The 72,089-nt window shown below is 39.0% G+C and overlaps 3 protein-coding genes across 6 annotated transcripts in view; 1 reads left to right on the top strand and 2 right to left on the bottom strand.

The window, feature by feature from the left end:
* The window catches only part of ABI3 (AP2/B3-like transcriptional factor family protein), a 3,830-nt gene extending 1,207 nt beyond the window's left edge, over nt 1–2,623 (bottom strand). Inside the window, exons 1-2 of one of the 2 annotated variants that reach the window (XM_088956483.1) lie at nt 2,292–2,623; nt 89–2,105 (exon numbers count right to left, since the gene is read on the bottom strand). In XM_088956483.1, coding sequence (XP_088812609.1) covers nt 89–1,813 — 1,725 coding nt within the window. In that variant the 5' untranslated portion in view covers nt 1,814–2,105; nt 2,292–2,623. Of the gene's footprint in view, nt 1–88; nt 2,106–2,273 lie in introns of both variants that reach the window. The other variant, XM_088956490.1, reaches the window with a different exon arrangement.
* Nucleotides 2,624–25,905: 23,282 nt separating this feature from the next.
* LOC148878551 (uncharacterized) lies at nt 25,906–53,640 on the top strand. 3 transcript variants are annotated; one of them, XM_088956448.1, is made up of 7 exons: nt 26,578–26,698; nt 27,660–27,745; nt 27,874–28,914; nt 28,995–29,177; nt 52,965–53,034; nt 53,159–53,230; nt 53,329–53,640. In XM_088956448.1, exons 3-7 carry the CDS (start codon nt 28,576–28,578, stop codon nt 53,484–53,486), a joined length of 822 nt encoding a protein of 273 aa, XP_088812574.1. In that variant the 5' UTR covers nt 26,578–26,698; nt 27,660–27,745; nt 27,874–28,575; the 3' UTR covers nt 53,487–53,640. The 3 variants fall into 3 exon arrangements, with proteins under 3 accessions (XP_088812590.1, XP_088812574.1, XP_088812581.1); XM_088956455.1 differs by having other exon boundaries at nt 26,587–26,698; nt 53,369–53,640; XM_088956464.1 differs by lacking the exon at nt 27,660–27,745 and having other exon boundaries at nt 25,906–26,698; nt 53,369–53,640.
* Nucleotides 53,641–54,418: 778 nt separating this feature from the next.
* LOC148878550 (uncharacterized) lies at nt 54,419–58,919 on the bottom strand. Its single transcript, XM_088956437.1, has 2 exons — nt 55,353–58,919; nt 54,419–55,230 (listed from the first exon to the last, which is right to left on the bottom strand). Exons 1-2 carry the CDS (start codon nt 58,312–58,314, stop codon nt 54,722–54,724), a joined length of 3,471 nt encoding a protein of 1,156 aa, XP_088812563.1. The 5' UTR covers nt 58,315–58,919; the 3' UTR covers nt 54,419–54,721.
* Between the last annotated feature and the right edge of the window lie 13,170 nt (nt 58,920–72,089).

Below are 72,089 nucleotides of genomic sequence, written 5' to 3'. Positions count from 1 at the left end.
TTCAGCAAGTGCCACCTTTAAATTCAATTAAATAACACAATTAAACAATTAACTGATCAAGAACCAACACGCCAGAGGAGATTGCCACCTGACGCCTGTCCGAAGTGATCTGCCGCTGATAGTTCTGTGGTTGCATGGGCGGCCGGTCTGCAGATTGTGGTGGTGCTTCTGGCAACAGATGTGCTGGAGAAACAGTGGGCACAGAAGCAGAAGATGACCAAAACATCCAATTCTCTGGATTGGTTTGTGCAGTATTGGCGCAATTTCCCTCAATGGGTAGCTTTGCATGCAGGTCAATATTTGGAGAAGGGTGCTGCTGCTGGTGATTAAGACTGCGATGGTGAGATAAAAACCGCCTCTGCCGAGCCATCCTCTTCTTCCTGGCTTCCTTCGTCGCCGAAGAACCCATTCTGAGTAGCCGATCACTAGACCCTTGAAACGGCTGACATGGGTACTGGTTGGCAAATGGGGCGAACGCTTGGTGCGTCGGTGGAGCTGTAGGAAGATGGTGATCGGCAAATGAGTTGTAACGAGGCGATAACGTGAAGTTCGATGAAGGCCAAGTGACAGAAGGGTCCAGCATCCGATAGTCTGTTGGGGGCGAGTAACCATTGATACCTTGGCTGAAGGGACCTCCATTGGCAAAGCCAACCATTGGAGGAAACCCCGCTCCTGTCGCTGTTGGTTCAGGAACGTAGGGAGGCTGAGGAATCCAGGGTGTGGCCGGAGAGAAGCAGGCGGTAGAGTCCGGAGAGATGGGATTACAGCTTAAAATAGGATTTATGTTAGGGTTAGGGTTAGAATTCTGAAACCCAAGCTGGGTCTGCTGGCATGGGAAAGCCGAGTCTTCTCCTCTCATCCGCCTTCTCTGAAGGTGATGGTTCTGCACCCACTCAAGAATGAGTTTCAGCAAACGCTTCATCCCTTCCTTCCCACCACCAAGATGCTGAGCCGCGCAGTCGATGGTCGACCGCTTAAGCTTGATATTCCTCAAGTCCTCAGCGGAGATGGATTCCTTGTTCGACTTGAGCCATTCAAAGAAGAGCATGGCAAGATCATCCGAAGGCTTCTTGCCTTGGCCTTCCTCATCGTTTGCTTGAGCCATAGCCCGTTCTTCCCCATCATCCCCTTGCATCAGTAACTGTTGTTGTTGCTGTTGCTGCCGCATTTCTTGTTGCTCTTCTTGATCCTCTTCTGGGTTCAGAAAAGGGAAAACTGTGGAGGGATCCCACATTTCGGTGGTATCAAGCAAATCCATATCTCCGAATTCCTCCAATACGTCCATGCAATCAACATCGAAGGTAGGAGGGATCTCCATTGAATCTGCAGACAAAAAGGGTGGCATTAATGCGTCGACCTGCTCATGCTGTTGCTGGTGGTCGTCGTTCCTCTCCGCACCCTCTTCAGCATCAGATCTAACAATGGCCCAAGAAGTAGACGAAGATGATGATGACGAAGAAGAAGAAGAAGAAGCCGATGTTGAACACGAAGAAGAAGACGAACATGGGAGTGCATGCACGGCAGCCGGCGTATATGACGAAGATTGAGAAGACGATGACGAGACGCATGGAAAATCAGGCAGAGGTGGGAAGTGTCCATAAAAGATCGGATCATCCACATTAAGCATATCTTCAGTCCCTCTATCCAACCAGAAATCCCCATCTTCAGTACCCACCGCTCCTCCTCCTCCTCCTCCTTCCCTGACCTCCTCCATGTTTCCAAACTGAGGATTTGGATCACCAATGGAGTTCATCCTCTCCAACTCGTCACCCAGTCCTCCATGCAGATCTTCTTCATGCACTTGCATGTCCATGGTTTCCTTCCAAAACCAGATTAGAGCCTGAAAATCTTTCTGGGTTCTGAAGTCAACAAATAGATTTAAGGATGGAAAGGGACAGATAGAGAAATGGAGATTCCTGTAATGTACGGATTAGCCCTAGAAGAACAAACAATGATCAATACAAATATATTAAAAAGCAAGCTGTATGCGATTCATTAAGGAAGCAAGACAAGAAGGGCCCGCTAATGCCTCTGAAATCCTGAATACAGAAGCAACATAAAGCACCTGTCTCGCTCTATCTCACGCAACAACAACTACTATACACCTACAACAACAACAACAACAAAAGCGACTTCTTTTACTCTATTTTATTACTATTAATCACCAGGTTTATCACAGACAGTTAGAAAGAATAATATATAATACAGTATATACAGAACTAAACAAAATCTTTAGTCCGTTATTAATGGCAGATAATTATATCTTCACCGACCCAAAAATTAAAACCAACCATAACCGGCTGCCGAGGAAACACAGATCAGATCCCGGCGAGCCAAGCCATATTCTTACACTCTTCTGCACTTCTTCCACAAACCAAACCAGAGCTGTGATTCGTCAGTAACTCAAGAGCCCATTTACCATGCCTCCTCGAAACTTCTTTTCCTTTACCGTGGATAGATAATAAGTTCAAATTCAAATCGTCTTTCAGAGAGAGAGAAGAGAGAGAAGAGGCCAAAACAGTAGAAAAAGAAAGCCTCGTGCCGATACTTTCTCAGCCTCTCTCCGGATTGTGCGCCATCCGCCATCCGTTGGCACCTGAATGGTACACACCAGCGGTGCTGCAGAGAATCGATAGGAGAGAGAAAGAGAGATAATATCACCTTCTCTCTCTACCCGTTCGTTGCTTCTAAAATAAAATTAATTAAAAAGTTGGAAGTTGGGACCGACTCACTACCAGGGTTTCACTGGATTTTGCTGGATTCGTCAACCGAACGGCGGGTTCCCTGGGATCTTTATACGTGTCCATGCAACTCTGACGTCGACAAAAGCACTCCCTCCCTAATATGATTTGCCATCTCTCTCTCCTCTCTCTCTCTCTCTCTCTCTCTCTCCATATTCTGTCACCATCTATCAATTCTTCCACAACTACCCCTACTTTTGCTGCATAAATTACCAACATCTTAAGTCTTGTCTTCTACCAATTTATTAGAAGAAAGCTTATCAAGAGTAATTCCCTTATCTCAAGTTCATGGGTATAAACGTGGCAAACATGCAGAAGATGGGTCCGCCACATAATTGCCTCAATTGGATGGTCTGAACCGTTTGATCCCTTGAATTAATGTGAAGATGATCTTGATGGAAGCCAATGAGGAGAGAGACTGATATCTCGTGCATGAATACGTCTTGTCCACATGGTCTGTTAGGGTTCATCCAGCCTATCATTTGTGGGAAATAAGAGTGGATAGAGAGGGCAAGCAGTGTGAAACTGAAACAGTTTGGAGGTGATGGTCTCTGCTGCTGATGGCTGCATGGTGATAGATCCGAGTAATTAAATTCCTTCCCCATATTAGGGGGTTTCAACTTTCAATAGGGTTGGAATTTGGGGCTATGAATTCCTTTCTTGGAACCCACAAACCAGCACAAATAACTCTCTCTCTCTCTGTATTTTTTACATGTGCAAACGACGACATATGACAAAGATATTGGTGGTTTATTCTTCTTCTCCCACAATTGTTGGTTGATGCAACTAACCAACCTATGACACAGGAGATACGACCCAAATTCCTAGAATCTGTTGATTTCCTCTCTTCTAAGTTCCACCGACGAGAAGTCATTATTCAGCTTCTGTGCTCTATTATTTTTCTAGTTTCTTAATTTTGGTGTCAGACTCAAGCTTCTTTGTCACTACTCAATACTGCCATGTCATGGAATTCACAATAGAAGGTGAGCCATAAACGCAGGCTGGTCACCGACAATCTTTGCCAAATAACTCCCTGCCACCAATGAACATAAATATGATGGTTATTTCGGCAAATCCTGTTTTTTCTTTTTCTACCAAAGACTGCTTCCATTAATTGTGTCTTGTGAGAACAAAGAAAACCCACTATTGCCTGTTCTGTGTGTTGTTGTAAGTAGGAGACTCTTTTGAGTTGCAGGAGATGGGCTCGGTTTACAAAGAATGGGGTTTTCCCGGCCACTTTATGTAAAAGGGAAGGTCAGGAATTCTAGTTTTTAGACATTTTGATTCTATTTTTATCTTATAAATTAAAAGTGCCCAGTTCTTAAAATTTGACAAAGTTAACTATATGTAGTCAAAATTAACTCTTATCAATCTGATTATCCAATTCAATTTAGGTCGCATAACACTCATTAGAAAACCTAAAATGTCCCAACTGGTTTGTGGTCATTAACCAACATCTAAGGATTATCCGTCGTTGTGCAGTGCAGGAATCGGTTCACTCTAGGGGGTGTCAGTTGGATTGGATTTGGTCCAATTTGATCCAGTCCAGTGAGTCCAGTGTGAATCTATTATAAATGGATCAGGTCCAATCCAATTTAATGAATATTTTGGATTATTTTGGATCGATCTAATTCAATGTCTGGACCATTCAACCTGTTCAATTTTGTTTTAATTTAGATTAGTTTTAGCTCAAATCTGATCTATTGACATCTATGTTTTTATCTTCTATATATCAATGGACCATATATTAATTGGCTCAATCCAACCCAATAATCCAATATAAGTTCATTATGAATGGACCTGATCCAATTCAATATGTTTTATTGATCCGTTCAATCCATCTAAATTGATTTTGGTTTGGATGGGGTCCAATCCAAAACTGGTCCATTAACACTCCTAATCCAACCCAAGGACTGAAAGTATAATTAAGAATCATAAACAGTATTACAACAAAAGAAAAGAGACCAAGAATTACTAGTCTCTTTCCACCAAAGAAAAAAAACCAATGTGGAGGAAAGATAAATTACTTGACATGACAAGTACTCGATCAACTAGAAGTAAAAAATATTTGTTCAGTTGCAGAGTTTGCAGATAGACTGAGTTTACTTAATGGATTGGTCACCCAAAACTGAAAATATATTTGTCCAGTTGTAGAGTTATGAGGAAAGATTTGTTTTTTTTTTTTTTCTCATGATCACAAGTTCATGGAAGGGTAAAGAGGTGTCAATTGGACTGGATTTGGTCCAATCCGATCCAGTCCGATGTGAGTCCATTATAAATGGACCAGGTCCAATCCAGTCTAATGAATATTTTGGACCATTTTGGACTGGTCCAATTTAATGTGTGGACCATCCAATCTGTTCAAATTCATTTTGATTTATATTGGTCTCAATCCAAACTTGGTCCATTGACACCTATATTCTTATCTTATATCAATGGATCAGATATCGGCTTAATCCAATCCAATCCAATATAAATTTATTATAGACAAATCAGGTCCAATCCAATCTAATAAATATTTTGGATCGAATTGGTCCAATTTAATATGTCTTGTTGGTCTGTCCAATCTATCCAAATAATTTTGGACTGGATGAATCTAATCTAGAACCAGTCCATTAACACCCTTAGTAAAGAGCACAATGCTGTCAGAAATTCAAGATGTCGTATCAGATAGATTAGCTTGCGTAATATGCAACTCCGTGTATATCTATTCATGTTATCTGCCATTCTAGGGACCTTTTCATACAGAACTTATAACTGGAGATGGGGTTTAAATGTATGCTGGATTGGTCGAGCCAAAGGATCGACCAATTTGGGTCCAACTCTAAGACTTGGATTCCCCAGCATACACCTGGCCCGAGCTGAGGGAAGTGCAACCCAGCCTACACCCTAGATCAACCCAACCTACACCCAACACATTGGCAATCTAAAGATGGACCCTTTCTCTTCATGCACTTGCATAAATACGTACCATCATATTCATACAATTATACATATATTGTTGGACAGTCTTGTATGCTCTTAGCTTCAATCGTATTTGATGTACTTTTGTTATTTAGTGGAAATAAATTAAAGTGCATGTTTGATTCATGTTGTTTGGTATAATTCTGTATAAGACCCTAAAACTAGACACTTATAGAAACTTGTGTTAGTTTTAAATGTTCACAGCCATTGGATAAGTCTGGGGAGATTTATCCTGCCAAGGCTGATACTGGTGTGCCACCAAGTGTTGGGATGGCTTGTTTCGGCCATCAGGGTAAGACCCAAGGCACATGCAGTATGGGATTGCTTGAACCCTTGAACCGGACCAGATTTCCAGTATTGCCCTAGACCTTGGAGACAGATGGGCAAAACTGTAAAGTTACACCTGACCCCTAGACTCGATTATGACACATCACTAGGTGTCGGATCGGGTTGTCTTTGATGTGTCAATCAGTGAGATCCTTAGTGAGGGTCAAAACCTGGACATGTTGGGGCAGTCTGAGAATTCATCTGAGTGAGTGGCCATAGTGACAGGATCAGCCCCTTTGTCGGACAATGGTAATGATCGGGAATGCACTCTCCTGATAAGATCAGGAGTTAACTAACTTAATCTGTAGATAGGATTAAGATAAACCTCTATCCAAATACTGATTTGGATTGGGATAACTCCCAAAATATTGGGAGGTTTCTTAATCAAGAAGAAAGAAGAGAAAACCCTAGCAGAAATATCAAATTTCGAACTAGGGGGTTTGAGTAAGCAATAAACACATCCTGCAATCTGAGATTTGATATCTCACAGACTCCAGAGAGAAGAGACAATTTTGCCCTCTTCGTCCCTAGACTTCTCCTCCTTCAGCCGCCGCCACTACCTGTTGGAAGATTGGAACTTTGCAGCAACAAAAAGTCAAGAAAGCAGTTCTTGACAATAGTCTTGCAAGAAAGAGACTAGGATTCGATGTTCAAGGTTTCCATAGGGTTTTTGTGAAGAATCCAGTGTGTAGGACGCACCTTGCTGGTTCCGTTCCATCCACAGCTGTGTCATCTTCAGCAGGAGCGGATCTTGGTTACTTCTTTGGGCATGAACACCAACTTTGGGAGATATTATTTCTCCGGATCAGGTATAATCCTTCCTGTTTCCTTTTGGTTCAGATATGGTTTGTTTATGGTTCAAATAGGATCATTGAATAATGTATTCTAAATTTAGGGAATATGATTCCCAATTGGAAGAAGGTAGGATTTTTTTTTGAAATTCGCCCCCCATTCCACACCCTTCTTGGCCTCCATTAGATGGATCCTACCATTCTTTCAGTGGTATCAGAGCCACATGTTCGAATCTTGAACCAAAAGAAAATCAGATCTGACCCTACGCAGATGAACAGAAAATGTTCTGCCAAGATATGCGCAGATTGCTTTCCTTTTTTTTTTCAAGAAATGGTTTCTTGTTAAGGGCGTTTGATCTGAAATTAATTTTGTTAAATCCAAAAATTTATTTAGAATTGTTCATTATTTATTTTTGATTTAATGGACTGTTCGAACGTGGAGATCGCAGTGCAGATTTAGCGCAGATAGTCTGCGCACCCTTTTTTCTTCCTTTTATTATTATTCGGTCTGTAAATAATTTTTTTTTATTTTTCTAGACTGAATGTATAGGATTTGATAAAAAATGTAATTAATTAATAGAAATAGGATTTCTGTTTTTTATTTATTTTGTTGATTAAAGAAGAAGGAAGAAGATGGCGGCGCTGGAGATTTGCAGATGGAGAAATCGCATACTGCAATTTACAGTTTATGAAACTGTAACTTTTGTGATTAACCTCTGTTTTGCAGGTGGTACGAACAGTCCATATTTTTTATTTGTGATTGTCTAAAATAAAAAATTATTAATTTCATATCTCTCTTGAATTAATTCTTGAATTGAAAATCAGTTTTGGACTTTTTCCGACTAGATTGGACCAAAATTGTTTGGACCGAATCTGAGATTCAAAGGGGGCTATTTTTCAGTCCATTTTTCTCACACTGATTATTCCAAATCTAATGTTCAATTACAGGGATTAATTCGGCCCACCTGTAAAGCCCAATTTTAAAGGGTTAAAACTGCAAAAGCCCATTGTTGTGAGAAAAGTTGTATGGGCCGAACTGCTAACTGCAATTCAGCCCATACACCTAGTAAACATTAATTGTTAATGCTTTAAGTTTCAAATGGGCCATTCGATGGGATTTACAGCAGTTAATTGATTGGATCAATTCGTCCTTTACATGTGATGTTTGGATGTATGATGTGTTGCGACCATGGGCCATAAGCACTTGGCCCATGTTAACTCGTTAGTGGCTCTTGCACACACCATGGCTGAATGCACATCATTGCCATGGTGTCCCTTAAGGTCATTGGATGACCCCTCTCTACTTGGTGGGCCCCACAACCTTGAAAAAGGATGCGTACGGAACCCCTAGCCGATTGAAGCCCACCAGAAATCTGGCTTTATGAAAGCCAGTGGGAGCCACTTTGGTTTGACCTAAATTAGAACTAGGGCGTAATTTTGTTCCCTCCAAGGAAATATGAGTGTGTGTGATAGGGAGATCCATTTGATGGACTCTCTAAAGGCCTTCCGTCATTAGCACAATGATGGGCCCATCAGTAATGAGGAAACACACCATAAAATTGGGTTATCCATTTGCTGTTGGATCTGTTAGAGTGTTTCATTAGATGATTTGGGCGTCATAGACCGATGTGGGAGGGGCTTCACCAGAAAATGGGAACTCTCTCACGGTACCTTGGCGCAACCTGAATATGATGGGTGTGTACTCACTGGGCAGAAAGGTTTACCTGAAAACGGCTCTGAACCTTGTCTGACAGAGGCCAAAGGGAAACTCATCTGATGAGTGGATATGATCTGTCACTGAGATGATAACAGTTGGCTTCACGCACCCTATGTGATTTCCCACATTTCCAGAGACATTTCGTCGTCTCCGTCACTGAGAAGGGAGGGAAAATCTCAAAGATGAATAAATGGGAATGGAACATAGATTAAAAGCCATATCTATGTAGGTAACATGAATCAAACTAAGGTTGTGGACTAACGTTTTTGCTGTTTTATCAGAAAATGGCAAACGGTTAATTTGCAAAGCTTCTAGATGATAACAAGCTTAAGGGCTCAAACTATGCCGACTGGTATAGAAAAAGGTTGTGGACTAACGTTTTTGCTGTTTTATCAAAAAATGGCAAACGGTTATTTTGCAAAGCTTCTAGATGATAACAAGCTTAAGGGCTCAAACTATGCCGACTGGTATAGAAATCTTATGCTGGTCCTAATTTTTGAAAAGTTAGATAAGGTGGTGAAAAATCCTGCCCCGGAACGTCTGGGTGATAGGGCTTCTGAGGCCCGTAGCAGGGACTACCAAGATTGGGAGGATAAGAACTCCCTAGCCCGCTGCTTTGTCATTGCCTCATTAGACAACTCAATACAGAGGCAGTTCGATCATATCGAACTAGCCAAGGATATATTGGACAGTCTAAGAACAATGTATGAAAAGCAGAACCGTTCTACTCGATAGTCCTGAAATTGTTCATGACCGCACAGATGTCCAAGGGGCAGAGAGTTCATGACCATTGTCTTCGGATGATGGGATACATTAATGAACTTGAAGCTCTTGGATTCGGGCTAGATCTTGGCACGCAAGTGGATGCCATCCTGAATTCTTTGCCCTCTTCCTTCAATGCATTCACTATGAACTACAATATGAATAAGCTGAATGTCAGCGTCTAGGAACTCAGCAATATGTTGCAGAGGGCCGAGGATCTTTTAAAAAAGGATGAGCCTGTGGTTATGCTTGCTGAAGCTAACAGATCGGGCAAGAAAAAGAGAAAGGCAAAGAAGCCCAGAAGAAAGCTGCCAAACCCAAGAAGCAGAAGAAGAACAAGGCATCGGATGTCTGTCACTTCTGCAAACAGACCGGCCACTGGAAGAGGAACTGTCCTACCTACCTGGAATCTAAGAATGGTAACATCGAAACTTGTGTCATAGAAACTAATATGTTAGTTACTTCTGTGTCCTGTTGTGTTGACTTCGGGGCTTCAACTCATGCGTGTAACTCACTGCAGGGGTTCAAAGTTAGCAGAAGATTGAGTGATGGCGAGGTGACACTATTCTTGGGAACGACTACAAGTGTTGCAACTGCGGCGATAGGAACTGTAGAATTAATTTTTAGAGAATGAGTCCTTGTACTTAAAGATTGTCTTTATGTACAAAACTTGAGAATAAATTTAATTTCTGTTTCTAAACTATGTGCTGATGGATATACTGTTTATTTTAGTAATATGATTACTGTTAAACAGAATAACAAATTCATCGCATGTGGGGAACTGGAGAATGGTCTCAATGTTCTACATCCTTCTCTAGAAACTAACCTAACCGAAACTACGTCGGTCGAAAATCCCAAGAAAATGAATCGTGATACAATTAATCCCACGTGCCTCTAGCATTACGGACTTGGCCATATTGGTATTGACCAAATCACAAGACTGGTAAAGGATGGTCCTTTGGATTTTCTAACCGTAGAAAATCTTCTCACTTGTGAGCCTTGCTTTCAAGGTAAGATGACTAAGCGGCCATTTGACGGTAAGCCTGAAAGATCTGGAGGCACACTTGACCTAATACATACTGATGTATGTGGTCCCCTGAGTGTTAGGACACGGAATCAACACGTGTACTTCATCACCTTTACAGATGATTTTTCACGATATGGTTACGTGTACCTAATGAGACAAATTTGAATCCTTTGAAAAGTTAAGAGAGTTCAAACAGGAAGTCGAGAAACAGTTAGGGAGAGAAGTTAAGGCCCTTCGATTGGATCGAGGTGGCGAGTATCTCTCCAACAAATTCAGAGACTACTTAAAGGACAATGGGATAGTGTCACAACTAGCTCCTCCTGCTACACCACAACTCAACGGTGTTTCAGAGAGGAGGAATAGGACCTTGTTGGACATGGTCCGGTCACTTCTCGTACGCTCAGAATTACCCACATCCTTTTGGGGATATGCATTAGAGACTATTATTTACGTGTTGAATCGGGTTCCTACCAAATCAGTTCCGAAAACTCCATATGAACTATGGACCGGAAGGAAGCCAAGTGTAAGACACTTGAAGATTTGGAGCTGTCCTGCACACGTTAGAAGAACAAGTGCGGACAAGTTGGAATCCAAAACCAGCCGTTGTCTATTTATAGGCTACCCAAAGGATTCAGTGGGTTATCTATTCTATGACCCAAGTGAGCAGAAAGTGTTCTGCAGTCGAAACGCCCAATTCTTAGAATCTGAATACATCATGGAAACTCATTATCAGGAAATAGTTCTTGATGATGAGAGCTCACGAGTAGTGGGAGATGTCCCACAAGTTCTAGGTAATGACAAACCTAGAAGGTCCACCCGGGTATCCAGACCACCAGTCCGATATGGTTATGACCAGGATACCTACCTGGTGGAAGCCTTGACTAGTGAAGAGGATCCCCTGACTTACGCGGAAGCTATGCTAGACATAGATTCCCAGAAGTGGGTGGAGGCCATGAGAGCTGAGATGGACTCGATGGAGACCAATGGAGTCTGGACTCTAGTAGATCCACCCTCCGAGGTAAAAGCAATTGGTTGCAAATGGATCTACAAGAGGAAGAAGGGCCTCGATGGCAGGATTGAGACCTACAAAGCTCGCTTGGTGGCGAAAGGGTTTACTCAGAAAGAATGCATCGATTATGAGGAAACCTTTTCGCCCGTGGCCATGCTTAAATCCATTAGGATCCTGCTAGCTGTAGCAACATACCATAACTACGAGATTTGGCAAATGGATGTCAAAACCGCGTTCCTGAATGGAGATCTTAGTGAAGATATCTACATGCAGCAGCCGCAAGGCTTTATTGCTGCTGGTCAGGAACACATGGTATGTAAACTCAACAGATCCATATATGGACTTAAGTAGACTTTAGGAGTTGGAACATCCGTTTTGATTCTGCCTTCAAAACGTTTGACTTTGAGCAGAATACGGATGAGCCCTGTGTTTACAGGAAGTCCAGTGGGGATAAGATTACTTTTTTAGTATTGTACGTGGACGATATCCTACTCATTGGGAATGATGTAGGAATGTTGACTTCGGTCAAGGTATGGATGTCACAACAGTTCTCCATGAAAGATCTTGGAGAAGCTTCATACATACTGGGTCTTTGACTCTATAGAGATAGATCGAAGCAGATAATTGGATTATCCCATGTTGCTTACATTGACAAAATTGTCAAAAGGTACAGCATAGAAAACTCCAAGAAAGGAAATGTTCCTTTCAGACATGGAGTAACTCTCTCCAAGAAGATGTCCCCAAAGACTTCTGAGGAGATTGAGGGCATGAGAGACGTTCCTTATGCCTCAGCTGTAGGGAGCATCATGTATGCCATGCTATGCGCTCGCCCGGACATAGCTCAGGCGGTGAGTGTGGTAAGCAGATTCCAGGCTAACCCAGGGCAGGAACATTGGACTGCTGTGAAGAACATACTTAAATACCTTCGAAGGACAAAAGAGTTTTGTCTGGTATTCGATGGTAGTTCACTACAAGTTTTGGGGTATACCGATGCCGATTTCCAATCGGATCTAGATGATAGAAAGTCTACATCTATGTATGTTTTCACGATAGGATCGTGTGTTGTTTGCTGGAAAATCAGCAAACAGGGGTCCACTGCAGACTCCACAACCGAGGCCGAGTACATTGCCGCAAGTGAAGCTGCCAATGAAGCCGTGTGGATGAAGAAATTCATACACAAATTGGGAGTGATTTCATCCAGCACATCACCCATCCCATTGTTGTGTGACAACAATGGAGCGATCGCCCAGGCTAAAGAGCCTTAGGCCCACTCGAAGTCAAAGCACATCGAGAGGAAGTACCATGTACTACGGGAGATCGTTGGTAGAGGGGACGTCCTAATTCAGAAGGTAGAATCAGCGGATAATGTGGCAGACCCATTAACTAAGCCACTGACACAGAAGGTGTTTGAGAAACACGTGGAAAGTATGGGACTCCAGCTTGTACCAGATTGGACCTAAGTGCAAGTGGGAGCTGTTGGACAGTCTTGTATGCCCTTAGCTTCAATCGTATTTGATGTACTTTTGTTATTTAGTGGAAATAAATTAAAGTGCATGTTTGATTCATGTTGTTTGGTATAATTCTGTATAAGACCCTAAAACTGGACACTTATAGAAACTTGTGTTAGTTTTAAATGTTCACAGCCATTGGATAAGTCTGGGGAGATTTATCCTGCCAAGGCTGATACTGGTGTGCCACCAAGTGTTGGGATGGCTTGTTTCGGCCATCAGGGTAAGACCCAAGGCACATGCAGTATGGGATTGCTTGAACCCTTGAACCGGACCAAATTTCCAGTATTGCCCTAGACCTTGGAGACAGATGGGAAAAACTGGAAAGTTACACCTGACCCCTAGACTCGATTATGACACATCACTAGGTGTCGGATCGGGTTGTCTTTGATGTGTCAATCAGTGAGATCCTTAGTGAGGGTCAAAACCTGGACATGTTGGGGCAGTCTGAGAATTCATCTGAGTGAGTGGCCATAGTGACAGGATCAGCCCCTTTGTCGGACAATGGTAATGATCGGGAATGCACTCTCTTTGATGGAAACCAAACTGCCGACAGTTGATTTCAATCGTTGGAATTTTGTTTTGCAAAATTAAGATATATATATATTATTCAATCGTTGGAATTTTGTTTTGCAAAATTAAGATATATATATATATATATATATATATATATATATATATATATATATATATATATATGTGTGTGTGTGTGTGTGTGTGTGTGTGTGTACGGTTTCAAAAGATTTGCAAAAGGTTTTAATTCCCAGGATCCATGTGAGTAGAGAGTGCGGCACTGTTCCTTGCAGCCGAGAGAGAGGTCTTCTCTTGTCGGGCAGTGCTTGATCATTAAGGGCTGAGAGGTTAAGTGTAAGACCATTTAGGATAATACCTGATGGGCTAATCTTGCACCTGCCCACAGTCCCTGGGTTTTTATAAAATGGCTTGGCCCAGGGACCACTTAATGTAAGTGTTGGGCCCATAGGGTCCATGTGATGGGCTCAAGGGGGTCACTGAGTCTTTCAGTGAATTCAGCTGGGCCTTGTAATAAAGGCTGGGTCGAACCCATGTGGCTGGTGTGTAGATCAATGCTTGGGTCCCATGCCATACAAAGAAGCCCAACTGGGCAGCATGTTGGAAATTAGTTAAACACTGAACACTTAATGGGCCAAAAGCCCATTTTGAACTGGGCTGATATGATCACCAGTTCATAGGGCGAATATGAGATTAATGTTAGTAAAAGGATTGGGTCTTTGACCTTATCCAATCTAAGAGATCAAATTCAAATTAGATTTGAATCTGGTAACCTCCTGATAAGATCAGGAGTTAACTAACTTAATCTGCAGATAAGATTAAGATAAACATCTATCCAAATACTGATTTGGATTGGGATAACTCACAAAATATTGGGAGGTTTCTTAATCAAGAAGAAAGAGGAGAAAACCCTAGCATAAATATCAAATTTCGAACTAGGGGGTTTGAGTAAGCAATAAACACATCCTGCAATCTGAGATTTGATCTCTCACAGACTCCAGAGAGAAGAGACAATTATGCCCTCTTCGTCCCTAGACTTCTCCTCCTTCAGCCGCTGCCACTACCTGTTGGAAGATTGGATCTTTGCAGCAACAGGAAGTCAAGAAAGCAGTTCTTGACAATAGTCTTGCAAGAAAGACACTAGGATTCGGTGTTCAAGGTTTCCAGAGGGTTTTTGTGAAGAATCCAGTGTGTAGGATGCACCCTGCTGGTTCCGTTCCATCCACAACTGTGTCATTTTCAGCAGGAGCAGATATTGGCTACTTCTTTGGGCGTGAACACCAACTTTGGGAGATATTATTTCTCCGGATCAGGTATAATCCTACCTGTTTCCTTTTAGTTCAGATCTGGTTTGTTTATGGTTCAAGTAGGATCATTGAATAATGTATTCTAAATTTAGGGAATATGATTCCCAGTTGGAAGAAGGTAGGAATTTTTTTTTAAATTCGCCCCCCATTCCACACCCTTCTTGGCATCTATTAGATGGATCCTACCATTCTTTCATATATACATAGACATCATGGTATACTTTTATAATAATCCACTTATGGTATTCATCCTCTCTCCTCCTTTAACATAAACATATGCATAAATTAATACATGTATTACATAATTAACATGAATTAATTACAACTGTAATACATTGGGTAAGGACTGGATTCCAACCAAACTTTATATCAGGTTGGCATTTATCAACCCAGACTCTGATCAATCTTCATCCAATCCAATCTTATATTTCTTTGGGTTGGGTTGGGAAGGCACAAGTTTGCCCAACCAAGCTGCGCATGCTTATCAAGAATATCCCAGGCATGCATTGAAATTCAGATATGAGGCTTACCAGCAATAGGGGTGAGCTAATTTGATTTCTGACTTGTTGGATTATTGCAATACAGCAAGCTACAATCATCTCGCCTGTCAATCAAAATGTCTTTCTAAGGCTTTATTCGTTTTTCGGTAAGTTATTTATTTAGTTAAATGTATTTACCTGAGTAAGTGTTTCCTAGGAAAGATTATCCAGATAAATGCATTTATCCATGTTTTTTTTATTTCTCAAGTAAATAACGCAATGACCATTATAACCATAAAAATACATTATTCAAAGGGGCATTTTATCATATTCAAGTGTTGGTAATTTTCCCCACAGGTGGGAAAGTTATTTATACCCACCTAGGAGATGGGTATCACTTACCCGAATAAGTGGTACCTAGGAAAAAAACTCTCTAGTCCCCACATAAATCTAAAAAAGAAGAACATTGGTTTCTTGGTATATATATAGAACATATGTGTATGGTTGGGCCGGGTTTGGACTACCTAAGGTCTAGGCCTGGGCCTGGCCCAAAAAAAAAAAAATCCAATTTCTTGGGCCCAATCCCAAGGACCAAAAATCTAAGCCCAGCCCATATAAAATTTCCGACTGAACTGGTTCGGGCTCGGGTTGGGCCTGCCCAAATTGCACCCCTACAACATACACGAAGATCCCATGTGTTTCATTCCTCACAGTCGTACCAAAACTATCCGACCAAAGACACCCTCATTTTACAAAATAAAATATATCAAAAACAAAAAAGACAAGTTTGAAGAAAACTTGAACTACTGAGCAAGACCAAATCCTACACCTAATGACCAAGCATCAAGTATGGAACAATTACACATAACTGTTTTGTTTTGTTCCGTTCTTTGGTAAGCCACATAGTTATTTTGTTGGGACCCATCATCCATGTTACACGTTTTAAGGGTCTGTTTGGTTTGTAGAAATAGTGGTTCAGAATCGAAATTAATATAGGTATTGGTTGCGAACATCTAAATAACCAATTAGGATTCCAAATTCTATAGTTAAACAACATAAACACTAAAGCTTTACTATCTCTATTTTTTTTTCTTTTTTTTTTTTTGAAATTTGAGACAATGATAGGCTTAGCTTATCAAAATTTCTTAGGCTTTGTTAAACAGAGTGACCTAATTAATAGAAAACGGTTATCTCTTTTCCAACAATAAAAGGGGAAAGTTATCATGTATAACATATGTCTTTTTATGATTTCATTGTAATCTAAGATTAAAAAGCTATAAATAAATAAATTGTAGATAGGGGGAGTTTTTCTAGCTAAATGTATTTATTCCCTTCAATAATAAAAAAAATAAAATGATACTCACAAGAGACAACTTAAAAATATAACCAATCAAGCCCCCAATTTTATTACTAAGACAACCCCCAACATTAAATCAACTTAAACAAGAAAAATAAACTTCTAAGAAAAACAAATGACAATAAAATATTAATGGGCAAAGGCAACTAAGGTAAAACTGTCACATTTAGGTTTAAGAGGACAAGACTAAAATAGTGTGGTTACTCATAAGAAAAGACCACCATGGGCAGGGGTTGAAGGGTCTAGAAGGGTCTAGAAGAGCTAGGAGCAGGCCAATATGGGCAGGATTTGAAGTAGTGATAAATGATATAAGAGACTATAATTTAACAATGAATATGATGCTAAACAAATAGAATGATAGAATAGGATTCCTGTTGGAACAAGGATTTATTGGCTTGAGTTGAGAGCAAGAAATACAAAAGAATTGATTTTATCAATAGGATGTAAGAAAACCTTCTCAATATTTTCCAACACAACTCAAGCTTCTTCAGATATTCACCCCAAGCTTAGGATCTGCTTAAAATTCATGATAAATCTTAATCAGCAAGATCAAGCTTGGAATGTCAAGATTTTTTTAGGACATAGAAAAACAAAGTTATCAAATAGAAAAAAAACATTTTATGATTTCACTAAGGATTAAAAAAAAATAGACATAACCATATAAATGGAGTATATATGATCTAAATATAAATTAAAGTCCTTGCAAAAAGGAGAATGGATTTACAAGTTGAAAATAGTGGAAAAGATAACCTTAAAAATAAGATAGAGATGTTGCAAAAAAAAAAAAAAAAACAGAAATAGAGCATATGAGAAACAGGAGACAGAAGTTAATCTCTAACCTGTGCTAATTTGCAGATGAATACCAAATAACAATAGATGAACAATTCTAAGCAGTCTATGCATACATTGCTTTTGATTATATCATGACTCTTGAATGATGTCACTAATATCATCTCCAAGAGAAAAAATAGGGCAATAGAGGAGATTTTCAATTGGGCTTGGATTTCAAATGTTATGGAAGAAGTCCAAAAGAAGAAAAAGACTTCAATCATCTATTTGGAGTGAGGAGTTAGGGTTTTCCTCTATACTTTTCTAAACCTTTTCTAGAAATGTATATCGGTTACCAAAACCTTTATCCTTTCCAAACATGAAAAAAAATCAATTAATGAGAGCATTTCATTTTTAATGACACATGCATGGAAGTATTAAATGATAACATATATGTAATTAATACACAGACTAGCATTGTTTTCTTCTTCTTCTTCTATAAAACAATATCTAAACTAGTTAAGGCTAGCCTTAGCTGGTTAGCCCAACCTAGGTTCATCAAACTAATTGAGCATATTCCAATGTTGGTTAGGTTAATGAGCTATAATATCAAACTTAGGTTGGGCTTTTAATCATCCCTGTAAAAGGTAAAAAAGTATTCTTACAAGATTTTTACAAAAGCTTCTATATCAAATATACATAAGGATAGGTTTCCATGTTATAAAGTCCATCTTGGCCTGTATCATAAGCTGAAATCAAAGTACCATCTTATTGGACAGAATGATTCAAGAGAATATATTAATCATTCATAAATTACTGCACAGTATGGAAAAAATATATATATATATAGTCTATGAAATTAGATATGAATAAAACTTATGATAGGGTGTAATGGGATTTTTTAAAATAATTATAGAAAAAGTGGGTTTTAGTAGCAGATTATGCAATGTATCCCTACAATCTCTTATGATCAATTATTAGTTAATGGTGATTTCTATGTCAAATTCAAACCCATTAAAAGTTCTTGAGAAAGGAGACCCTCTATCTCCTTATTTATTTCTCATTTTGTTCAAATGTATTGTCTACCATATTAAGTGCCCGTTCGGGAGGGCTTTCAGGCAACTTTTGACATTTTGATCTAGGCCCCATATGGGAATGCCAAAAACTGTAATTGTTGCAAATCTAGAAAGTCGATTACCATGTTCCAAACACAAGAAACACAACTAAAATAGGATGCTATTCTAGGTAGATTCTCTAGAACACGGGTGCTCAAACACCATGTTTGAATCAATGCACCTTGCCTCCGATGCAGAAGCCCACCCAAATGGGCTCTAAAGGACCTTAAGGCTGTGTTTGGTTTGAAGGAAAGGGTAGGGAAAGGTAGGGAAACCTTTACAAACTTTGTATAGATTTTCCTATCTTTCCCTTCCTTTCCCTACTTTATCCTTCAAACCAAACATAGCCTAATAGTAGAGGTGAGATCTTGCTATCAAATTAAGAATAATGACCCTACTATCACCCACTTATTATCCCTACCTCTTTATAAAATTGGAACATAAGGTCGGAGATAAAATTATGGAAGCAATCAAGTATTCAAGTGTTATAGCGAAGGCCCTTCATATTTGAAGTGTTCTTCAGCTATAATTTGCACCCTAAATTCAAGAAAATTATTACAAAGGCTCTTCATATTCTTTAATATGTTTTTACTATTGTATATGTAGAACATTATACCAAATATATAAGATATATTTGGCCTGATATAAGGTATTATATTTATACTAGTAACTTTACCCCCCCCCCCTAAAACAAATAATGAATAAATAAAATATATTATATACATAAACGAATATTTTCCTTTAATAAATGATTTTCATCATAGAATATTTCTTGACCAATTAAATACAACCTCAAATATTGATATTCTATTCTCAAATATAATTTTTGGTGTACTATTAAGTGAAAATATTAAAACACTTCAAAAAGATTTTGAAGGTGCCTCCCCATTGTCATGTCCCAACTTACAAAGTCATAAAATGTGCTAATATTCTACTTAGCTTCGTTTTTCCCCATCCCAAACATATACGTTTATGTAATTAAATTTTGATTCATCAGAGATACGTAAGCGAATGTATAAATGGAAAAGTGATTTTCCTACTTGATGGAAGAAAATGAAATTTGCCTACAATTTGTAGGTAAAAATTTGCTACTTGATCCGGTCATCAAATCAATTCAAAAAGGGATGAAATTGAAATTAACCAGAGAGTTAATAAAGCCGAATTCTAGTTTCATAGATAGAGATGTAAATGCAAGTGTTAAAACATTTACTAGAACACTCCCTATAGTTTTACAGATTTATTTAAACCTACCATATTGTTTGCATTTTATTAAAACACCTCTTATAGTCTACAACGTATTTACTTAATCGGTTTTTTATCAAGAACTATTTGTTTTGACATCTGAAAATAATAATATGATCACCTAAACTAAGTAGAAAATGTTCAAGGGCATAGACATGTGGTTGTTTATTCCAAAAGTACCCCTAAACTAAGTGGAAAATAATGTTCAAGGGTATGAATCATAGTTGTTTATTCCAAAAGTACCCCTAACACTTTTTTTGTATGAAAAACAAAATTGACCAAATAGAAAAAAAAAAAGAGTGGTTGTTTATGTTTTATTAAGGTCAAAAATGGCATTGTTGTTTTTAATTTCTTTTGATTAATTTGAATGGATGTTTAGGTTGAAATTGTTATTTTCCACTTTCATACAATAGAAGGTCGATTAAGTAAATTGATTGCAAACTATAGGGAATGTTTTAGTAAAATACAAACTATAGGGTAGGTTTTAATAAATTCACAAAATTATAGGGCTATTTTAGTAAATGACCCTAAAATAATTAAGATAACAAAACATAGAAATACAAGAGAAAGTGGAATGTTCCTATGTCAATTAAACTTGTTCACGAGCTAGGTCAGGCTTTGCCTCTATATTAACAAAATATGCCCAAGCTCAAGCCCGAGCCAGGCCCAACCATTGGACCTAGGTCTTGAACCCAAGCCTAGCCCTCATATAAAGCCCGAAGCCTAGGTCCGAGCTCGAGCCTAGTCATAAATTTGGAAAAAATATTTTTTTTCCTTTTTAAATTCAATTGGAAACTATTTTGTTTATATTAGAAGACCTCAAAACTTAAAAAATAATGAAATATATCATTATTACTTGAAAAGAGAGAAAAAAATAAAAAATTTAAGAAAAATATTATATATATATATATTTTTTTATTATATATATATTTTTATTATATAATATATTATCAAGTCAAGTTCGAACTTGCGCCAGGCTTTTCTGAAAAGCCCAAACCCAGAATTGTAAGTCATCACCTACTAGTTAAACATTAAAACTCCATAACTCGTCCTTCCCCATCTCCCCTCTCTCTTTCTCCTTTCACTTTTACTAAAAACAATAATTAAAGTAGAAATTATGAGATGCTTTTTCAATCAAGTACAATCAACAATAGCTAAAAAGAATCATGTCACCTAATCATGCCCCTTGAGATTTGATCCTTTGTGAGATATCTCTACTTATCTATCAAAGCAGTAGATCTACCACTTAGTCATGTCTTGATTTCTAAAGGACAACTTTGCCTACTCAATCTAATGTAATATTATGGAAAATGTTTGCAAGATGGATTATTTAGAGTCTACACATGAATTTTATGTTTGACAATATAGTTTAGGGCAAATAAGAAGCCATACTTGTTCATCTTCAACCACTATTTATAGTTAAAATTTCAGCTCAACTGTCCTGGTTAAATGTCTAAAACAAGCCCTTCTGTGTTCATAATTTTAAATTAAAATTTATAACCTCGAACGGCTTTGGGGAAAATAAAAAAGAAAAGGAAAGAAAAATAGATTCCCATCAGTATTTTCCCCTTTAAGTAAATAGCACCTTGTTTTACCAAGAAAAAAAGTAAATGATACATTGAAATGTTTCTCTTCATAAATTTATATCTTAAATTATCATCCTCAAGAAAAACCCATTATGAGGCTCTCCAATGGGCTTAACTAGTAGAATAAACATACTTAGATAAGCCATTAAATAAGGAATTCATATATGGTGGTACATTCACTAATATTAGTTGCATATTAAATCCAAATCTCAACCAATTATGTTAAAATCTACCTTTTGTATTGGTTTACTTTTTGCAAAGTGTAATTTCATGTTAAATAAGGTATACTTACCATCACCTTCAATTAACTATTCACTTCTTTTGCTCCACAGTAATTAGGACTGTCAACAAACTCCAAAAGTCTAAGATCTGATTATTCCGAATTCGAATGATGCATTTATATAATTGGATTGGATTTGGATTTTGCAATCTTCATTCGACTAATAATTAAATCAAATACATATTTGGCTTCATCTGATTCAATTAAAATCTAAATTCGTTTATATCATAATATTTATAGATTTAATATATAAAAATTTATATTTTATATTATATATATTTACATTAATTTATTATATGAATTGAAAATAATTAACCTTTTAAATATATATATATATATATATATATATATATAGGAGAATCATGTTAAATAATCCGACCCGATTACATTAAGATTCAAATTTAAATACAATGGGATTTGGGATTTGGATTCGAATGTCATATTTCAATAATAGGGTTCGGGTCGGATTAGTTAAATCCAATCCGCTTACAGCAGTAACAGACTAACAGTAATGACTATTGATCCCATACCTGAATTTCACTCTTGACAATGTTGGGCTCAAGCCCATTAAAATTCCAAGAATGCTCTGTCAAAGAAATCAATTGTAACTCTGTAAGGGAATACAACTTTTTTAAGCTCATGGAGGATCTACCATGTCGGTCACTTAAATGAGCCCATTTTGGTTGCCACCTAGCTGCCAAGTGGGAAAAAAATTGCTAATAATAAGGACTCCTAGGCATGGCTTGTCTATCAAATCAGTCCCCCACAATGTCCCATAGTACATCCCTACGGTGTATTGGGAACATCTCCCGATGATAATATTATCATTTCTCATATTATCATAACGAGATAATCCCAATACACGGTGGGGATGTGTTGTGGGACGTTGTTGGGGGCAATCTTGTAAGGGGCTGATTTGCTCTCAATAGATAGAGCACATCAATTGCCACCTCAGCTGCCAATAGTTGCAAGCAATATCAGACTCGTATAGTCAGTCAGTGCTCTATACTCAGATACCCATAAATAGAGGTGTCAATTGGACGGATTTGGTCCAGCCCGATCCAGTCCAATGTGAGTCCACTTATAAATGGATTGGACCCAATCCAGTCCAAATCCAATCCAATCCATTAAAATGTAAATATACTTTTGTAGACTTTTATAGAAGTACTTTTGTAGAAGTGCTTTTGTAAAAGTACTTTTATAAAAGTACTATTGTAAAAGTGCTTTCATAAAAGTACTTTTATAAAAATATTTTCTTAGAAGTGCTTTTATAAAAGAGCTTTCATAAAAGTACTTTTATAAAATAGCTTTCTTAAAAGTACTTTTGTAAAAGTTCTTTCATAAAAGTGATTTTCTAAAAGTGTTTCCATAAAGTGCTTTCGTAAAAGTATTTCCTATCGACATAATTTTCATGTATTTCAATTAACACAAAATATGGAAACAAATTACAAAATGAATTTGTAATAAAGAAAGATGAGGGTCATTGGCGTATTTCTCGTACTTCTTGAAGTGTTGATGTTGATTTCCTTGATTTTAGTGCTTTGGGAGATTTGATGTAGGTTTCTTCACTCTGGGCTTCGTGCTTGATCTGCTGTAAAGGATGCTTCTCTAAGAAGGCCCCTTTAGCGATGGCTTGATCTTCTTGGGAGAGCTTGAATCCGAGTGTGTTGTTGAAAATGAAGAAGTTTTTCTCTTCTTTCTTCTCTCTTGATCTTACAACTGTTGGAGTTTGCAAGAGCTTGTAATTGCTTGCAATCCTCAAGTGTTGGTGTGTGAGAGTTTCTTGCAATGTGATTGTAGAAAGAAAATTGATCTATTTCTTCATAAGCAAGGCTATTTATAGCCAAGGATTAGGACTGCCACCTCAGCCCACTTAGCTAACCAATCCCATGTGAGTAGGGGTGTTGGGTCAGGATTAACTCCCATGCATACACCATTATATAGGAGTTAGTGGTCTTGCCAATGGGACCACCCTATTACGATAGAACATGGGCCTTATTGGACTTAGTACACTTGGATCCTTGGGCCATTAAGTCATATTGATATAAACTAGGGCCTTGGGCCCATGGAGGCCCATATTAATTTAGAGGCTATTATGTAAATTAAGCCCATTTATTTGGCTTAAAAACACATATTACACATTTTTTATAAAAGTGATTTCATAAAAGTTATTGTGTAAAAGTACTTTTGTAAAAGTGCTTTTATTAAAGTGATTTTATAAAAGTACTTTTATAAAACTACTTTTGTAAAAGTGCTTTCATAAAAATATTTTTATAAAAGTGCTTTTGTAAACATATTTTTCATAAAATTAATTTTATATATCAATGCTTTTATAAAAATGTTTTCGTAAAAGTGCTTTCGTAAAAGTACATTCATAAAAGTGATTTTATGTTGTTTTCAGTTTTGATTGATTTCAAATTGGACAAGTGTTTGGCCTCATGATCGGATTATTAGAAATTTGGTTTAGGTCTAATTCAAACCAATAAGAATATGGACCAATTTATTTTGGATTGGCCCAATCCAATAATTATAATGGACTATCTAAATCCGATTTGATAAAGTTTGGATCAGATTGGATCCAAACCAAAATTGGTCAATTGACACCTCTACCCATAATTCTTACAATGATTCCGAATATGCTCCTCACAAGAGCTGGTTGCACCATGCATCTCCGAGTTCATGTGGGAGCAAAACACGAGCAGAGGGGGAGCATGTGTCATTAATGTAGCAATCACATTCAATATCGATATGATATGTCCAATATGGGGCATATATCGTATCGGTATCGGCTAGAGGGGATACGGGATACGCTATGACTAAACCTGTATCCCTTGAATCGTGTGTATCGTAGTGGTACACCTTCATATCAGCTCGCGTCATGATGTATCGGAGCGATACAAACTGATACGGATCGACATGTTTCTTGCTCATACATGATTATTTGTGAAAAATTACGCTTGGCATGATTTGAACACAAATCACTCATCGTTCAAACCTTAACTACACACTTGATCCACTAAGCTAATTTCTATTTTATGAAATTTAATGAAATAAAATAACTTTTTTCTATTCTAGTATCCACATGTAATGTAAAAAAATTACATTTGTGTTTAACAATTCCAGCAAAATAAAAAAAAACAATATTCAAAACTAATATTTTATAAACTAATAGAATAAATAATTTCTTAAATCCACATTTATGTAAAAATTTTGTTTAATCTCAAGAAATTTATACAAAAAAGATATTAATAATACAATAATTATTTTAGTACTTAATATTTATAAATTTGAACATGACATGTATCTTAAAATTTTATAGATTATAATTAATATTTTAATTTGAACTAAATAAAAGTATATATATTATTTATAAAAAATAATATTTACAAAAACCTCGAGAATATAATATAAATTGAATTTTTTGAATCCATTAATCTATATTTATATCAAAAACTGATTTTTTATCTCAAAATTTATGGAAATAAAAATATTAATAATGGAATAATTATTTTAGTAGTTAAAAATTATGAATTTGCATATGATGTGTATCTTAGAAAATTAAAAATAGTAATTCACATATAATAGTTGCATATGTTTTGTGCCTTGAAAAATAAAAATACGAATAATAGAATAATTATTTTAGTAGTTAAAAATTATGAATTTGCATATGATGTGTATCCTAGAAAATTAAAAATAGTAATTCACATATAATAGTTGCATATGTTTTGTGCCTTGAAAAATAAAAATATTACTAATAGAATAATTATTTTAGTAGTTAAAAATTATGAATTTGCATATGATGTGTATCTTAGAAAATTAAAAATAGTAATTCACATATAATAGTTGCATATGTTTTGTGCCTTGAAATTCAATAGAAAATAACATATAATAGCTTTGTGCGTCTATTAATTTTTAAAAAATATATATAATATGTTCAATGATTCTTGATTGATACAATATCAATAAAATTTTATGATTTCTATGCATCCCACTATATTAATGGTAATATATTTCTTCATATATACTTTTAGAATATACATTTTCTATGTATCTATGCATTAATTATGGCTATTTTGATCTTAAAAATAATGTTATTAATATATTTATGGAATTTATATGCATTTTTGGCATATCCATATTATTTCGTCCGTATCAATCCGTTTCCAAAGCTTATTCATATCCAAATAATCCAATTACAATCACATTTTCTTGAGACAGACTCCTTCGGTTCTATTTTTTTGGGTAAATTACAAAGACCTCCCCTGTACTATGGGGTCTATGACAAAGACCCCCTTATATTTTGTTTTGCAACAAAGACCCCCCTATACTATGACCGTGAGACAAAGACCCCCCTTGATCGAAAAGTTAGATAATGGAATACATTTAACCCCCCTTGGGAAGGTTGATGCCGGTGACCCATTTTTCATCTTCCCCTTCTTCTCTTCTCCATCTTCAATCTCGTCTCTATAGCCGCTATCGACGGAGTGGGTGCCCTTCAGATGGTCAGGGAACAACCCCTAGATATGGACCGGCATTACCTGCGACAACGCCAACCAAGTCACCGGCATCAACCTTCCCAAGAATTCTCTCAGCGGTTCTCTCCCTCCAGATCTTAATCAATTCACCCAGACTGATCTGTTAGAGAGTAGTAAATTTCACACTTGATCTGTTTAGAGAGCTGATTGGGAAGAAATTGTTGAAATATGGTGCGAAAGCTCTCTGTGTTGGGGAAGGATCAGATTTGGTTGTTTCTACTTTACGGGAATTAGGGTTCCTGGATGCTCTTGGTGTCGAAAGACACTTATTTTTTACTTACAAGTTGGAGTTCAAGGGCAATTCTTTTGATTTTGTTTTTTCCAGTGCTCTCGATAGGGTATCTGTACCTGCTCTTCTCGTGTTCGATATTGAGCGTGTTTTAAGACCAGGTGGTGTTGGATCTGTGCTTGTGGATATCACTAGTTCTAACACTGGTGGTCTTATAAAATCGGCTACCCCCATTTCCTCCTTCCTGAAAAGTTCCATGTCATCATAGTGTGCAGAATCAATTCCTTTACGCTGGTCGTATTCAAGAAAAGATTTGAGTGTGTCAGCTCCTTGAAAAACTACCAACTCCTTGATGAATGCCCTTCTATTTCGAAGAACAAGTCTTTCACGAAATGCTTAGAGCTTGTCGCTGATGAAAATGCGGTAGGAGCTGATAAAAATATTTCTTATTTATTGAGTTTCATGGATATCTCTTCTAGGAACAATCTATATTGATGTAAGAGCAGGGGAATCCATAAAATCCAGAATTATCAACGGCTCTCTATCCTTCTATCCCACACAGTCTCGAGCCTTTAATGTTTACATTGTCGACCATGATACATCTGTCCTCTCTTCCTATGTGAAGAAACCTGCTATTACTTTTGTTTACCACCCAGGCTTGGGTGGGAATAAGGTCACTGCTAGTTGTGTTAGAGATTTGACCCTGTTGTCAGATGATGGATTTGATTTTCTTGTGTGGTTTAATGACACTGTGACAGCTGGGGATTTTGTGGCTCTAAGGATGAATGAAAGAGGGATAGAGTTGAAGCTTGTCTTTGAATTATTTGAAAGCGGAGCGATATGCCTACTTGATGAACTTTTGTGAACAAGCTTCTTGCTCACGCTCCTGGAATTGGGCTGTTGTTATTGAAAGCAGCCTGGACATTAGTGAAAGAGAAGAGAAAGGGGAAGGGGAAGAAGAGAGGAAAGTGGAAAGAAGAAAGGGGAAGAGAGAAAGGGGAAGGGGAAGAAGAGAAATCGGGGGAGAGAGAAGGAAAGAGAAAAATGTGAAGGAATCTGATACACCACTGCTATTCGTGTATCATGAGGTTGGGGAAGAGAAATCGGTGTTTTTCTTTCAAATGTCTTTATTATAAGGGTAGTATGGGTATTAAAAAATATTGCAACGGTAAATTTCAACGGAAGGGGGTCTTTGTCTCGTAGTCATAATACAGGTTATTTGTGACAAAATAAGAAGGGTCTTTGTCACAGACCCAATAGTACGGGGGGGTCTTTATATTATTTAATTTTGTTTTTTCTTTTTTTTTTTCTTTTTTTACCTGTCCAAATCTCTCATCCCTATTCTTTTCTCTTCGATTCAAACCCTTTTTTTCCTTCTGGTCAGGACCCAAACCTCTCATCTCTTCGGCAGGAATTAGTTTCACCGGCGAGAATAGACACCAACGAATTGATTCGAACGATTCATATCTAGTAAATTTCTCTCAAAATCCTAAGAATTAAAGGCTGTTGAGATCATGTTGGTTTTTTTTTTTGTTTTTCTCTTTTTCAACTACGGAGTACTCCCATTGACTAACTATTTCCAGAATCTCATCTCGCAGATGACCGCCGAAAATATGATTGCAACCAGTGGAGGGACGGAGGACTTTAGTCCTGATATGATGAAGAAGTAGACACTTTATTACCCATCACCTTTGACCTTTCAAAGACGCAGCACATCTATCCTACTATCCTACTGCACTTCTATGTGGCGACACCAAAGCATACATTCATATAAGAATTGAGATTTCAGACAACCTACTTAACCCAATACAGTGTCTTCTCTTCCGTATTGCTTTATCTCTCTATTATTGAGCTATTTCTCTCAGTCATGGCGGCACCGTGGATGCAAAGACCTTCAGCGCGTTGTTGTTTGTGGGTTTGTGTTGTTTTTGACGGTAGCCATTGGGTCGGAAGAAGAATTGAAATCTAAGGTGTGAAGGAATTTAACAGAAGTCAGAGCGAAAAAGAAGAAGAACGAATCAGGGACAATGTCTATCCAGTGTTCTTAGAGGTTATGAGAGCAGAGAGACAAATGGTATGAATGTTTTGGGCGCCAAATGCAACCCTCCGCTCGTGTTTTGCTCTCACACGAACCCGGGGACGCGTGGCGCAACCAGCCGATGTGAGGACAGTGTGAGGCGCCCCGTTGTGAGAAGCAGATCCGGACTCCCTTCCCATCCATCGACCATCGTCACTTATTCCTTCTTACGATATTAATTGTGCTGCTAAAGAAGAAGACAGTCAAGTGGAGAAAAGGAAAGATGGCGTGCGGATCATCGTCAGTGCGAGCGCTGCATCTCTTCCGATCTTCTTTCCCGCCAAATTCACCCGTTAGTTGTTCTACCCCCCACTGCAACCCTCTATTCTTCACGTCTAGTCCTTCGTCAGCTGTAGCCCTCAAAAGCAGCAGCGGCAGAGCCAAGAGAGTGCTGACAGAGAAGAGAGGGTTAATGTTGCTGGTTTGTGCGTCGAGTGAAGGTTTGGAACTTGAGGAAAGCAACCCAGAAGAGATCATCTCTGGAGAATGGCCCGACAATTTCGCCCTTCTCAATTACGATGACTTGAGAGCTTACCTCGAGCCAGAGATCTTCAAGGAAAAGGTTTATCTTTGTCCACCTGTCTGTTGATTGGGTGATCGTTTTTTAGCTTTGTTTCATTTGGGTTTTTGGATTCCTTGTAGATGGACCCTTCTGCGTTGTTGGGGGAAGTGATGTCCACCACAATTCGGACCACGACCGTTGATCAGACGTTAGAGGAGATCAATCATCACTTTGAGATTGTATCGGGGCTTCCTGTCATCGACGATCAGTTCCGGTGCATCGGTGTGATATCCAAGAAGGACAAACAGAGAGCTCCACATGGGGTTAGTTCTCTGTAGCTACACATTTTGCACCCCCTGTAATGTCATAATGACCATCCACCCTTATTTCATTCCCCATTTAAATTTCATCCGCTATGCATGCAAATAATTGGCAGTATATGTTTCGTTCTTAGGTTTTCAGATATTAGTAATTGAAGCTACACAGAAATGTTGAAACGGTATTCTCTTTGGTTTTTTTTTTTTTTCGACGTTATTGTATTTTGGTTGTTAATTCCTGAATCTTCTTGTCAGACATGGGTTTTAGCCCATCCCTAGGATAAGTTAAGTTTTCTTTTTGGGGATTTATCTATGCTATTGGGGGCTGTTTGTAGATTTGCATTTCTTTTTCTTTTTTTTTTTTTTTATGGTTTAGGATTTTTTTTTTCATCAAGGGATACAGAGGTATTGGGCTACTTTACTTGGATCCAAACCTCAAAGAGGAGCTGAGTAAACGTGATCTGTGGTTGAAATTTTTTTAATTGTGAAACCTTGTTAAACGTTTTCATTTTTATTGTTAAGATATTGGGGAATGCTGTCATCTCCTATAACAGAGGCTGTATGCTTATGGCCATTTTACTTAGTATTGTGAAGGGGAAAATACCGCTGAAACACAAAATTCTGCACCTTTGCTGGACCTATAAGCCAGATTATCCCTTGAAACAGAGTCTCATGCTGTCTAACAAACTGTCCAACGAAGTGTTTAATATTGTTAGGCATCATGCCATGCATTTCAGTTTTGCATGAGAAACATTGATTGCTTCCAATGTAAAAGAGAAATGCAAGTCCCCTGGAATTTTAAACATCAAATTAGGGAAGCAAGACACCTGGTTCATATGTTGGAAGCAGAATTATCTTGGGTACTCACTACTCAGTCTGCTAACTCTTATGCTGATTCCCTAGCCCGTGTGGGAGTTAGTAGACAGTCTGTAAGGTGGGGTGAATATGCATTTGGTTAAAGAGCTTCTGGTGATTGTATATTGAGGGTAGTTACTCTTGGAAAAGTGGGGGAGCAGCAATTGGCTAGCTCTAATGGCAATGTCTTATTGCATTATATACAGAATGTATATTTATATAATTCCATACTTTATATCCTGATTGATTTAATAAAGCTCTTCAGTTATTGATAAAAAAATTATATTAGTAAGGTGTTGTTTGTACCAAAAATAAATAAGTTATATTAGCATAGCTGTTGTTGCTTTCTAAGAATTCGCAGGTTGCATCAAAAGAAATTTGAGATGTCATCTCACAAACATTCATGGATGTTCTTTTACTAAGATTAACAGTTTAGTTAACTGTTAGCCATTCATTTGCCTCAGTCGAGTTATGCTTTAAACAAAGATAAGTTGGATTTGTGGAGGACTTATCAGTAATCAAACAAATAGTTGTAAGAAGTTTCTATTTTATTATTTCTTAGTCCATTACACATTCTATTCATCTGTGCCGTGGAAGCACTCAGCAAGCTCACGATGAGGGCTGCAGAAGGAGGATACATAAATGGTTTTAAGGCCGGTGAGAATCTTGATCCAATTCCCTTGCCCAATTTGCTGATGACACTCTTTTTTCTATGCGATGCCTCCATGGGTCATGGAAAATCTGGGATATATATTGAATTGGTTTGAAGAAGTATTGGGTCTAAAGATATACCTAGTAAAAAGTGCAATTATGATGGTAGGGAGTGAGGAAATGGCTGAACAGTAGGCTGATGAGATGTGATGTAGCGCTGGCATGTTGCCAACAACTTACTTAGAGCTACCATTTGGTGTAAAGATAAGCTCAAAGAAGATATGAGATCCCATGATTGAAAGGTTTGACAAATAACTTGCTGTATGGTAAATTAGATATTTATCTAAAGGGGGTAATCTCACACTAGGGTTGCAACTTGGGCAGGCCCAACCCGAGCCTGGACCATCCCAGCCCGAAATTTTAGGCTGGGATTGGATATTCGGTCCTCGGGCTGGGTTGTGCCCAAGACTTCAGGCTTTTTTATATATTTTGCTGGGCCTGGGCCTAGCCCTTAGATAGCCCAAACCTGGCCCAAGCTCGGCCCTACCTAATCCTAACCCAAGCCTTACCCGACTATACACATTCGTACATACATATATAGATATGTATAACATATGTATATGTGCATGCATATTTGCATAATACATGTGTGATTTTAGAGTGGGTTCATTGACCAACCCAAACCCGGCCTGGGCTTGAGCCCAACCCGAGTGCATCAAATTACAGTTCGGGTTGGGCTTGGGTTGGGGAGATTGAGCTTGACCTTGGGCTCAGGCCTTAGGCACAAATCTTAGGGTTGGGCCTGGGTTGACCATAAACCCAGTCCAGCCTGCCCAACTTGCATGCCTTACCAATAAAAGGTGCTCTCTCCTCTTTCGTCTCTCCCCATCCCCCATCTACAATCTATCATTTATTCCCCCTCCCCTCATGTAGTCATCTGTAGCTAAAATATTAGAGAAAAAAGACGAGGAACTTCTTTTGGGCAGGCTGGAGAGACAATTTCAAATGTCATCTAGTAAATTGGAGTAAAGTCTGTTCAGCCAAGAAACATGGTGGTCTGGGTATAAGAAACTTGAAGAAAACCAATGAAGCACTCCTTAGGAAATTGATTTTGGAGGTACTGCAATCAAGAAGATAGCTTTTGGAGGCAGGTGGTAACAGGAAAATATCGACCCAGCAATAGAGGTTGGGATCCAGGTTCAGGTTTCTCTCCCTTGGGGTGTGCAGTATGGTGTAGTATCCATAAAATATACCCTAATTTCCAAAAAGGAAACAAACATAAAATTGGTAAGGGAAACAGAGTTTTCTTTTGGACTGATAAATGGGGTCCAGATTCCCCCTAACTGAGTTATTCCTCTCTTCATATGCAATTGCTCAAGACAAGGAAGCTCCAGTAGATGAGAATTATGAGCTAGATGATAATGGGGTAATCTGGAGACCAGCCTTTAGAAGGATCCTGAACGACTGGGAAATCAATCCCATTGCAGAGTTCCTGGGCATGCTTCATCCTATATCTCCAAGTGTTTCATCCAATGACAAGAGGGACTGGGCCTGGAACAAATCCAGACAGTTCTCTGTCCATTCTTAGCTCAGCAGCAAAATTCTTCCTTCCCATGGATAAAAATTTGGTGCTCTTGTATAACCCAGTATGGACTGCTACCCTTGGTAAATGCTTAACCACTGGCTTGCTAATCAGAAGGGGCATGAATAGGATCAATGACAGGTGCTGTCTGTGTAGTGAGTATGCAGAATCCGCAAACCATATCTTTATTCACTACAGCTTTACTTTTCTGCTATGGGTGATCGCCCTCTCCTGTTTTGGTATTCAAGGATGCCTGCCTGAGTCTTTACTGGCTCTATTTAAAGGCTGGAGGATGAAGTGCTTAAGTTGCATAGGAAAAGTTCAACGGAACATATTTCCTGCAGCCATTATTTGGACAGTACGAAGGAGATAAATCAAAGAATTTTTGAAAACAAGTGTAATGACATATCAGTGGTGAAAAAGGATATCACAGGTCTTTTGTATTCATGGCTAAGTATACAACAGGAATTTCGGGGTGTCTAACCACAGTATTTTTTTTGGATGTTGAAACCCTTTTCTCTTAGTTTTAGTATAGCCCTATGTACAGTCTCTCAATGTACACGGGTAGATGTATGTTATGCGAGTTTTATATTAATACAATAAAATTCTTTACCATTTCAAGAAAAAAAAAGGATTACAAATGTAATTAAAAGGGGGTTTCTTTTCTGTAGCTATGGGAAATCACTCTCTATCTTGTATATAGATTTTTTTTTAACAAAGTAATAAAAGGTTCACGGTTACCAATCGAAAATAAAATTATAAACTTCATATCGTGTTATTTGGCCTCTTAAGTGTACATTTAGGACCTGTTTGTTTCCACTGAAGTCTGAAATCTAAATGCCTTCGAAGCTGTAATAATTACTTTTAGAGGTGTATTGGAGTTGGTGAACTTTTCTTGCTTCTGAAGTCTGAATTTAGAGTCTGAATTCTGAGTTCTGAAGAATGCGAATTGACTATTTTAACCCTAGATATAAGAAAGCTACTTTGACTTTTAACACATTACTTACCAATTAATTAAATGAATTTAAAATAATAATAATAATAATTAATTGCTAATGAAGTTAAAAATTAATATCATTAATTAAAATAGTAATTAATGCTCAATTAATAATTAATATTAATTATTTTATAATTAATTAAAATAATTAATTTTTAATTAATATCATACTTTTTTTTGAGAAAATCTAACCAGAATTTATTGAGAAAAGGCGGGGGGGGAACAAGAGGAGATATACAAAGCAAGGGGGGAACCCCTACAAGTTACAAAGGAGGAAGCTTGTCGCTATACAGATGCGACAAATACACACCAAATTTAGCTAGGCCACCTGCAGTATGACTGAGATTTTAATAATTAATATATTTAAAATACATGATTTTTAATCAATGAATTAACTAATATTTAATAATTATGTATTTAATATTTAATGAACTAATAATGGAAAACAAAATATGTAGTTAAAATGCATATAATTAATAAAATAGTAATAATTTCTAAAAACTACTTCACTCTCAATATTTTATTTTTATTTTGTTATTTATTATTATTATTATTGTTATTATTATTATCATCATCATCATCATTGTTATTGTTGTATAGGGTCATCATAGCATACATAAAAGGCATAGTTTTCAAGGCGCCAAGGCAAGGCTAGGCGACCATGGGGTGCCTAGCCCTTGCCTAGGCGATGGAATTTAAAAATAAGACTTGCTGGTGGATTTCTACCCCTTTTGAACTAGTTTTTTTGGTTTTATGTATTCTGCACTTACTTTTGTGCTTGTATTTCTTGCAGTGTTGCTTCAAGTAGGCAAAATAATATATTAGAGTTGCAACTTACAAGTTAGATGTTAGAAGTTGAAAGAACTGAAGGGGGCGGAGCCCCTATTTTAGATAAAAAATACATAGGGAACAAATACTAAAATAAAAGAAGAAAATGAAAAAGAAAAGTAGGGGGCGGAGCCCCTGTTCTAGACCCAGAAAACCTGGTGAAAAAATATTAAAATAAAAGAAGGAATATGAAGAAGAAAAGAAGGGGCGGAGCCCCTGATTCCGAAACCAATGATGAGAACAACAAAAAAAGGCTGAAAAAATGCAAGAAATTAAGAACAAAAGAATGGAGCAGAGTCCCTGTTCTAGACCCAGAAAATCTGGTGAAAAAAAAAACTAAAATAAAAGAAGAATATGAAGAATAAAAGAAGGGGTGGAGCCCCTTTTCCGCCCCTGTTTCAGACACCAATAATGAGAAAAAAAAAGCTGAAAACATGCAGGAAATTTAAGAACAAAAGAAGGGGGCGGAGTCCCTGTTTCAGTCCAATAAAATGATTCAAAAAACTTGGAGAAAAGATACAAAAAGGAAGAGGAGAAAAATGGGGCGTAAAGAAGAAGAAGACTGATTAACTCACCTTGACTTTAGAGGACTGTGTGGGAACGATGGAGGGCTGTTGTTCTCTCCTCTTCCTCAGTTTGATTCTATTGTCAAAGTGAAACCCTCGAAGATTAATTTTGTTTTTTACTTTCCTCAAAACAAAAGCATGATAACATGCAATAGGTTCTATTATAAAATCTAAAACAACTAATAAAGTATTATATATTTTACATTTTTATTAAATAAATATTTATATAGTGTATATTTGCTTCAGCCCCCTAAGCATGCGCCTAACATAGTTGGCATTTGGGCGAGGCGTTCTTTGAAAAGTGCCTAGTCGCCTAGGTGCCCACCTAGGCATTGCCTTGACAACTATTGAAAAGGATTAACCTTTTGGGGGTATTATTGGAAAACAAAAGTGAGCTTTATTGCTACTGTACATGATGTACAGTACATTGCTGAAGATAAAATGAGAACCATACTTTCTTAATGCCTCTTAAAGGTATTAAGAGATACAAGATAAATTAAGAGAAAACGAACAAGCCCTTAGAATCATCATCATCTAAGCCTTGTCACAACTCTCTCTCTCTTATGTAAAGCGGCCCAGCAGTTTTCTCATTCTATTTCAACTATGTATGTCAACAAGTGTCCTTCACTTTCATCTTGGTACCTTAGAAAGGTTCTTTTGCTATATATGGAATGAACCTAAGATCACTTGGGTGTGATCTTATATGGTTATGACCCAAAATGATGAAACATATATCATGGAAATCACTATTTTCATTGAGATTACTTTTATGCTCCTTAAGTTCTAAATATACTTTTTATTTTATTCAAGTGTCGTTTAGGTGCTTTAGAGTGCCTTCTATATCTTGATGAAATCAGAAATCTCAAAATACAAGCTTGGAATGACTTTCTAATTTTATGCTATGATTTCCTCTCAGGCTTCCTCTACTTCACCTTGGAAATCCATTTAAGCTATTCTCCCTTTGTTCTTGAATTTCATTAGGTATCACAAGGGGTGTGGTAATATTGTTTAGGCAGGATGATGTTGAACCCTGCAAACACAGATTTTGAAGATCCCTGCAAATACAGAAGTTAGTAACAGCTGGGGCTAACACACTTGTACCGATCCTCCAATATAAAACCAGAGGATATTAATATGACCCAAGGAAGCAGCTTGAGACGGGATTTTCTCAGAAATTAAGTTGTGCCTCAGTTGAATTGGAAGCCCATATTTATAATGGGGCTTCCATCACTCAACGGTACAAAAATAGATAAGGGGAAAACCCCTTCTTATCTGAGATTATTCTAACCACCTAGACTCTTTCTGCCTCTTGGATCAAGGGACAAGTGTCCCACAAGGTAGGATTAGTTGCCCAGATTTTCTCAACTACCTTGCCAAACTTTGACCACACCAAGCCAGAGTCTTGCTGGCATGGCATCAGTTTGATTATCTATAAATGGGCAGGAGACTAGTCAAAGATATTTACCCATTGGTGTAGGCTATGCCATCAGCCGTATGATTTGTCCATACACCAAGGTTATTCTGAATCGAGGGCATCTGGCCACTCAGATCAACATCTCCCACTTGGCCATTTATGTCCGAGATCATAACTAGCATTTAAGACCCATATTTAGTTTATGCCTTTTGAAGTTTTCACCTGTAATTGCCTTAGTAAAGGGGTCAGCTAGCATATCTCTAGAAGGCACATACTCTACCTGGATCTCTTTCCTTTGGTAGATATCAAATAAATACCTGTATTGAAGCTCTATATGTCTTCCCTTGGGGCCAATTTCCCCGTTTTTTATGGTTTGAATGACAGCTCAATTGTCATTGTAAATAAGAGCTGAGTCACAGATCAGGCCTTCCACCTTAAGTTCTTCTAGGAACCTTCTGATCCATACACCTTCAGAGGCTGCATTACTGCATGCAATGAACTCTGCTTCCATTGTAAACTTAGCAACACAACAACCTTGTTTTTTGCTGGCCACGAAACTGCTCCTTCTCCTAAGAGAAAGACATAGCCAGTTGTTGATTTCTATCATCAACATCTCCTGCAAAGTCAGCATCACTATATCCTACTAGTTCCAATTCACCACAAGAGTAGGTTAGCTTAGTATTTTTAGCTCCCTAGAGATATCTAAAAGTTCTTTTTATTGCATTCCAATGAGACAATCCTGGGTTACTTTGAAATCTGCTAACCAAGCTAACAACAAAACTTAAATCAGGCCGAGTACAAAGCATGGCATACATAAGGCTGCCTACAGTTTGAGCATAAGGTTTCTTAGACATTTCTTCCCTTTCTTGTTCATTTGATTGGCACGTTTCTTTTGTTAGTTTTGTTCCCATAATTATTGGAGTGCCAACTAGTTTGCATTTATCCATTCTAAATCTCTTAAGGATAGAGTCTATGTATCTTTCTTGTGATAGGGTCAAATTTCCTATCTCTCTCTATCTTTATTCCTATCTTTATTCCAAGAACAAAAGAAGCATCACCTAAATCTTTCATTTCAAATTAAGAGTTTAAGAAAATCTTTGTCTTTTCTATTAAATTCATATCATTTCCGGCAATCAAGATATTATCCACATAAAGAGATAATAACACAATGGAGCTCCCACTATTTAGGACAAACACAGTGATCAAAAGTATTAGGAACAAAACCAAGTTTTGTGATTGCATTGTGAAAAGTATAATACCACATACGAGGAGATTGTTTAATCCATATAAGGACCTTTTTAATTTGTATACTTTTTCTTCTTGTCCCTTTATTACATATCCTTTTGGTTGTTGCATATAAATTTCCTCATTAAGTTCTCCATTTAAAAAGGCAGTTTTTACATCCATTTGGAATAGTTCCCAATCAAAATAAGCTACTAAAGCAAGTAAAATTCTAATAGAGGTGAATCTAGCAGCTGGAGAGTATGTTTCTTCAAAGTCAACTCCCTTTTTTGTGTGTAGCCCTTAGCTACCAATCTAGCTTTGTACTTTTCTATTGACCCATCTGATTTTAATTTCCTTTTAAGTATCCATTTACAACCTATAATTTTCCTACCTCTGGGTGGTTCAACTAAATCCCACACCTGATTTCTAACTATTGAATCAAACTCTTCATCCATGGCTGTTTTCCATTTTTCATGACCAGTAGAAGTCATAGCTTCAGTAAAATTTAAAGGATCAGTTTCATAATCAATTACGTAGTCAGTTTGGAAAGTATAAAAGTCTTTGTATCTACTAGAGGGAACTCTTTCTCTTTGAATTCTAGTGATTGTATCAACTTTAGGTGGTTCACTAGTGTTAGGACTATCAACAACCTTTTCTTTTTCTATTTCAAAGATGTCAACTAATTTCTTTGGATCATTTGGATCAACTTTGTCTTCTAGGAATTCAGCATCCCTTCTTTCAATTAGTTCAATTGATCCATCAGATTTGTGTCTCACAAATCTATATCCCTTTGATGTTTTAGAGTATCCTATGAAAGTTGCTCTAAAGCTTTTGGAGTCTAACTTAATTCTAAGTTGATTTGGTACCCATACAAAAGCAGAGGATCCCCAAATTTCAAATTTGAAAGATCAGGTTTTCTTCCTATCCAAAGTTCATAGGGAGTTAGCATATTGATTTTTGTTGGGACTCTATTTAAAATATAGACTGCTGTGGCTATTGCTTCCCCCCAAAAATGATTTCCCAAGTTTGAATGGCTTAGCGTGGACCTTGTCATATCTAGGAGGGTTCTATTTCTCCTTTCAGCTACCCCATTTTGTTGGGGTGTGTAAGAGATAGTCAACTGATGTAAGATTCCATTTTCTAAACAATAATCATTAAACAATTCAGAGGTGTATTCTCCACTCCTATCACTTCTAAGTATTTTTATTTTCTTTCCTACTTGATTTTCAACTAAAGTTTTAAATTCCTTGAATTTTCTAAGACTTTAGATTTTTTATTTAACAAATAGATAAAACCATATCTTGAGTAATCATCTATAAAGGTTACAAAGTATTCCATCTTCCTATGAGTTTTCACATTAATTGGTCCACAAGCATCAGAATGTATTATTTCTAAAATTTTCTTAAGATTTTTTAGCCTTTCCAAATGGTTTTCTATGCATTTTCCCCTTTAAACAAGGTTCACAAGTCTTAAAAGTCTATATTCATTTTTGGTAACAAGTCATTGTCACACATCCTCTTTAATTTGTCCTTGTTTACATGGCCAAGTCTTAAATGCCATTTATATCAATCTAAGCAAACAGAAAAAAGCACAATCAATATAAACAGAAGCGTTGACAATTTTATTATTAACATTCAATCGATACAAACCATCTTTTCTAGTTCCCCACAAAAGGATTCTCCCATGTTTCCCTATGGATACTTTCCCACTCCTAAAAAGGACTTCAAACCCCTTTTCATCAAGACGAGGTACAGAAATGAGATTCTTCCTATGGGTAGGAACATACAAAGTATCAGATAGAATAAAATTGGTCTCATCTTTTACAGGAATTTTCACAGTCCCCACCCTTAGGACATCACAATAAGAGTTTCCCATAAATAATTTATGCTGCCCTAGTTGCATCTTTTTGAAGTCAAGGAAAGCTTCTTTGGATCTTGCAACATGTTGAGATGATCCGGAATCAATCCACCAAGAGCTCGAGTCAGAATCAGCTATGAATGACTCTAAAACCACACAAATTATGTCATCGGTGTTAGTACCAGGATTTTGTTTCTTTTTAAAGTAATTATATTTGGTGTGTCCCGGAGCACCATAGTTGAAACAAATCACTTTCTTCTTTCCTTTATTAAAGTTAGTCTTTTTGAACCATTTTCTTTTTCCTTTCTGAAATTTAGGTTTAGGCTTCTCACCTGATTTAGTTGGTTCAGATGGAGTGGGTTTAGTAACTAAGGCTTGAGAATTATTCTTTTTATTTCTTCTCTCAGCCTCAACAGCAAGTAACATGGGAAGATTCTGCATAGTGATGTTTTGGCCAGAGAGTTTAAGGGTTATCACTACTTGTTCCCAAGATTTTGGTAAACTATGTAGAATTGTAGACACTTGTACTTTGTCTGGGATGGAATTTCCTACAGCTGCTACTTCTTTAGCTATTATTATCATTTTGTTAACATTTTCAACAATAGGATCATCTTCTTTTATTGCAAAACCATAAAATTTTTCTATCAATAACTGAATGTAAGATTCAGTAACCTTCCCATAAGTTTCAGTAACAGCATCAAACATATTTTTGGCATATTGATGTTCTTCAAGTAACATTTCAATATTAGGTTCCATAAAAGTTGGAATAGTAGAACGAGCTATCATATTATCCTTTTCATATTTATTATGTTTTCTGGTTTCAGCAAGAGTGGCATTTTCACTAGGAACTGGAGGAATAGCATCATCTAATATGTAGTCTAAACAATCCTGAGCAAGTATGTGTCTAATCCTCCTTTTCCAGATTGGATAATTTGTCCCATTAAGTTTTTCAGTTCTACTTAACTCTGCAGCCACAACTTTACTAGCCATTTCTAATATTCAAATAATAAAAATGTAATTTGAATAGGAAATAGGGGTACTTAGCTCTGATTATGCTAGACCACGGCTATTGCTAGTTGTTGTATGTTTCCTTTACTGTTGATGATATTTCAACCAGTCACACCATCTCTCGTTCAATCCTCAATCCTCAAGTAGTAATAGCATGCAAACCAGAAGAAGGCAGTGAACTATTCGTATTCAAGGAATTTTAATCAAAAAAAAAAAAAAACGAATAACGTGAAACAACTCACCAAAAAGGATTGGTTTAAATAAACCCTAAGGAGTGTTGGAACCAGTGATTAGTGAGTAGCTATTACAGACACACCAGTCGACGGATCTATACTAGCTTTGTTCTGATATTGGAACAGTGAGAATTGACGATAAACAAGGTGTGTTTGACTATCAATAACTTGCCCGAAATCGCCTCTATTGCTCTATTTGAGCTCTGCTTAGAAGAACAAAAAAAAAAAAGGTTTCCGATTTGCACCTATAGGAAAAAAAAGGAAGAAATCTGCTCGGATTTCGGAGTTGCATTCATTGGTCTGCTTCGTAGATTAGAGAAGAACCGTGAGATAGAAGAGGGAGAAAGAAATCTCTCTGTTGCCGTTCGAAGAGAGAAGGCAGCCGAATATCTTTCATTTCTAGGGCAAACGAAAATGAAGATGAAAGAAGGTTTAAATGGGGAGCTTCGATACGGTGTAGCAAAGTCTATTGTATTCGGCTACAACTTGGCTGGGATACCACTGCTGAACCCTGCAAACACAGATTCCGAAGATCCTTGCAAATACAGAAGTTAGTAACAGCCGGGGCTAACACACTTGTACCGATCCTCCAATATAAAACCAGAGGATATTAATATGACCCAACGAAGCAACTCGAGACAAGGGATTTTCTCAGAAATTAAGTTGTTTCTCAGTTGAATTGGAAGCCCATATTTATAATGGGGCTTCCATCACTCAACGGTACAAAAATAGATAAGGGGAAAACCCCTTCTTATCCGAGATTATTCTAACCACCTAGACTCTTTCTGCCTCTTGGATCAAGGGACAAGTGTCCCACAAGGTAGGATTAGTTGCCTAGATTTTCTCAACTACCTTGCCAAACTTTGACCACACCAAGCAAGAGTCTTGCTGACATGGCATCAGTTTGATTATCTATAAATGGGCCAAGAAAAGGAGACTAGTCAAAGATATTTACCCATTGGTGTAGGCTATGCCATCGGTCGTAGGATTTGTCCATACACCAAGGTTATTCTGAATCAAGGGCACCTGTTCACTCAGATCAACAGATGAGTGGTGGTTGGGTAACTCTTAAGGACCAATATCCATAGCTTTGTTTTTTTTTTTTTTTTTGATCAATAACACTTTCATTAAATCATCAATAGAAGATTTACAAGAGGAAGACAAACACACTTATCTTCCAAGAGCAACAAAGAACCTCGAGAAAAGGAAAAAAATAGAAAAAAACACTAAAGTTACAGCTTAGCCCAAAACAGTGAATCCCTTTCTGCCCCTTGTTTAGCTAAACCGTTAGCTAGGGAATTAGCCAATCTTTTAACCCAACGTGTCTTAACTTCCATCTCCCGCACCAGCCACTTGAATTTCCTCCTCTCATTATTGTACTTCCATAAACCATTGTGATCTTTAATCAGCCACCCATCACCACCTCTGAATCTCCTTCAATTATGAGTTTCTTGATGTTCAACTCCTTAGCTTTTTGGACTCCTTCCATAACTGCAAAGATCTCAATTCTAAGGGAGTCACCCACTCCAATTGGGCCTGAGAACATGGCAGAAATGACACCATTTTCATCCCTAAAAACATCCCCAATCCCCGATTTTCCCGGATTTTCCCTACTACACCCATCAAAGTTTAATTTCAAGAATCCCACAGGTGAAGGGGTCCAAGTTACACTCATTACTGACTTGGTTTGTGTGCAATTTGCAATTTCACTCCACTTCCTCAACATGTCATCCACAGTGTAATCTGTGAATAGTTCCAAAGATTTCAGCCACTGTAACGCCCTAATATGTATGATAGCCCTCAGATCTGTTGCTCCCCTTTGAGCTTCTGAGAATATCCTGGAGTTTCTTTCTTCCCAAAGTCTCCAACATACTACAACCCTTAGTTCTCTCCACATTGTCCTTCCCCTTTTTATCCGCCACCTGAAAAAAGAAGGGGAAAAAAAGGCCCTGCAAGTCTAATGGGGGATTCCAGCTACATCCAAATAGGGAGAAAGCCCAATCCCAAATTGACATCGCAAAATGGAAAGACACCAGTAGGTGAAAATTAGTCTCCCCATCCGCTTTACAAAGAGCACACCACTGTGGTGACAAGCAAGTATTGGGTCTCTTCTTTTGGAGTAGATCACCAGTATTGATTCTTTCCAGATAGGCTTCCCAACAAAAACTACCAACCCTAGGAGGTATTGCTCTGCACCAAACCTCACCAACAGGGAAAGGGGGAAAGGTAGGACTAGTGGACTGACTTAAGACTTTGAAGAACGAAGTACAAGAAAAGATGCCATTGGGGGTAGGTGTCCAAATTCTAGAATCCGCCTTAGTGGGGTCTAAGACAACGTTATCAAGAAGTGCAACAAGGCTCGAAATACTGTCGAAGTCTGAGTCCCTCAAATCCCTTCTTAGACCCAAATTCCACCCAATCCCAGAAGTGGAAGAGGATGGGGTGGTGAAAGTTGAGATTGGTTCATTTTTCAAATCAGAAAGAGCATACAAAGAAGGGAATTGATCCTTTAGAGGGGCACTCCCCACCCAGGTTTGTTCCCAAAATTTTATGAAGTTACCGGAATTCAAGTCATACCTGATATTAGGGGAGAAAACAGGTAGCAGGTCATGAATGGCTTTCCAAGGAGAATTGCTTGTGGTCCTAGCTCTGATTCTAGCGTTCCATCCATTGTGCTCCAGCCCATGTATACTTGCCACTATTCTATCCCATAGCTTCTCCTTCTCTATAGGGAACCTCCACAACCACTTTCCCAACAGAGTCATATTCCTTCTCCTAATACTCCAAGCCCCAAACCACCACAAGTCTTACTCCTACACACTATCTCCTAGCTAACTCTATGATTCTCCCACAAGAAATCTTTCATTAGCTTCTCCAATCTGTTAGCAACCTTCACTGGGATTTTAAACACCGACAAGAAAAAGATGGGTAAGTTAGCAAGCGTGGCCTTAATTAGTGTAATTCTCCCACCAAGAGAGAGGTAATTCTTTTTCCAAGATACATCTTTTTTCAAATCTTTCCACCACCAAGTTCCAAAAGCTCTCTCTCATGGGATTATCACCTAATGGCAACCCTAAGTAGTTCAAAGGCCACCTTGAGACTTCACACCCCAGTACTTCAGCACTCTCCCTGATCTCTCCCTCCTCCAAATTCACCCCCACTACATAGCTTTTCCCAAGGTTAACCTTCAAGTTGGACATTTGCTCAAACAGTTGTATCACTGACATCAAGTTCCTGATAAAGCTCTTATTACCGCCTTCACAAAACAGAATCGTGTCATCAACAAACTGTAAGTGAGTGAGGGGGGTTTCCACCCTCCCAACTCTCCAGCCTCTAATGAGCCCCCTAGAATCTGCTTTGTGAATCAGTTTCCCCAAAACCTCCGCAATTAGAATAAACAAGAAAGGAGAAAGGGGGTCTCCTTGTCTTATACCCCTACTAGCTGGAAAAAAATCTACCACTGTCCCATTCACTAGCACTGAGTAATGACAATTCCGGACACAACCCATGATCCACTTACACCATCTAGCCCCAAACCCAAATTTAGTCAAAACTTTCGTCAAGAAATCCCAGTCCACCAAGTCATAAGCATTTTCCAAGTCCAACTTACAGACCACTTACAGACCACTTCCTTGATAGTGTGCAATGATATCTAGCAATACCTTCTTCAGCCTCAAAGACAACACTTTTGCAATGATCTTATACAAGCTATTAACCAAGCTAATTGGCCTAAAATCCTTCGGGTGGGATGCATCTTTCTTTTTTGGAATTAAGGCTATAAATGTAGAGTTCACACCCGAATTGACAATTCCTCTCCTGAAAATCTCCTCAAACACCTGCAAAAGATCATCTTTCAAGATATCCCAACAGTCCTGATAAAAAGCCATTGTGAACCCATCCGGCCCTGGAGCTTTTGTTCTATCCATAGAAAACACAGCTTCCTTGATCTCTTCTAAATTAAAGCTTCTTTCCAACCTTCTCCTATTCTCCACCCCTACATCTGGCCAATCCAATCCTTCTACTCACAAGGCTTCTTAGAATAGATTTGAAATGCTCCACACAGGCCTCAATAATCTCCTCTTGTTGTACTAACTCAACTCCATCTACTACCAATTTGGAGATAAAGTTCTTCCTTCTCCTGCCATCTGCTAGAGAGTGCAAAAACCTAGTGTTTCTGTCTCCCTCTTGCAACCATTTACACCGAGATTTTTGCCTCCAGCTAATTTCCTCCTTGTGTAGGTAGTCCTCTAACTGTCTTCTCAAATCTGTCCTGAGATCATTGTCTTCTTCTCCAAATTCTCCCATTTCTTCTTTAGAGTCAATGCTTTCAATCTTATCCATCAGATCTCCCTTTCTTTCTTCCATCCTCCCAAATTCCACTCCTTGATTTTTGCTTTCAAGAATTGTAGTTTCTTATGGAATCTCATCCCCTCCCATTCCACCAGTGGGTTACACTCATACCACCACTCCCTCACTTTGTTAGTAAACCCTGGATGAAGTAACCACAATTTTTCAAATCTAAAGGGGGTAGGACCTCCACACCTTTCCTTCTTACATAACACTATGGGCAATGATCCGAGGTCACCCTTGGGAGAGCTCTAGAAGCCAAGGTTCCCCAATGTTCTTCCCAATCCAAAGAGAACAGGAATCTATCTAGCTTAGAGCAAATGGGTCTAGATTGGAGATTTGACCATGTAAATGTCTTATGGGCTAGGGGAATCTCTTTAAGCTCAAAGGCATCCACAAAATTGTTAAACTTCCTCATGCTTTTTGTCACCCTCTAATTAACCTTATTGGATTTCTCAGAGAATCTAATCACATTGAAATCCCCACCCATGCACCAAGGCCCATCCCACAACCCTCTAACATCAGCCAATTCTTCCCACAACTCCTTTCTCTCTCTGTAGTCATTCGGTCCATAAACGTTTGTGAGCACCCGCATATAATCATCTTCTTGCTGTTTAAACTTCATGGAAACCGAGTACTTTCCGATCGACTCATCCAAACCTTCAACCACATCCCTCTTCCACATTGTTACAATCCCCTCGGAAGCACCCTACGAGGGAGCAGCCACCCAGCTAATCCCTCTGGCTTTCCATACACTCCTTGCTCATTTGTTATTAAACTCTATTCTCTTAGACTCTTGCAACAACACAATGTCTGGGTCATACCGTCTTATTACCTCTTTTATTGTCGCTCTCTTCCTTGCACTTCCAATTCCCCTCACATTCCAACTAAGAATCTTCATTCCGCTTCTTTTTTAAACCCCTTGCCACCTACCCACTACTTTCCCCCTTTCCTTCTATCTCCTTTTACCTCGAGCTTCTTGTCTCCTTCTACATCTCTCTTCAATCTCTCTACTTCACTCAATCTCCTCTTCTTTGTTCTGATCTCCTTCTTCCTCTTCTGTAAGCTTTCTTTCAACACATTCAAATCTTCCAACCTACAACCCAACTTCTCTACAAATTCTGCTATCATGTCTTCTCTCACCGAGTCCTCCACCCATACCCTTCCTACAGAAACCCCTCCATCTCTGTCCACTTGCCCTTTCTTCCTCTCCTCTGGTCCCACCTCTGTTCTTTCCTCTCCATCCATCCTCCCTCTCCTATTACCTCCCTCCTTCCCTGTTCTCTCCTTGTAATCCTCTCCATCTCTACCCTCATTCCTTTCCCTCCTCTCCACTAACCCCTCCCCTCTTCCTTCCTCCCCTTCCCTCCTCCAGATCAACTTTCCTTCCACTTCCTTAGACACTCTTTCAATGATTTCCCACACTTTTTCACTCTTATACCTTCCTTCCCCTCTCTCCCTCCTCGGAAAGCCCGCCTACTAGCTCGGTTGCATATTCATGGGCTACAAGACATGGAATAGAAACGGAATCTGGAACCAATGACACAGGAGACACATTAATAGCATAAACTGAAATCATTTGGTTACTTGGGACTGATGGACAAGCTAGAAAAGGACTGCTCCCGGCCTCCCTCTCTTGTTCCAGAGGTTGGTAAACATCTATCTCCCTGAGTTGGTTGGGAAGTACTTCTGTCCTTTGGTCAACCTGGTGATCTTTCTACTCTACCCCTGGTTCACCCCTAGCTGGTGTGTTCCTGCTCTGCTTCCGGTTCTCCCGGTTTGCCCCTTTTGATAATCCTTGCACACTCTGTAGTCTTGGGAATGAGTTAAACCGATTGCAATCTTCACCTTGAAATAAGCTTGCAATATTCTACCCATCCATGTCACCTCCAGCACAACTACCTTCGTCGTTTGCACTGCCCACACTAGTACCATCAATAGAAAAGTCCTCCGATTCTTCATCTCCTTCATTGCACTGCACCCAGCCTTCATCCTTCTCTTCCCTCTCTTCAATTCTTTCCCTAGCGTATCTTGGATTCAGCCTCTCTGAGGAGCATCGCAGGGGGCTAAGCTCCTCTAGACTTCGTCTGGAAACCCACTACAAATCCAGCTTCTCCATTTTCTGCCGCTGCGCGCATTCCCCCCGCCCCCCTTCCTCGCGACTTGGGACGATGATAGACCATTAACATTGTCTACCTTGGTAATAACCCCAGTCACGTGACTCTTTAAAGGATCATGCGCCTTTTTAAACGACTGGGTCGGGCCCGCTGACCCATTTGGCCTTTATTAACAACAATATCATTCCACATGGGCTTTGGCTTTGGCTTTGGCCCATTCTTACTAAACTGTGACTTCACGTGACTTTTAAAAGGGTCACACACGTCCAACCCCAGGCTCAGTTTGGTTTTAACAGGTGTAGGTTCAGTTCTTCCCTGGACCAACCCCTTTTCCTTGTTTAAGAAAGCCAGATTGGTGCCAGTTACAACCTGTGCAAAAGACCTGCCACCCTCCACACTGTTCACTACTTCCACACACATAAAACCCACCCCCTGAATGCTACCTTTTTGTTTCTCCAGCATTTGTTTTTCCATTTTAGTGAAAGTGCTTTTCTTGTTTGAATCATCCAGTCCTTTCTTGCCACACAGTTCTTCTTCAACCTTCTCATCTCCCTCCCTACGAGCCTCTTTCCAAAGTACAGATTCAATGGATGAAACCAGCCACACTGAGTAACATTGTCCCTCAACTAGCACCTCTATCTTCCGAGGAATCTCCTCAGGTTTTACTCCATTCAATAAAATGGAAGCTGAAACAAGATCTCCCCAAAAGGCACCTCCTAGTGATCCTCCACACATCAAAGCAATGGTTTCAGCAGTTTCTTGCTTCCACAAGTGAAAGGGAAGGCCTAAGACACGCACCAGCACTCCATCTTCAACAAAGAAATCTTTGGAGTTTGATCCCGGACACCATCTTGATAATGTGAAATTTCCAAGTTCAGCTTGGATATTTAATGCCTCAACTTCTACTCTATTCTCAAGCAAGTCCAGCAAAGCCTTGTCTTTCTCAAAAGGTGTTAAAATAAACGTACTCTTCAACTTCAAGCTTGCTGTTATCTGCAACTTTCCTCCAGTCTAGAATGTGAGCTGAAGCTTTAACTCTCAGTTTGCTTTCCCAATCTGCTCTCTGTATGTTTACTCCCATTCTGTATTTACCTGCCCCAGCTGTCACTATAAGAGTCTCTTGCTTATTATTGCTCACCAAACTAGTAGAACTGCTTATCTTCCTTTTTACTGTTACTTCTCTTTTAGCACCCAAGCGTTGCAGCAGTTCACATAAGACCCCATGAACTGCCTTCCAACCCTGACTCTTCCTTCCCTCTGGGAAACAGACCATCTGCTTCCTACCCTTGCAAAAAAAATCTGTCAAAGAAATAAAGAACCTTTAAAGTTTCTCTTACACTCTACAACAAACCTTCTTCCAGTTTCTGAGTGAAACTCTTTCCAACTATTTTGTTTGCCTTTGTTACTTGCACCTTCCAAAAACTCCTTGAACCCTTCAATTACCCCCAAACCTTCTAACAGCACCATCCCTCTCTTTGCTTCCCTGATTTTCAAGCTCAGCTGACCATTTAGTCTCAGTTCCTCAAATAGAAGCTCCTTAGGTTCAATCTTCAAAGCTTTTTTCCAACGGCCTACCTCCACAAACTCTCCCATTGATGCACAACTAGAGAGATACGACGAATGCCTCAACAGCATCACCATAAGCTCAGCTGACCATTTAGTCTAAGTGTAGTACTCATCTTGATACTACCATATCCATAGCTTTGTTCTTCATCTCTTTATAAGTTGGAACCTATTGCAAAATTGTGTATCATCTTCCACTAAGATTAATTGGGATCTTGGATTTAGAAGGGGTCTTAGAAATGGGGAATGTTTCTCACTGATCAATTTGTTGTCCGGACAGTCATATTTGGTTTGCCTCTCCTGGGCTTTTCTCCTGTGGCTGCATTTAGTGCAGTGTAAGTTTCATTTTCACTGGTGTAAATGAATGGGAGTACAAATAGGCTGTGTAAATTCTGGTTTCTTTTGCTTCAGATTTGACCTTATCTTGTTTTGTTATGAAAAATAAATAAGAAGTAAATGGTTTGTACCCACCTTAAAATTGTGTGGTCTCACTTTATATCAAAGAGAATTGAGGTAGGAGGAAGGTGGTGCAAATTTTGCATCAGCTTTTGAGATGCAAAATTTACACTGCTAGTGAGTACAAATAAGACAAAAAAAAGTAGAAATTTTGTATCTGGTAGGAGTGCAAATCATAGTTACAAATAAACATATGAAAAACTGAACTGGGTGCAAAATTTGTATCTGGTTCAGATTCACACTGCAACCAAACTCAGCCTATGCTTCTTTCTTCAATACACTTGTCCATTTCAACAGCCTAGGTGCATCATTTCAATAAAAGAATTTTGGAGTAGACCTATGCCACCAAAGATTAAGGTGTTCTACTGGGAAGTGGTTCTACAGAAAATGAACACTTGTGATATGCTCCAAAAGAAAAGGCCAAATAGGTGTTTCTCACATCATATATGCATCTTTTACAAGGACAGTATCGAGTCTCTTTCTTTCCCATTTACTGATCTATTCTTTGTGACTTGAATTTGGAAGTGGTTCTATTCCTTCTTTGGTTGCAGGTGGGTTCCCCCTCAGGATGTGACTGGTTTATGTAGCCCTGACTTCTTGGGGCAACCCAAGAAAAAGGTAGGATGATGTGGAGGACCACTAGAACAGCAATCCTTTGGGCAATCCGGGAGGAGAGGTATGATGAAATATTTAAGGAGCAGAGTAAGACTAAGGGAGCTATAACAAGAGTATGTGTTGAATTTGCTCTTTTGGTGAAGACAATGGAGACAGTCGAGGAATACATGGTAGAAGTCTAGAAGACATTTTGAGAGATTGGGGAGTGGTAGCAGCCTCTACTACTTTGAGAAATATGTCCATAAAGAGTTGAAACCACCTATTAATAATAGAGTGAAGCTGAATTTCGATGGGAGCTCTCAAGGAAACCCGGGCCCATCAGATATTGGGATGACTTATAGGTGTTTGAGACTCATTAATTCAGAAATTTTGGCACTGCTTCATGGTCTAAGACTAGCCAATCAAATGCAATTTCAGCAGGTAGAGGTAGAAGGGAACTCAAAACTATTAATGTCCTGGGTGAATAGTGAAAATTAAGGAGTGTGGGCTCACATGCAAACTCTAAGAGAGATTGGGTGCATTGCCAAGCAAAGAGGCAACTTTTAGATGATTTAAACAATCTGCTAATGGGCTAGCAGATTACTTAACTAAACAAGAGGTTTCCAGGGATCAAATGTTTTTGGGCTGTGGTGTAATTTTTCTTCTTTGGGCTGGGTTGTCTAGCCTGGTTTGTAAAATTGTAACCTTATCATTTAATTAATGAAATCTCACAGTTACCAATAAAAAAGTTACTTTCTAATTTTATTTCTGGAGTGAAGTTGTTTCTGCCACTTACTATTTTTTTTTCACATCGGTTTTAAGTAGAAATTTGTTAGTCCCAGTTAAATGTTGGTTTTCATGGGTTGAACAGGCTAACCATCCAGTTAACCCGTTAAATTGTTTCCTAATGAGCATTCTGGGTTTTGGTCTGGTCTGAGTCTTAAACATTGTGAGTTAGTGATACTAATGGGTTAAGTTTTATGTGGATCTGCATCAACCTGACTCAACCTGACACTATAGGGTTGGGTCAAGGTAGGTTTACCACTTAACCCATTGACATCCCTAGCTGCAACAAATGATTTCTCCTATCCTAAGATGCAACTTTTTCGGTTCTCAGATGCAAAACCCTCCATTGTTCTCACTCCTCCATTTGCTTCACAAAATATGAAAAGAAAGAGATGAAAAACGAGAAATGTGATTTTATAGATATTAAAATGTAATATTGGTGATAACATGTATCACAGGTCACACTTGTATTGTGCATATCACTACATCCCTGGAATAAGGATGTTTCCTTGACAACTATTGATCCAGAGACTCAACTTGATGGTTACCTATCGTTCTATGGAATTGTCCATCAAACATCACATACTTATACCCTCAACAAAATGGGATAGAAAAGAGAAAAAATAGGGATCTTTTTGTGGTGGCTTGGGGCCTCTTATTTAATATGCATGTTTTCAAGGTATTTTGGTCTGAAGCCATACTATTTGCTGCGTATTGTATTGACAAAATGCCTCCTAAAGTCTTCCTCTGCAATTCATCCAGCCTGGTTGTCCTATATTTAGTTTTCCACCCCAAGTGTATGTATGCATTTTTTTTCTCATATTCTTGGTTTTTGTTCAGTATGAACTTGATCCTCAACCAGCCATGAACTTCTAATTGTATGCATTATAGCAATTATTATTTTCATTTTGGGATTTCAGTTATAATACTTAAGTTCATCAGGTATCTTTTGTTGCTGATGACCTCCATTGGATGATAATAATGAGCATCTGAACTATTACTTATAGCTTTACTTGTAATGTGAAAATTTAACTCTCTTCAATGTACAATATTTATGCAAAAAAAGAGTACAGTGTTTACCGAGCTAGGAGACCATCTTAACCAAGTCACATATCCCAAGATTTTGGGGTCAAATAGAGACAATTCCTAAACAAATACCTGAAGAGCAATACTAGTCTAAATTAGGGCAAGTATCACTCCACTGGTGATGATGTGGTCAAATCAGAGATATTATAGAGGCAAAGTGCAAGCAGGCTCCTATCAGGAATGCTAGCCCCCTATTTTGGAGAAAGGTAAAGTAATTGCCTTGATAGAGAACAAACACATAATACAACAGGTACTTTGGGTCTAACATGATTGACTAGGAAGCAATCATCAACGTTTTAACATTATATTTGCCTAAAAATATGGTTTATTCTGATCACAGGGCTAGGGTTTTGGGGCTCAAAGTTGCTCTGTTAATAGGATATAGTGAGAGAAACTTGTGGGGTCACTTGTGCCCCAGAACAATTTGCCACGTGGAAGATGAGTCCAGATCTGCTAGTAATAAACAAGGCATGAGCAATATGCATTTATGCACATTGTTTTTCTTTTTTTTTTTTAGTATTGAGGACAGGTGGCACAAAACTGTGATGTGCCTGTCATTGTTTGTTACTAGAAGATCCTGACCCATAGAATTCCTTGATTGCTCAGCCTTCTTTGTTAAATGACTGACTAGAAAATCCACTCCCATACAAGGAAAAGGTTTCCTAGACTGGTCAAGTAGGGATATTCCCTTCACAACTTCACCGATTTTTTCATGTGAAGAGACAATGTGAGAGATCCAAATTGTTCATTAGGATCTTTGGATTGTCCAGGTGTTAAATCCTTCACTCCACATCAGCCCTAGCCCCTATTCACCACTTTTTCAGGATGATTTTCCATATGGAAGATTCCTTAGTCATTTAGGGAAGCTCATTGGATGAGACAACCGGCAGATCCACACTCCCATATACTCGTGTGTCTGTGTATTACATACACCTCTACATCATCCGCATGAACACTAAATGTTGTATTCTAATTTCTCATTTGAAATGAGTGTGCATTCTACCTTTCTAAGCAAATTGCAGCGAAAACCTCATCCATTATTGTTAGTTATCCTAAAAATTGTAATAGATGAAGACCACACCTATATAGTTATCCTGTGTTCCGAGCAGTTGAGTTCTAGATGGCTTAACAGTTTTGACTTATTTAACTTTACAGACACTTTTTAGATTGTCAGCATGGGACTAACTGTTTAACACTGATTGGAGTTATTTAATTTATCAACGAGTGATAGTAACAATGATAAAAAAAAGTTTGTTTAACTATTGAAAACTTTTCCCTAGAGACAGGTGGGACCAATGAATACAAGACAAAGTTGGACATGTCTTTTCATGGTCCTTGTCTGCTGGAAGAAAAATCCAAGATCTGTACTAGCTTGTTTTTTACTAGAATTTCTCTTTACTTTGCAAAAGTTTTTTACCAGGATTTGTCAGCTTGGAAATCTTAACTGTTTATTGGTTTCATTGGTTTCAATTGTTCAACCTTTCATTTTCTTTCAGTCTGCTATCCAAAAAACTGGTTGGTCATGCCTAGTGATAGGTAGGAGGGAAATGATCTTGTTGATATCGGTAAATAGTCTTATTTCTTCATTTTCTAATTAAGATTTTAACTTATGAAAATGGGTACTTGCAGCTAAAGTCAAAGGTGGGAGAAGTCATGTCATCTCCTGCCATCACTCTATTACCTGAAAAGACAGTTTTGGGTAATCTTCTCTTGTATTTGTACAAATTAAATTTTCTTTCCCATGTTCATTCATTTGATAATGATCACTTGAGATTGGGTTCTGGTTGACGAGGCTAAAGAAAAGTTTCTTGGTACAACTGCAGATGCAGCAGCTTCAATGCTCAAGGAGAAGATCCACAGGATCCCCATTGTGAATCAGGAAGGGCAGGTCGTTGGTGAGTTTCTATCTTCTGAGAAAGCAGAGATTCTGAATATCTGTTTGTGTCAGTAATTAGTGTATCAAGTAACATAGGAGCATCTTGATCATATTTAGAACTGGACTCGACTTGCTTTTCCTCTTGGATGTTGGACAGGCATAGTCACCCGCACCGACATTTTCAAAGCCTTGGAGGACCTACCATCTTAAGCTCTGTCACTCAAGTTTTCAATATGCGTTTGTGCCTTTGCGGTTATGGACTTAAGGTCTTGTAAAGCATGGGGAACTAGAGTATTTAGTGGGAAGCTGGGATAATGTATAAGAACACTCTGCTTCCTGAAATGTGGGAGAAACTTGTCTCTTATGATTTTAATAGTTTTCTTTTGTCCAAGCAAAGAAAAAGAATAAAACTGCTGCACTAGCTCTAAACCATGTACAAATTGCTCTTTTATGTTTCTTGCTTAGGAAGTTAGTTGACATCAAATGACCCGGAGAGATTTTACTTGGGCAATTCTTCATTTCCTGAATATGATTCGATCCTCAAGTTCAGAAAAAAAATAAAAGAGCATTTTTTTTCCACGTGATAGAACATTCTAATCTTACTGCAGAACAATGAAAAAATAGTAGGTCACACAGTTCAGAAAATAAGAACACTGTTCACCAGCCAATCTTACTGAAGCTGAAACCTTATCCGGGACAATGCAAAATTCTTGGCTCGATCATTGTCAAGACATCTTCAAAGTTAGTATCTAATTCTGTCCAAAATTCTTAATATTTGACCCGACCATGCCATCATGAAGAAAAATTGAACAAATTACAAAATGCCTCACCTTGTGCCCCAAGCCCTCAGCTTTATAAAGCCCTCGAGACTGCACTAAACTACTTACAACTCAACCGATGCCGGAAGGCCCAGAACCATGTCAGAAAGTTTTTTTTTTTTTCTTACTATTCAGAAACCCAGAAGACATCGATCAGTGATTAAAAGCAATTCTACAATATAACAGCATCAGCATCAATCTAGATTCTGGACTTTTGTTAGAATCTCTTTGGACTGGATAAGCAACGAACAATAGATCTGAAAGTGATCTACTTCTTTATCATTTCTCTCTGCCTCTCCACCTCAGTGGACCAGTGGCCTGTGTATGATCTAGATAGCATTCCAATTAAGATTAACATGTCCCATGTTTCTTGAGAAGTGAATCCATTCAGCTAATAACGTGGCCTTTTTCCAACAGGTAGGCCATTGTTTTGGTATCTGTAATTATGCTTATTATAGAGGACACCGAGTTCAAACTTAAATGGCAACATATGGACGATACAATCATACAACCCATGAATATCAACAATCATATATTCCAAAAGCCAATCTGCAAGAGTTGACCCTATTTGTTGTTCTGCTTGTCACCAATGAATAATATTTTCTTCTTTACATCAAAAGACAAAAGTTTTTGAAACAGGACTGATGAGAAGACAAACTTTTGTTTGTTGGCAGTAGCTTGTGTGTAATTAATCACTTGAATGCTGTTTTCACATTAGAGGAAGATGAGTACAGGAGTGAGGATGCAGAGAAACTGTTGTTGCATTGTGGCAATGGGTGTGGTGTCATCATAGATGAAGATGGTGTCGACGTCAGACCTCCACCACTGTTCCGGCAATCATTTGCCGGCGATTCCTTCACGAGAAGGTCCACTTTTGCATGCTCCTCTCTCTCATGCCTGATCTCCTTGAGCATGGCTGCCACATCCTTCATGGTTGGCCTTTCATCTGGGCAAGGATTGACGCAGAGTAAGGCCACTCCCAATGCCTGCATCATTTCCTCCACCTCTGATTCAGGTCGGTTGCATAGACTGGGATCCAGAACCTCAATCCTCCCTCTCCTCTGCCTTACCCAGTCCACCACATGAAGCCCTTCTGGTATTGTTGGGTCAATCGGTTGCTTCCCTGTCAATACTTCCAAGACAACAACTCCATAGCTGTAAACATCACTCTTTTCCGTGATCTTCATCATGTATCCATACTCTGCAAACAAACCAAAGTATCACAATTTAAGCACTTACTGTCAGTTTTACTAAAAGATAACAGCTATGACTGCAAGAACTCAAACACAACTGAGCTTAGACATGAATGAAAAGGATACCAACCAGGAGCAATGTAGCCATAGGAGCCTGCAACAGTATTTGAGGACCGCGCAAAATCTCCATCATCAACAAGTTTGGCCAGCCCAAAATCAGCAATATATGGCTCAAATTCGAGGCCGATGAGGATGTTGTTGGCCTTGATGTCTCTGTGAACAATAGGAGGAACACAATCATGGTGCAGATAGGCCAGACCTTGTGCAGCTCCAAGTATAATTTGGTATCTTAGGTCCCACTCCAAGCAGCTACCACTCCTCTCATGGAGGAGACTACCCAAGCTTCCATTAGGCATGTAGTCATACATTAGCAGCCTTGTATTTCGGTTCCAACAGCAACCCAAGAATCTCACAATGTTTTTGTGACGAATGGAACCAAGGGTCTTCACCTCTGCAGAGAAAGAATCACGAACGTCGCCAATTCCATACCTATCATTGTCACCATCGTTTTCTGCAGCCATTGTTGTTGGCCACAGCTTCTTCACTGCAATGACCTCACCATTGTCCAGTTCTGCACGGTAAACCACCCCTGAACACCCCTTCCCGATCACATTGCTATCAACAAGGCATTTCAACACTTGCTCTACTGAGAAATTCAGCTTCTGGAATGGAGTGAATTGCCAAGGCCACGAGTCCCCTCCCATCTCAGAATCATCATCATCTCTAATTACTCTGCGTGCTCGAATCACTGCAAGTGTTCCTAGAATCACCATTGCCACAGTCATCGCAATCAGCAATGCAATGGCCAGCTTAAGTTTCCTTGACCTCCCCAGATCACTGTTGTTTTCCATTTGCATTCCAGCAACGTTGCTCAAGAAGCAAGAGTCCCTTCCAAAAGCACAGAGGCCTTGGTTTCCAGCCAGCTCTGTTGCTGATAATTGTCGAAATAGCTTGTTGTCTGGAAGGAGACCTGTGAAGTTGTTGTAAGAGATGTTCAAAGAAACCAGGTTCTCAAGCCCAGAGAGCGGTGTCAATTCCCCACCAAGCTTATTATGTGAAAGATCAAGTATGGAAAGCTTGCTGAGGGCCGATATCTGAGCTGGGATTGGTCCTGTTAGCTCGTTGCGACTCAGATTGAGAGCAATGTCCAGAGCTTCTATCCGACACAGTTCTACTGGGAAACCTCCAGAGAGTGCATTACTGCTGAGATCAAGCAATTGGAGGTTTAAACAGAGTCCAAGAGATGGAGGTATTGATCCTGAGAAGGAGTTCTGGCTGAGGATAAGCTTGTTCAGGGAAGCAAGATGGCCAAAGCTAGACGGGATTGGACCCATGAATTTGTTCACTGAAACATCCAAGACCTGGAGCTCAGTGAGAGAAGATACAGAGTTAGGCAGAGCACCTCCGAGCATGTTGTTGCTTAGGTTCACCATCTGCAGTTCTGTGCAATTTCCAATCTCATCAGGAACCAACCCAGTCAGACGATTTTCAGAAAGATCAAGGAAGTTGAGACTCTTGAGTCCACCAATTTCTCTTGGGATCGCTCCACCAATCCTATTGTCTCCAAGCCGCAGCCGAATGAGAGAGCTGCAGTTACCGACCTCCGGCGGAATTGGACCGGAGATGTCATTAGATATCAAGAGAAGTTTTGTGAGATTTCTGAGCTGGAACAACCCAGATGGGATGCTACCAGAGAGTGAATTGTGAGACAGATCTATTGACTGGAGGCTACTGCAAGAAGCCAGAGTGGGTGGAATGCTGCCTTCGAGTTGGTTCTCCCACGCCAAGAAGACTGTCAGCCTAGACAACATTCCGAACTCTGGTGGGATCGAGCCTGAAATCTGATTGGTGTCTAGCTGCACTTGAATCAGGTTTGTACAGTTTGAAAGCATAGAGGGTACCGAACCAGATATATTGTTGTCACTGAGCATCAGCCCCTGGAGCTCCGAGAGGCGTCCGAGAGACCAAGGTATGCTTCCAGAGAAAGAATTCAGCGAGAGATCAATCATCATCAGGCCGCTGCAGTTCCCAATCTCATCCGGAATAGCCCCAACAAAGGAGTTCTGCCACAACAACATCTTCTCCAGCTTCTGAAGCTTGCCAAGCTCCGGTGGAAGCGAACCCGACAAAGCATTTTCATACAAGTACAAGTTAACAAGCTCCGAGCAGTTACCTATCTCTGCTGGAATCTCACCTGAGAGCATGGCAGTGTAGATAGAGATCGTTTGGAGCTTTCTGAGCCTACCAAGTGACGCAGGTATGGGGCCAGAAACTTTAGTATCAGCTAGCCCAAGAACGGTCAGACCGCTGCAGTCCCCGAGCGTGGGTGGAATCTCCCCAACAATGTCCTTGTTCCCTCCGGCACGTAGAACTTCAAGACTCGACAGCTTGCCTAGTTCAGGCGGCAGGTTGCCTCCGAGACGATTATCAAACAGTAAAAGATTCTTGAGGCTGACACAGTTGCCGAGCTCACTGGGGATCCTCCCAGTGAGCTGGTTAGAGTTCAAGACCAAGTCTTGAAGATCCTGGAGCTTTCCAATGCTTGCAGGAATACTACCAACTAGGCCATTGAAGCTGAGGTCGAGAACTGAAAGCTTTGCACAGTCACCAATCTCAGCCGGGATGGTCCCGGTGAGATTAGCATCGGAGATGACAAGCTTTTCAAGGTGAACAAACGAGGACAGATTGGAAGGAACAGGGAGTGCAAGCTCAACAGACTGGATGATAATATGGGTGACAAAGCCTTGAGGAGAACAGGTAATGTAAGTCCAGTTACATGGGTTGGGATCTTCTGGGTTCCAGTTCTGGAAAACAGAAGAAAAGGAGGGAGCTGAAGGGGAGCTGTGTATCCAAGACAGAAGTGCAAGCGCTTCATGGTTTGCAGCCACGGTTGGTCCGACGTGAAAGGCTAAAACAAGAACTGGGACGACCACGACGGCGGCGAGAATGGAGCAGAAATTGCCATGGAGGATGAAGGTGGTCCTGTTGAAGTTGTCGTTGTTGCTGGATTGCCTCGACCTCTGCATCGACATTGCCTCAAATCCCAACCCTTCCTTCACGCGTTTGCATCGGGTCTCCTGCCTTCTCTTTCCTCAAAACTCCTCCACTACCACCACCACTGCTGCTAGCTCTCTCTCTCAGTCCCCTCACTGCTTCACCAAGCAAAACCCAAAACCCAAAACCCAATGCTCAAAAGAGAAAGAAAGAATTAATTATAGAAAGAATGCCATTAAAATAGCTCCAATATACCACCTCTCTCTCTCTCTCTCTCTCTCTCTCTCTGCGTGTGTGCTTGAGTATACAAGGGAGATCATGTCACGCGCAGGAAAACAGTGGCACCATGTGTACATGCATTGTTTTCTTCAACACAAAACAGAAAGAAGTATATAAATACAAAGTTATTTATACATAAACTTCTGATCATGCAGATTACAGAGTCTTTGATACATACGTTTGTTTATTATATTTGTAAGGTTTAATTAATTTTGGCTCTTTTTGTAAACCAAGTATTGAGGGGAAAGAGTTAATAGGTTAGTCCTTTCTTATTCTGGCCGGTCCGATTTGCTCGGCAATTCTCCCTCTTTCTGTTTTTTATGTTTACTTCTGTAATAATTGTAATCAATACTTTTTAGCTATTTTTTTTTATCACCGGCCGGATAAATCTTCCATGTATCATATGCATGGATATGGGGATGACCATGAGATATCATAAATTTTTGTCTGTAATGGAGTGGAATTGTGTTTTAGGACCCACTCTGTGAATCTATGGAGGTCTTATCCCTTGGATTTAGATTTGATTCTGAAAATCAGATGACTAGGGTTCTCTGATGGGTTTGGCCTTTTAAAGAATATTGAATTTTTCAAGGTAGGATCCATTAATTGCATGTGCACAACATGTCCTACTTTACATGCTTATTAGGGTCTTAATCAACCTTTACTTACAAGTAATGGATGAGGAAGAGTAACTATGAAGAGTTTGTTCTCTCCTGTCACAACACCTCTTTCTTAACAAACTTGTCTTATAATGAATGATCTGTGCTATACACCAAGATGATCATCCACACTTGTTAGTTCCCTCACTGGACAAATTCTAACCCTAAGCAATTAATCCAATCAATAAACTAAACAAAATATCTGATCTTAATAAACTAAGCAATTCAATCAGTGAAGGAGACTTATTTTCTTCCTAGAGGAAGCCAAAACTCTATTTGATGAGATAGGGAGGGCCTACTGTCCTGCATATGAGACCAAGCCTTGAATTATAGTTGTTCCCTTAGCTTCTTCTTTCTTCAACCACTCTGATAACCTTCATTTGGGTCAAGGGTCCCAAATGATTTGTCATACCAGTCAAACAGCTAGTTCTGTCCAAGCATGTAACCTAGGTTGTTAAGTAGTTAATCCATAGGTGGTCCAGGAGTAAGATTAGATGATCCAGTTTCATGCTCAATTGGTTCCCCACGTCTCTGGCATTTAGATCAAAATTATTTGATTAAATATGCCTCCTTTCTAATAAAGAACTCTCAGAGACCATCTCCTTCTACCACACACCACACACTCATTATGAAGCTCTTTAATTATTATCATTATCAATATATCCTTATTTATTTCTTTTGGCTTAAGCTCTTTGTTATTTGTGATTGAAGTACAATAAAACTTTTTTTTCAGATAGAAGTACACTGAAATTGACTCCCAAGAAAGGTACAAACTAATAAATTGTGCTCTTACATGTGATACCTAAATGGTCTTTCCAACTTTAATCAATTTCAATTCGATGGTGGCCATGGCCTGAGAATTGCTAAAATCGTTACAAGGGTAGAAACAGAATCCTGTCAGGTTAATTAAATATGCCCAGAAGAAAAGACCAGATTTGGACCAAGTTAATCCATGAACCTAAGCCCAGAGAAGGTTACTGGGTCGTGGTTTTGCTGGACTTGATTAAAAACCAGAATGCTCTATGGGTCATGGTTTTGCCGGTTAACTGGGGGGTTGGCCTATTCAATTTTTGAAGGCCGTCATTTAACCGGGACCGGGAAAGATCACCGATTCTCAGTTTTCAAAGTCCAACCGTCCGGTCCAATTCGAGTCTTACAACACTGCTTGGGGTAGGGACCTAACTTTAGGTTAAAAGAAGAAAGAAAAAGAACAGGAGAAAAAGGATGGGTTGATAGTCAAGACAAAAAACTAGAATTGCCAAACTCTGAACTGGTTTGAAAGGAAGGAATCTTAAACTGAACCTAGATATATAGGTTTTGTATTTGCAAATTGCAACCATATAAAAGATAAACAATTACAACTTTGGGTCTATCTGGACTGGCTTCTTCATAGCATTCTAGCATTAAAGAACCCTAGATTAGGATATCTAATAAGGCTAATTTGTTACAGCTTGACAGAATAGTTGACCCATTTTGACGCTACCTTCCCTTGTTCTTTCACATCAAACTTGGGGCAGAAAAATCTATAATTTTATGTGTTTGAGTATAATTATATTGTAATTAAAATTGTTGACAGCTTGGCGATCAAAGCTTGCACGGGTGGTTTTAGAGTTTTTTTTAGTGGGACAGAGCTTAACATGGAGAGCCTATAGTTATGCGAATGGTCATTAGTGTTGCAGGAAAGGTATGAAGTCGAGTTTTACGAGTAGTGGCTGAACGACCTTAGACTCTTTGTTGAACGGCGCTCATTGGTTGACAAGTTTCTGGCCGAACTGATGCTCATCAAGGCTAAGCCCCATAGATAGGTTACACTATATTCATTATCTTTGAATTTTATTTCTTGCCCTTCACATCTCAATTGATTTTCTTTTTTATTTGATTGCAGGGATGATTAGTTTTTTCTTGATAAAAAATGCAGCACGGAAGCCATCGAAGAAGAAGATGAGGGCAGTCGGTGAGTCTAGCCGCTTAGTCGAAGAGAGGTCGGGTGAAGGTCGTGCTATAGTAGATCCAGAGGAGGGCAGCAACCCAGTTCAGACCGAACTTGGCCTCGTCACTCCAGTGCCACTAGCAAGCGCATCTAACTTCGACGAGGCAACGACTCCTTATGGCCTGAAGATCCCTCCGATCATCCCCTAGGTCAATTGTTTGATTACTGATCAAATTCATGATCCGTATTGTTAGAAAGTGTATGCCCTTAGCTCCAATCAGATTGATGTACATTATGACATTTATTATAAATGAATAAAGTACATATTTGATTCATGTTATTGTGGTGTGTTTCTGTGTAATACCCTTAAACTGGACACATATGAGACTCGTGTTAGTTTAGAATGTTCATAGCCGGTGGATCGATCTGGGGAGATCTATCCTAATAAGACTGACACTGATATGCCACCAAGTTGGTTGGAGTGGCTTGTCTTAGCTGCCAAGGTGTGTGGGTTTTCTTGAAACCCTGAACCGGACTAGAATTCCAGTATTTTCCTAGACCTTGGAGATTGATGGGCAAAACTGGAATGTTGCACTGACCCCTAGACTCGATTATGATAATGCACTACGTGTCGGATTGGGATATCTTTGATATGCCAATCAGTGAGATCCTTAGAGGGGGTCAAAACCTGGGTATGTTGGGATAGTCTGAGAATTCATCCGAGTGGGTAATCATAGTGACAGGATCAGCTCCTTTGTCGGACAAAGGTAATGATCGAGGATGCACTCTCTCTGATGGAAACCAAAACTGCCGACAGTTGATTTCAATCGTTGAAATTTGTTTTGCAATATATATATATATATATATATATATTTATATATATATATATATATATATATATATATATATATATATATATATATATATATTATGGTTTCAAAATGTTTGCAAAAGGTTTTAATTCCCAGGATCCATGTGAGTAGAGAGTGCATCATTGTTCCTTGCAGCCAAGGGAGAGATATTCTCTTGTCGAGTAGTGTTTGATCATTATGGGCTGAGAGGTCAAGTGTAAGACCATTGAGGGTACCTGATGAGCTAATCTTGCATATGTCCACAATCCTTTGGTTTTTATAAGGTGGCTTGAACTAGGGACCACTTAGTGTAAGTGTTGGGCCCATTAAGAGCCCATGGTGATGGGCTCAGGGGTTCACTATTTCCTACAGTGAATTTGGCAAGGCCTTGTAACAGAGGCTAGGCTGAACCCATGTGACTGATGTGTAGATCAATGTTTGAGTCCCACGCCATACAAGAAAATCCAACTATGCAGTAGTTTGGAAGATTAGTGAGCACATGAACTTAATGGGCCTAAAGCCCAAATCAAACTGATTTTATTTGATTAACTAAAGAGGGGCGGTTTTGGGATTTGGATCAACAGATAGGATAGGGAGTTATCCCTATCCACTCAGAGAGTATAGATCCAAATAATGATTTGGATTAGGAAAGTCCGAATGAGATTAGGAGGGTTGATCTCAATCTGCAGATAAGATAAGGGTTTATCCTTATCTCTTAAAGAGAGTCCTGATTCAAATAAGGATTTGAATTAGGAAACTCCTAATGAGATTAGGAGATGCTCCCTTTAAGACTATAAAAGGAGGAGGAAGGCGAACCTCCATTCACTCAATCTGATCTCAGATACAAGAGAGAAAGAAAGCAACAGTAAGGTTGCGCCATCTTCTGCTCTTGTCTTCTCCTCTTGCTACCGCCATTGCCAGTTCTTCTCCACCTGTAGGAGCGATCAAGAAAAGTTCTTGATATCAATTTTTTTGTGAAAAACTGATTTGAAGTCTGCTCACATACCCTCCATTGAATTCTTACTGAAAGATTTGGTTCTTGTGAAGAACCACCTACTGATTCTGCTCCACCCTACACTGTGTCATCTTCAGTGGGAGCAGTCTTTGGAGATCTCCTTGGGCATGAACATCTTCATTGGGAGTTATTATTTCTCCGTATCAGGTATCTCTCTCTCCTACCCTTTTGGTTTCAGGTATGGTTCGGTTTAGGGTTCAAGACTGATCCTTGAAAGTATAGTTTTCTAAAATAGGGAATACGATTCCCACATGGGAGAAAGAGAAATTTTTGAAATTTTGCCTTACCTTCCTGCAAGATTCGGCTATCCATATGATGGATCTCTCATCCCTTCACGTATGTGGCGCTTCGTATGGGAAGGGGTATTCTCCCTTTGAACTCGAAGCACGGATTATTCGAAACACCATACAGGTAGGCATCTTTGCGACACTTGCTTTGTTGCTTTATTTGTCCCTTACTGAGTTGTTTTTTTTTTGTCTGTAGATCAACTCGTTGGGTCAAGTCATGCTGGATCAGGTCATTGTTTCAAAGCATGAGTCTCGCGAGATGAGGGCCAACATGGAGATCCTCCAATCTCAGCTAGAAGCAACCCGCCTCAGTGTCGAGGAGGACCGCCAGCGGTTCTGTTCCCTTAGCGCGAGTATGAACAGCAAGCTAGAAGAATCTAGGGGGACGATTGCCAGTCTGAGCAACAAGCTCCAGGAATAGTGGGCCAGGCATTCTAACGATATTCATCGAGCTAAAGTAGTTGTTGTTGAGCGCTTTCGCCGATATCCTGAGTTCAAACAGGAGAGAATTGAAGCGGCGGTACCTTCTCTATCTTCGTCGCCTATATCCAAACCTTGACTTGGTCTCTATCTTGCTTAGGTCAGTCTAGGGCTGTTCACAAATAAATCCAAACCGACCAACCTGGCCCGACCCAACCCAAGTTGACCGGTTTTTCTTCATTACCAGTCGGTTTCAGGTTGCAAAGATAAACAAACCAATAATTTGGTTTGGTTTCATGAAAACCGAAATTAAATCGAATCGAACCAAGTTATGTGAAAAAATATATATTCTAAAAAAATATCTGTTAAATATAGCTAATTTAGTTTTAAATAATAAATAAATATATATATATATATTCTGAAATATACTTTCGGAATATATATTTCCATAAATTAGAAAATATATATTTTGATATATGTTTTAGTTTTAAATATATATTTCCAGAAAATATATTTTGAAATATTATATATAATATTAGCACTTTGACTTCATGTGCATTGTGCAAGCTTGGAGTTGGTTGAAACCCAAACCAACCCAAACCGATTCAAACCGACTAGTTTGGCTTTACTTAATAGAGGGTCGATTTTGGTTTGATCTATAGGTAACCTGACTAGGTCGGGTCGGTTGAAGAAACACTAGTAAACTGACCCAACCCGACCCGTGAACAGCCCTAGGTCAGCAATGGGAATGATGACTAGTTGGGAACTTTTATTTTCAAAACTACTGTAGGTCGGGCTTGTGAGCTCGATAGAATTTGAATGTGTTGCAACTTGTTCTCTGTTTTTGTCGGCTATGAATGGAACTTGTGAAGTCTTTCCTTCCTCTCCTCTCTCTCTTTTTTGTTTATCAACTCGTCAGTGAAATACCGACGTTCTTTGAGATCGGTTCGAGTATACCTTAGAGCTAATATAAACTTAGGTTGTGGTGTTAAAAGCAGTTTGGTGAATTAGCTTGAGGGCGGCCAACCTGCATAGATTGGTCAACCTATTGCGGATGTGTTTCGAGGTCGGCTTAAGGGGGCCTTGAGCAGAAAGCGATTTAACTTCCCCTTAGAGTTCGACTTAACTAGGTCGCCAAAGCAAATGGTCATTCTGTAGTGGCTTTCTGCTCATTGCAATTTCCATCACTCGATTTTAGATGGATGTGTGTAGGTCGAAATTACACACACCCAGCAAACTGATCAATCATCCTGTGGTGTGGGTGCATCTAAAGCATCTGGGAGTCGGGCATGAACCGCAGTCACATCTATGCAATCACAAGAGGGCAACCCTCCTAGGTCTGCGTTTGCAAGTCAATTCCGCACATGTGCTGCACCCGCTCCTAGAACTGTTAGTCATCCGATCTAAGAGCTATGGGGAGCTCAACCTGAGGGGGTAGTTATATTGTCTATGGGTTGCTAATTCTCACAGGAACCACGAAAGGTTCAACTTGCGAGGCCGGTTCCACATTCAACTGGCTGCCAACTCTTACGAGAACCATGAAGGGCTCGATCTGTAGTACGATTTTGCTATTAGGTCTGAGAGACTCTAGACTAGATCACTGAATCTTGCATGGGCTGGTCGTTGAAATTCTGCCCCCCTTGTGATAACATCGCCAATACGTGTGTTTCTATTAATGTTGTTAACATTGTTGCTATTAGCATTAGATGCTAGGTTGGTGCCACGACTGCACTGTGTCAACTCTTGGAGACGTTGGCCATCTACTCCTACGAGAGCCACAATGGGCTCAACCTGTGGTAGAAGCTCTACTATCTATAGGCCGCCAACTCGCAAGTGAGCCTCAAAAGGATCAACCCGCAAGGGTGACTTCACAGTCTGTTTTCCACCGACTCCCATGGGAGCCACAAAGGGCTTGACCTGTAAAGGCTACCTCGCGATTAGGGCTGACGAGGCTCATCTGGGCTGATTGTTCTTGGTTGATAGCAATGAGTGTGAGAATTCAAACTAAGGATTGAGAACCTGGCTTTTAAGTAGCGGATCTCATAGACGACACCAATTGATGATGTGCAATTTGGTGCTCCCTACTGGCGGACAGCTCGAACATCAAACTGAGTAGGTCTCCTAGTAGAGCTGTAAGAAAGGTATCAGTGTGTCCAGGTTGCTTTACCCGGGGTGGGCACTCCGATGCTTAAGTTAATGAACTGGAGATGTGATTGATAAAATGTAAGAGAGCTAAATCGCGCGTACCTCTTGAAGTTGGAAATGAGACCTTTATATAGGCGTTGTTTAGCATGGGCTTCACGCACCACATCCGAAATCTCTAGGAAGACGTGGCTGATCGGTCTGAAATCTTCAAAGGTAATTGCGCACGTAGACCATGCTTTTGTGCCTTATCCGGTTTCCTTCGGAACATTCAGTGTGGGAACTAACTTCTAGGAAACCCGGGAGTGATGGGATGCACGTAGAGGAGGTTAGTGAGCATGTCTCGCAAGTCACCACCTAGACCCCAGTTAGGTCGGCAAGTCCTCGGGGGAGGTCGCTTCCCACACCAAGGTCACTTCGACCGGTACTAACAAGGTACCACAAGTCGGCAAGTCATCGAGGAGGTCGCTCCTCACACCGAGGTCCCTTAGACCGGTAACAACAAGGTACCATAGGTCGGCCCTAGATGAGGTGCCCGAGTTGCTCTAGTTGTGTATGAGGTGCCCTACCGAAATACCCGAATTCTGTATAAGATGCCTTGTCGAAGTGCCCGGGCTGAGTATGAGGTGTGTGGACTGATTCCGGGGAGTACCTCATTGACTTGGTGAAATATGCTTCTATCCATGTGGTGTTAAGGTGTCAAGCGAGGAAGACAGATGCCACATATCGCTAGTTCAATAAAGGGCCAAATCATCCCTCATCATTCACTTATCAACTTGTAATTACCAATGAAAATTCGTCAAAATTTGATTGCTCAAGCTCTCGAACTCTCACCTTCAAAAGTTTGAGAATCTCACGTTTAAGAGTTTGACCAATCAAAACCACCCCCGTGAACTTTGATGATTTTTCATTGGTTAGTAAATGCTATACAATGGGAGATCTAGATTAGAGTCTTTATGAGATCCAAACCCTGACAATATTGGACAGTGCCAAGTCATCTACACGTGTCATGAATGGATTGAATGAATCTGATCGCATTAGAGCAGACCCGGACACTCAGGGTGGACCCCTTGAGGGGTTGGACACCCGTTTAATCCGAGTCATAGGCCAGTAGAGAATGGATGGCACCACCATAATTCAAGCGACAAGTTTTAAAAGACCGAAAGTGATGGGCTGATGATTATATATATATATATATATAATTATTTGTCGTTAATGGTGACTTGTGCTAGCATTAGCACCTCCAAATTTATCTCTTTCTCTCCTACAGTTATAGTGCTTAGGGATTGTTTAAATCTAACGGTTCAGATTAGGGCTACACGTGCGGCCAAAATTATTTTATTCAATAAATTAGCAAATAAAAAAGAATATTAGAGTATGTACGAATGTAAATAGTTTATGATTTACTTTCTAAGAGTATCCATTGGGAAGCGATTAGGTCTGGTTTTCTGTTAGATCCAATAGCATTTTTTGTGTTTTTTTACATATGGTGAAATCCGAGTTTCTATGAGTTATAGGCTGATTTCTAATGTTTAATTTACTAGTTTACTTCTGACTCTGAAACTTTAGTCACTAAGAGGGGAAGAGCATCATTATATTTTATCAGGACCAAACTAATAAATCCAAAATTGGCTGGATTCCACCCTGATTGCACTGGTTTGAACTTTGAATGAAGAAAATCAAGGATGAAAAGCAAGAGACGAAAAATAAATATGGTGATGTCTCAGGCCTAAGCCAAGCTTGGGAAGAGATGATTAAGACTCAGCAGGAGAGGGAGAGTGGGGACTGAGTGGATATGGATGGCTTTCTGAACAACACATTCCTGATTTTGAGGCCAAACCATGTGCCAGGAATCCATTTTCCCTACCTATTGCCTGACTAAGCCAAACCCTTTTGTCACAAATTTGTAGAGTAAAATATATATATATATATATATATATATATATATTTTGATTCCATTGAGGGTCACACAAACAACCACTTTAATAAGTCCACAAAGGCACAAACAAGCCTCAAATAAAGCTAAACGGCGCTGCCTAGAGCCCTTATTTTTAGGGTTGTGACCTTGGGAAACTCTCCATGGAATCTCTACACGTTGTGTCTGTCCAAAACCCAACTGAAAACTCTCCTCTGCTCTTCACTTTTGACAATATATATATATATATATGCTAGTGATCCAAAGTTGTGCACAGATTGAAAATTTGATGGAGTTTCATGTGATTTCTTGTATAAACAACTCTAAATCTCAACAGATTAGAAAGCTCTCTGACTCTCCAAACCTCAAACCCTCGAATGCTCAAACATCAACACTCAGTGGCCTTGTGGGTCCTCTCCATCTCCCTCCCTCTCGGCCCTAATTCCTTACATAAAAAACAAAGGGTGCCCCATATATTATTCATCATCCAAAAGTGATCAGTGTTTGAGGCCATGGACAAAGAGCAAGAGATCTGAGCATCTCTCACTTGGTGGATGAAACCCACCTAGATTTAGCCAAAAAGAAACTTAATCAGATAGTCCAACTCACCAGCTTGAGCACTAGACTACTAGTTCTTTGAATAATTCAAAGTTTGAAATCAATGAGATGGAACAAAAATTAAGGACTTGTATCAGGGTAGTACTGCAACCTTTGCCCTGAGAGACACCCAAGGCTGTTCTGTGTACCAATGGCACAACTGATGGCAACTTATTGTCTGCTCTAGTCTATGACCTATCAACCTTGATATTACATGCACTTAATGTGGGCTAGTCTCAAATTTGATGCCGTAGATGAGTCCACTTTATGGATTATTGTATTAATAGAAATCCCAAACTGGACACAACTAATAGTAAAATATGTATTCTACACTAGAGTCCAAAGAGTCCAAGCCCAATAGTGAAGCTTCACTTAGTGAATAATAAATGCAATGCCAATCCTATTGAGCAAGGAAAAAAAAAGTAGCCTACAATTTTGTTTGTTGGGTCCATTGTCTAAGTTTGAATTCACTAGGGATATTTTTGAAAAAGCTTTCCATATAGATTTTCAAAACACCTTATTGGGAGCTCCCAAGTAACTTTTCCTTTTTCTTCTTTCTCCTTTTAGTTTTTTAGATAATGGGTTGAACCCAATCATATGACACAAACTCAAATTCTTCCAATCCTCCACAGTTCAACTCATAATACTAGGCCAATCACATACCTGATTTAATTTTTCACTTGATACTGTTTTTATTTATTAGGCTGTGTTTGGTTGCTATGCAAATTTATTTTCACTAGTACAAATGCATGAGAGTACAAATGTAAAAAATGTAAATTCTTATTTAATTTTGTTATTTTAGATTAACTTTATTCTGTTTCATGTCTTAATTTACTTCATTTGTATTGCATTCAAACAAAATTAATTAAAATTTGAAACAAAAATAGGTCAGAATATACACTCAATCATTTGCACTGCTATGGTTTTGCATCAATGTAAATTTATTTGCATTGCAACCAAACACAAAGAGACCAATGCAATGCACGGACTGGTGTTAAAAATCCTCATCTTTCCATAAGGGAGTGATTAGAATCAATGTTATGCCCTAAGGAAAATAAATTAGTTGTCGGTGAATTTAAATAGCCACACATTTGATATTTTTATTTTTTTTTTTCAAAAATTCAAAAAAACTCAGAAAAAGTACATAGGTGGTGGTTTGATCATGTGCATGGCAAATGAAACCAGTAAAAAGAAGTGAAATGTTGGAAGTTAAAAGGGCTAAAAAGAACCAGGGAGCAGGGAGGAACCAAAAAGGACCAAGGTTGGAGTTGTGAGATTTGTGAGAAATTATTCATGGCCCCATGATTCAATAATAAAGCCTTTTTCTGGCGATCTTTGAATTCTCTCGGCGATCGACAACCACATGGATGAGTGTTTTTTTTTTTTTTTTTTGCACATTTTACGTTCCTACAGTTATAACACATTTTGTGGATTTTTTGGCTTTCTGTGGGGCCCATTCCTTGAACGTTTGGAGAGTTATGTGGATTTCGGGCAGGTTGGGACTCTTCCGCATTCACATTTACTATGTTTCATGTTAATTTTGCCATGGATTGGGTGCCTTGGTACCTATTTTCTCTATACTCCTTTGTGGGTTATGCGTAATTGATCCGGACCTAAATGTAGGGGAGACATACTTGTTGACTTCATCTCTATTGGAGGCATTTGGCCGACCTTTTTGGCATTTCTTGATTTACACCATTTGCAGAGGTTTCTCAAGTCATTTTTTCCCCAATGCTCGAGGTTACTTACATTTGTCTCAGCGAGCTTAGCATGCTTTCATGGTGTATTTTTCATTGCTTTAATTTTCTACTTTGTAACCTGAACATTTATGAACGAACTTGCCTTTAGGCATAAAAAAGGGCAGAACAGAATTCATATAGCTGACTAAATAAGATTGGGACAAAATTTAGTTCAGTGAAGTTCTATGAAAGGAATATTAGAAAAAAGAAAAAGATTAATTTGAAATAGGTTTGTCTGAGGTTGCAAATTTAAACTCTATCTCTAGCACTTCGGTTGGGATTTGAACACCAATAGAGTTGTCCTAAGCGATCATGTAATGCCAAAAATCTACATGATCAAGAGATCTAGATTATAAAAAACTCATTTTCCATTTGGATGGTCCATAATAAGCTTATAAAATATTCATAGAACTATTACTCTTAAGTTTAAAATATCCATTTGGATGGTCCATAATTAGTTATAGTGGGCTGCATTTGGTAAGAATGCAAATATATATGGTTTATGAAAATGCAAATTTGGTTTGGTTTTACATTAATAAATTTTGTATTTTTATCAAATGTATTTGATTGTGATGGGTGCAAACATAAATTCTGAGACTGGAATATGCCTTTTTTTTTTTTCACTGACCAACTTTGAGTGGCCGTATAGAATCAAACTTTGCTCCCTTTTTGAATGCAAATTTACTGTCACTTTCGGTACAAAAACATATTCCTACCAAATAACTTGGGATCAAAACCTGCCTCCCCCAGGATTGGGGTGTTATTGGGTTTGGGGATGGGTAGCCCATGGTACAAAATAAAATAAAATCAGAAATACTTCAAAGATCAAATGGTTGAAAGGTTATTGGTGGTGGTGGGGATGTCTTTAAGTTGGATCCATCAATTGGTACCAACATCACTAAAACCCTCAACGAGTAAATAAAATGCCTACCTGAAATAAGCTAATTTCAGGTTGACCTTTTCGTACATTCCTCTGCTATGGTAATTCCATTTTAGGGTGTTGAATGCATGCCAAACTCATCCTGTTCCTTCAGAGATAACATAGAGCACTTCTCACAAATTGTCACCAGATGCATAATGTGCTGGTCCACGGCCCACAGACTAAAATTTTCGCATCACCATTCATCAGCAATCGGGTTGTTTAAGATATCGGGCCCCAGCCCAACTAACATAAAATTAACTTGGGCCGGTCAAGATGTAATGTAATTCCTTCTGCTTATGCTTTAGTGATCATTGGTCAATATCCTGTTTTTTATCCATATCGTAAAAATGCTATCACAAGTGAATCTCGATAACGTAACAGATCATTCCTATGTAACAGACCAGAAGTTGGATCGGGTACTGCTTAGGGCTTGCAAGTCAGATTGCTCCAGCTTGGTTTAGGGTTCCGGCGCATTGAACCCAACCTGATCCAAGTTGCTTAGTATTATGCGTTGCCCTGGCATTTGGTGGACCACATTAAGGCCCCATTTGGTTCGTAGGAATAGGGGTCTAAAATTGGAATCGGAATGGGTTATTCTTATTTCAATTGTTTGATTGAACGAAATTGAAATCCCATTTTCATTCTTGTTTGAATGATATTCCTTCATTTGAGAGAATGGTCATTCTCTGCCCTTCCCTTAGGAATGAAGTCCCGTTCTTACTGATTTTAATTTTCATTCTCATTCCTATTTTAATCAAACAAACTATGAAAATAGACCATTCGGATTCCAATTACAAATCAAACAGACCCTAAGTTTTTATTTGTTAATTACTATGTGACTTTTAGTTATATTCTGAGAGAGAGGAATGGTAAGGCCCATGAAACTGCTAAAAGGTCCCCGACTCTTAATAGGGAGGTTCTTTGTATTGATATACCTCTCCCTTTTTGAGATCATTGTATGCTAACTTTTTGTTCGAATGGTAGCTTTACTTTTTATCAAAAAAAATAAAAGCCCAACTCAACCCAGTCAAATTGCGCCATTGGCTTCCTGGGGTCC

Source organism: Nelumbo lutea, chromosome 1, assembly GCF_056320005.1.
Source record: "Nelumbo lutea isolate HS-2025 chromosome 1, American lotus-T2T, whole genome shotgun sequence".
Lineage (NCBI taxonomy): Eukaryota > Viridiplantae > Streptophyta > Magnoliopsida > Proteales > Nelumbonaceae > Nelumbo > Nelumbo lutea.
This window is presented reverse-complemented; position numbering and strand designations above follow the sequence as displayed.

What these genes read in the sequence shown, in the direction of transcription:
- LOC148878551 (XM_088956448.1), top strand. Translation starts at nt 28,576, where the DNA reads ATGGCGTGCGGATCATCGTCAGTGCGAGCGCTGCATCTCTTCCGATCT. An exon ending in AACAGAGAGCTCCACATGGG is followed by an intron (nt 29,178 to 52,964) that starts GTTAGTTCTCTG and finishes GGGTACTTGCAG; the next exon opens with CTAAAGTCAAAGGTGGGAGA. An exon ending in TCAGGAAGGGCAGGTCGTTG is followed by an intron (nt 53,231 to 53,328) that starts GTGAGTTTCTAT and finishes GATCATATTTAG; the next exon opens with AACTGGACTCGACTTGCTTT.
- LOC148878550 (XM_088956437.1), bottom strand. Translation starts at nt 58,314, where the DNA reads ATGTCGATGCAGAGGTCGAGGCAATCCAGCAACAACGACAACTTCAAC. An exon ending in CTATGGCTACATTGCTCCTG is followed by an intron (nt 55,231 to 55,352) that starts GTTGGTATCCTT and finishes GTTTGTTTGCAG; the next exon opens with AGTATGGATACATGATGAAG.